The 59,748-nt window shown below is 45.1% G+C and overlaps 1 protein-coding gene and 1 pseudogene across 6 annotated transcripts; one reads left to right on the top strand and one right to left on the bottom strand.

Annotated features, from left to right (window-relative positions):
- Positions 1-20,051: 20,051 nt before the first annotated feature.
- ZNF157 (zinc finger protein 157) lies at positions 20,052-57,015 on the bottom strand. 6 transcript variants are annotated; one of them, XM_089324450.1, is made up of 4 exons: positions 56,543-57,015; positions 51,921-52,196; positions 28,064-28,190; positions 20,052-24,349 (listed from the first exon to the last, which is right to left on the bottom strand). In XM_089324450.1, the coding sequence occupies exons 3-4, from the start codon at positions 28,110-28,112 to the stop codon at positions 23,208-23,210; spliced, it is 1,191 nt and encodes a 396-aa protein (XP_089180576.1). In that variant the 5' UTR covers positions 28,113-28,190; positions 51,921-52,196; positions 56,543-57,015; the 3' UTR covers positions 20,052-23,207. The 6 variants fall into 6 exon arrangements, 3 of the variants coding, with proteins under 3 accessions (XP_089180576.1, XP_089180575.1, XP_089180574.1); XR_016228084.1 differs by lacking the exons at positions 51,921-52,196; positions 56,543-57,015 and adding exons at positions 24,719-24,847; positions 27,683-27,773 and having other exon boundaries at positions 24,212-24,349; positions 28,064-28,199; XM_089324449.1 differs by lacking the exon at positions 51,921-52,196 and having other exon boundaries at positions 28,064-28,203; positions 56,543-57,007.
- Positions 24,859-27,668, top strand: LOC149119591 (ADP-ribosylation factor-like protein 6-interacting protein 1 pseudogene; annotated as a pseudogene).
- Positions 57,016-59,748: the final 2,733 nt, after the last annotated feature.

Below are 59,748 nucleotides of genomic sequence, written 5' to 3'. Positions count from 1 at the left end.
CATTAAATGTTACAGACCTCTAAAAGTGGCAGTTGATCCCTTATTAATTCCTGCTGTGGCATCAGGTGATTCACACCCTACGAAAGTTATGCATGCCTTCTGACCTGTGCCCTCAAAGTCATTATTTATGGAAGCTACGCACTGTGGACTCTTTATTCCCTTAGTAACTGAACCCTAAAACAACGGAATGGAGCCACGGCACTCTGAATTTTCAGTCTTGTCCACTGATGCCTCTGTTTTCCTTAGGATTCCTGTTTGGAAAAGAATGATTGAAAAATTGAGTTTCAGTACATAAAATTTGATTTTTCTTCCAATTTGCTTGAGCTATTTTCTACATATGCGTTAAGGGTAGTTTTGTGTAGATTGCTGTGGGGTAAAGTCGTGTTGCATTGCAATTGGTTATTCTAAAATTTTATTATAGTTAAGTCACTGGAAGATCTCTCTAGAAAAAAATTCTGCTATTTGAAAAGATGATAGATATCATCTCATTTTCCTTTAAACATTTTTTACAGTTCTCATAAGAAAAAAGTCTTTCTGGAATAAAATTTTATTTAAAAATCATTTTATTGAATTGTGCTGCATACAGAAAATGTGTATGTTGTAAGTATACAGCTCAATTCGTTCTTACAGATGCAACACAGATCAAGAAACAGAAAGTACGGGCCGGCGCCGTGGCTCACTTGGTTAATCCTCCACCTGCAGTGCCGGCACCCCATATGGGTGCCTGGTTCTATTCCTGGTTGCTCCTCTTCCAGTCCAGCTCTCTGCTGTTGCCCAGGAAGGCAGTGGAGGATGGCCCAAGTGCTTGGGCCCCTGCACCCACATGGGAGACCAGGAGGAAGCACTTGGCTCCTGGCTTTGGATCGGCACAGCGCTGGCCGCAGTGGCCATTTGGGGAATGAACCAACGGAAGGAAGACCTGTCTCTCTCTCTCACTAACTCTGTCAAATAAATATATTTTAAAAAAATTTAAAAAGAAACCAAAAGTATCAGCACCCTAAAAGCCTTCCTAGCCCTCCCTTTCAATGCCCCAAAGGGTAAAAACTATCCTGACTTTTAACAGCATAGATTAATGTTGCCTGTCATGTATTTTACATAAATTAACTCAATCTACATTTCACATAAGGGGTGGTATTTTTATTGTTTATCTTCTGTCACATTATAAATGTGAGAGTCATCCATATGGCTGCATACAGTAGATATTAATTCTTATTGTTATGTTTTTTTCTGTTGTGTGAATATCCTGCAATATATTTACCCATTTTACTGTTGGTAAACTTTGAGTTGTTTGCAACTTGGGGCTATTAGGAATAGTGCTGCTAATTATTGGTGAATATGTGTATGAATTTTTGTTAGGTATATAGCTGGGAGTTGAACTGCCAGGTCCTAGGTTAGCCAGATATTCAGTTTTAGTTTATAAAATCAGGTTTTCAAAGTGGCTGTAATAATATGAACTCCCATCAACACAAGTATGTGAGTTCTAGGTGCTTTGTACCCTTGCCAATTTTAAATATTTTTTACCATGCTCATTATGGTGGGTATACAATTATGATGATATCTCAGTGTGGTTTTAGTCTTTATTTCCTTGTTCTTAAAACCACTGTAGTATCTTCCCAGGATAAACAGATCAGTGATGTGTGAGACCTAAGATCCAGGCCTGTCCTTTACATGGCTGTACCATTTTACATTACCACAATCAAACTATGAGGGTTCCAGTGTCTTCACTTCCTTACCAACTCTTGTTATTATTGGTCTTTTTCATTATAGCTGCTTTAGTACATATGAGGTGATATTCTGATGTTAATTAACATTGCCCTAATGATTAAATAATAACTACAAAGCTTTTAAAAAATTTGTTAAAAACAAGAATTTTAGAACACTGGGAATACACAAAAGGCATGTGTCAAATTGCAAACTGTTGATTGATGGACAAATCAGGAAACCTTTGTAAGAACAGTTGAGTCTGTGGGATTTATACTTGGAACTTCTCCCATTCCTAGCTGTACGGGCATGGTAGACAGGAAGATGGAAGTCTCACTGCAACTGGAGGGACCTTACTGGCTTGGAGCTCCACAGAAAATCTCCATGCACAGGGATATTGTCAAAAACAATAATAATGTTTATACCCAGTAACTGGGAAAGGCCAATATCACAGTTTCCTGAGTCTGCAACATTGTTTGGGTAAGTGACAGACTAGACAAAAAACAGGAAGATACAGAAAATGAGATAGCAACAGTGGTCATTGGTAATCTCCTCCATATCCTGAGGATATAGAAGGCTATATATGCATATATATATATATGCATAACCATAAAATATTGGAGATGGCTTATTATTGACTCATTATTAGATGAATGTGAGACTCTACGAGCAGAAATTCAGAAAACAGCCTGAATTTAAAATGTGTGTCCAAAGTCACGTATTTACTGTCTTTGTGGAAGTCATACTGATTTGAGCTGTAACCAGAACTCCCGACAATCATTGGTTGACACTAAACTAAGGAAGCCAGGTATACAAAACAAAAGAATTCTTCAAAAACTGGGAACAGGGACAAGGAGGTGGTCCAGTGGCTATAATGCCAGTGGAGACACCCACATCTCGTATCAGAGTGCCTGGGTTTGAGTCCCAGATGCACTCCTGATTTCAGCTTCCTCATAATGTGCACCCTGGGAAGCAGTAGGAGATGGCTCAAGTACTTGGATTCCTGCCACCTCCATGGGAGGCCTAGATTGAGTTTCCAGTTCCTGGCTTTGGCCTGGCCATTCCCAGACATTGTGGGCATTCAGGTAGTGAAAGGGTGGTTGGAAGTTATCTCCCCTCCCCCTTCCTTCCTCTCCATCTCACTCTCCATCTCCCTCTTCTTCTCCCTCTCAAATAAAAAAATTTCAAAAATTTGAGCAGACAATTCAGTAGCTGCACACTTAAGGGATGTTAAACCCTACAAAATTAGTCCCTACAGGTCCCTAAACAAACAAATACAGAGACACAAAGCAACAAGAACAATAATAACCATGGAAATGAGGATCATAATCCAGAGTTGCTAAAATATACTATTTACAATATGAAGCTTCTAACAGTTATGAGACATGCAAAACCGAGCACACACAGAGAAAGTTGTGTTCCTTACAGGGGAAAGGAGTAGGCACTAGAAACTATTTCTCAAGACAGCCGTGTACTGCATTTAATATATATATATATACTTCAAGCCAGAAATTACAAACATGTTCACAGAACTGAAGGAAATCATGCTTAAAGAATTAAAAGAGAATGATAACAACAAATCATCAAATAGATAATATAAATAAATGGATTGAACCTATCTTTCTGTAAAAAAACTAAATAGTGATTCTGCAGTTGAAAGTACAATAAATTAAATGAAAAATTCACAAGAAGTAGATTTGAGTTAGCAGGAGAAGGCATCAACAAACAAACCTAGATCAATAGAGATTATCCAGGCTAAAGGACAGAAAAAAAAAAAGAATGAAAAAAGAACTTCAGAGACCTGAGAACACCATTAGGCGTACTAACATACATGTAATGGGAGTCCCAACTAGAAGATGAGAGGAAAAGAAAGGGAGCAGGAAAAAATTGGAGAATTAATAACCAAAAATTGTATAAAAACATGAATGCACATATCCTGGAAACTCAGTAAATTCCCAGGATGAATACAGCAAGACACATCACAGTAAAACTGCGAAAAGATAAAGACAAATCCTAATAGCAGAAAGAGGAAAATTACTCATACTGTACAAGGGGCCTTAGTAAACAAGAAAGATTGACAGCCAACTTTCATTGAAACTATGAAGGCTAGAATGCATGGGAATAATGTATTTAAAGTACTGAATAAAAAAAAAAACCCCTCTCACTTAGTAATTATCTCTCCAGAAAAACCCTCAATGATGAAGACAAAATAAAGACATCCCCAGATAAACAAACATAGATAATTCGGGGCCAGCGCTGTGGCTCAGCAGGTTAATGCCCTGGCCTGAAGCACCGGCATCCCATATGGGTGCTGGTTCAAAACCCGGCTGCTCCACTTCTGATCCAGCTCTCTGTTGTGACCTGGGAGAGCAGCGGAAGATGGCCCAAGGCCTTGGGCCCCTGCACCCATGTGGGAGACCCAGAAGAAGCTCCTGGCTCCTGGCTTCAGATCAGCGCAGCCATCTGGGGAGTGAACCAGCAGATGGAAGACCTCTCTCTCTCTCTCTCTCTCTCTCTCTGCCTCTCCTCTCTCTGTGTAACTCTAACTTTCAAATAATAAATAAAATAAGTCTTAAAAAAACATAGATAATTCATTGCTATCACATCTGCCTTTCCAGAAAAACTAAAGACTAAAAGGAAATGACACTAGAAGGTAACTCAGATTCACACGAAGACATAAAAAACATTGATAAAAGTAATTACATACATAATTTAAAAGACAATAAAATCAATTTTTTTCTCAATTGATTTAATAGAACTGCAGGGGCTGGCATTGTGGCATAGTGAGTAAAGCCACGGCCTGTGATGACCGCATCCTGTATGGGTGCCAGTTTGTGTCCTGGCTGCTCCACCTCAAATTCAAGTCCCCACTAATGTACCTGGGAAAGCAGTGGAAAATGGCCCAAGTGCTTGGGCCCCTGCCACCCATGTCAGAGACCTGGAAGAAGCTCCTGGCTTCAGCAAAGCTCAATTAGCCATTGTGGCCATTTGGAGAGTGATCCAGCAGATGGAAGATCTCTCTGTCTCTGTCTCTGTAATTCTGACTTTCAAATAAATAAATATTTAAAAAAGAGAGAGAAAACTGCATAATATAACTATGAACTGATTGTTGGCTTATAGTTTATAAAGATAAAATATAAATGACAAAGGAAGGAGGGAGAATGAAGCAATAGCAGACGTTTCTATATACTACTAGAATTTAGTTAGTATTGATCTGAAGTAATGTTTCAAGTTATGATACATATTATAAACCCTAGTGCAATCACTAGACGTGTCTGTGTGTGTGTGTGTGTGTGTGTTTCAGGACAATCCGATATACAAGATCTGACCGTTGAATGCAGAAGGTGTGGAGAAACCAAAGAGAGAGGAAGACAAATTCAAGATTACACAGTGTAATTTATTAGGGAGACTTATGAACAGACATGTGGTCTTGAGTGACCCTGAGACATATAAATCTCCATACCATGAGGCAAGAGAGAAGGGGTTTTATAAACAAAAGTGGCCCATGAGTAATCAGAATTCCCATGTGCTTTTTCAAGAAATTTTAGCATTTGTAAGAGATATCCCAGGTGTGACGTAAAAGCAGCAGGTTGGGACCAGCGCTGTGGTACAGCAGGTTAAGCTGCCACCTGCAACGCCAGCATGCCATATGAGCACTGGTTCGAGTCCTGGCTGCTCCACTTCTGATCCAGCTCTCTGCTAATGTGCCTGGGAAAGCAGCGGAGGATGTCCCAAGGACTTGGATCCTTACCACCTACCTGGAAGACCAAAATGGAGTTCTGGGCTCCTGACTTTGGCCTGGTCCAGCTTGGGCCATTGTGGCCATTTGGGGAGTGAACTAGCAGATGGAAGATCTTTCTCTCTGTCTCTCCCTCTCTGTGTCTATGTCACTCTGCCTTTCAAGTAAATAAATCTTTTAAAAAATAAAATTGAATGGATGCAACCAAATGAGTGCATGAAGAGAAATTTATACCTTTAAGTACTTCTATTAGAAAATGTGAAAGATTTAAAATCAATTATGTAAGCTGCCAACTTAAGAATGGGCAAATAGAACAGTTGCCTACACGTAAAGCAAGTATAAGTAAAGAAATGATAAACAGTAGAATGAAAATCATTACTATGGAAAATTGTTAAACAATCAAGAAAATTAGTGAAATAGAGGAATAATTAACACTCCCATTGTATGACATGAGGTCAGTATTATCCTGAGACTTCAAACATATAAACATTTCACAATATAAAAACTATAGGCCAATATTCTTCGTGACTATAGATGTAAAAAATCTTCAACAAAATATTAGCAAATTGAATCTAGCAACACACAAAATGATCACTCACTCATCACGACCATGTGGGGCTTCCTGCAGGTGTATAAAGCTGCCCCAGCATTCAGACATCAATGTAGCTTTTCCTAGTGTGATTCCATCCTGCACGGCCATTCACTGAAACAGTGGTCGTTTATTTACGCACACCTTCTCTGCCACCTAAGTGCATACTACCCCCCCCATGAAAGATGTGAAGGACATGGACAGGAGCCCCCTGAAACCACAAAACTAGCTTGTCAGTCATAAACTCATGCTGACAAAGAGTATCTCTTCAAGGTGGGTACTGATGAAAATGAACACCAGTTATCTTTAAGAATGGTCTGCTCATGGGCTGGTGCAACGCAGGAATTGTACATTGTGGAAGTGGAAAGGACGAATTACAAAGGCAGCTCAATAAAATTAGCCCCAGAAACTTTGAAAATGTACAGCCAATTGTTTTCCTTGGGGGCTTTGAAATAGCACCGCCTGTGGTCTTACCGTTGCAGTGTGTAACGGGTCAAGGCCTGTGTGTGTTAGTGGAGAGCATTCAACAGCCATGGAAGGAGATACAGAGGCAGAAGATAAAGAGGAAGGTGTGTTAACTCTAACGTGTATGTGGAGAGCAATGTGGCCCTGGAAGTGGTAGCAATTTTCAACAGAAAAATGTAAAACCTGCTGCTAAAGGTGCTGCTTCTAATAATGAAGATGAAGATAATGAGCAAACTGAAGAAAAAAATTCCAGTGAAGAAATCTATACAAGATACTCCAGCCGCGATGCAAACAACTATAGATAAAGTTGGTTCTCTTCTCAAAGTGAAATCTGGGTGTGTCTGTTACGTGAAGAATTTCTTCCAGGTAACTGACAAGGAAGCTCCTTAAAATCTCTAGCAGAGGAGGAAATAAATCTCTTTAACAAAATAGCTTTGAACATGAGCTGCCACAGCTATGGAAGCGTTTGAATCCACAAACTGTCAATGTTTAGACAAGGCCATAAGCAAAGTGGAAGTTCTCTCCTCCCTTCAGAGAGATCCTTCTTTGATCTTTCTTTGATTACCACTTCTTTCCACTTGGGTGGTCACTGACGTCATACATGAGAGTGTTACTTGTTAAATTAACAACAGGAATCACTGTGCACTAACTTCCCATGCAGGACCTCTGTCCTCAAAGTGTTATATTAGGAAAGTTAATAGTGAAACTTGTTCTCAAAGATTTACTTCGTTTTAGTGTATTAAGTGGAGGATATTCTTACGTCTCATGAGTTTTAGGTTAAGCTTGTTTCCTTAGGTGCTTCTTTAATTGATGATAAAACTTGTTCTCAAATTTAAAAAAGTATATTATCACAAAAATTAAAAGAAAAATAAGAAAGGAAGTAGGAGGAAGGGTGGGAGTGAGGGAGGATGGGATGGGAAGTGTCATTTTTTTTTTGACAGGCAGAGTTAGACAGTGAGAGAGAGAGACAGGGAGAAAGGTCTTCCTTCCGTTGGTTCACCCCCCAAATGGCCGCTAAGGCCGGCGCTGCGCAGATCTGAAGGCAGGAGCCAGGTGCTTCCTCCTGGTCTCCCATGCAGGTGCAGGGCCCAAGCACTTGGGCCATCCTCCACTGCCTTCCCGGGCCACAGCAGAGAGCTGGACTGGAAGAGGAACAACCGGGACAGAATCCGGTGCCCCAACCAGGACTAGAACCCGGGGTGCCGACGCCTCAGGCAGAGGATTAGCCTAGTGAGCCACAGCGCCGCCATCATTATGTTCTTGAAACTGTATGTATGAGATACATGAAATTTGTTCCATTTATATAAATAAAAAATTTGGAAAATTAAAAAAAACGAAAATAGGTTTTCATATGTGTTCAGGGACCGGCGCTGTGGCAAAGCAGGTAAAGCCTCCGCCTGCAGTGCTTACATCCCATATGGGCACCGGTTCGAGTCCCGGCTACTCCACTTCCAATCCCGCTCTCTGCTATGGCCTGGGAAAGCAGTAGAAGATGGCCCAAGTCCTTGGGCACCTGCACCTGTGTGGGAGACCTGGAAGAAGGTCTGGCTCCTGGCTTTGGATCAGCCCAGCTCTGGCAGTTACGGCCACTTGGGGAGTTGTTCTCTCTCTCTATTTTTTCTCTCTCTCTGCCTCTGCCTCTCTGTAACTTTGCCTTTCAAATAAATAAATCTTAAAAAAAATATTGTGAAACAACAAATTAGTATTGTTTTAAGCTGCTAAATTTGCAGTAATTTGTTGTACATCTACACAAAAGTAATACTGAAGTATTTGGCAGTTGGGCATCTGTGAAAGGGGTCTTATAATTTGGGTATAGTTTGTTCCCTACATAGCTCAGGCTGAAATTTAACCCCATTATAAGATATTAAGAGGTGAAACCAGGTGGAATCTTTAAAAAAGAAGTTCTGGGAAAGCAGTAGAAGATGGCCCAAGGCCCGGCTGCTCCACTTGTGATCCAGCTCTCTGCTATGGCCTGGGAAAGCAGTAAAAGATGGCCCAAGTCCTTGGACCCCTGCCCCCATGTGGGAGACCCAGAAGAAGCTCCTGGCTCCTGGATTCAGATTGGTGCAGCTCCGGCCCTTGCGGCCAACTGGGGAGTGAACCAGCGGATGGAGTACCCCTCCCCCACCCCGCCTCTCCTCTCTCTGCTTAACTCTTTCAAATAAATAAATCTATTTTTAAAAAGAAGTTAATGTTTTAACCTTATGAATGGATTAATTCATTCATGCAATTAATGGATGAATGAGTTATCTCAACAGTGAGTCTGTTATAAAAGCCAGTTTGGCCAGGTCTCAACATAAATACTTTGTGCCACCTCAGAACTCTGCCAGCAAGAAGTCCCTCATCAGATGTGGCCTCCTGACCTTGCCCCAGAACTGTGAACCAAAATAAACATCTTTTCTTTATAACTGACCCTGTTTATGGTTTCAGTTATAGCAACAGAAAATGGACTCAGACCTAGGGAATGTACTACACTGAAGAGAAGGGAGTTTTGGGGCTGGCACCGTGGCTCACTTGGTTAATCCTCTGCCTGCAGCACCGACATCCCATATGGGCCCCAGGTTCTAGTCCCGGTTGCTCCTCTTCCAGTCCAGCTCTCTGTTGTGGCCCAGGAGTGCAGTGGAGGATGGCCCAAGTGCTTGGGCCCCTGCACCTGCATGGGAGACCAGGAGGAGGCACCTGGCTCCTGGCTTCGGATCAGCACAGCGCCAGCTGTGGTGGCCATTTGGGGAGTGAACCAATGGAAAAGGAAGACCTTTCTCTCTGTCTCTCACTGTCTATAACTCTACCTGTCAAGTAAGAGAGAGAGAGAGAGAGAGAGAAGGGAGTTTTCATTTTTTTAAAAGATTTATTTACTTGAAAGTCAGAATTACACAGAAAGAGAAAGAGAGGCAGAGACAGAGAGAGAGAGAGGTCTTCCATCCGCTGGTTTACTTTCCAGATGGCTGCAATGGCCAAAGCTGCACCAATCCGAATCCAGGAGCCAGGAGATTCTTCCGGGTCTCCCACGTGGCTGCAGCGGTCCAAGAACTTGGGCCATCTTCTACTGCTTTCCAAGGCCATAGCAGAGAGCTGGATTGGAAGTGGAGTACCTGAGACTCGAACCGGTAACCACATGGGATGCTGGTGCTGCAGACAGTGGCTTTACCTGCAGCGCCACAGCGCTGGCCCCAGGAACTGTTAAAAGTTGAATTGTAGAGGGCCAGCGCTGTGGCGCTGCAGGTTAAAGCCCCAGCCTGCTGCACTGGCATCCCATATGGGTTGGAGTCCCAGCTGCTCCACTTCCAACCCAGCTCCCTCCTAATGCACCTGGGAATGCAGTGGAGGATGGCTCAAGTGCTTGGGCCCCTGCCACCCTGGATGAAGGTGTATATATATATATATATATATATATATTTCAAATAAATAGAATAAATCTTTTTTAAATGTTGAATTGTGTCCCCCCATGCCCCCCACCACAGCTTGAAGTCCTAACCCCAAAATTAAAATGTGACATTACTTTTGAAATAGGAACAAGAGCATTTTCACTGGGGGATGATGATCCTCAGAAGTCTTTGCCAATGGGGAGACTTACACGCTAGAAAATAGTGTACAAGCATCAGAATGAGAAGAAAAACATCTAAGTGAGCATACTGTACTTGTAATGTCTCTGGGAGAGATCACCAGAATCATGAATTAAAGTTGCCAGGTACACAAAGTATTGCTATCAATGTTAGATAGTTTCCAATGCTATAAGTTATCATTCCTAATATTAAGCATTATTTTATATATTTTTTTATTTTTTTGTTTTTACAGGCAGAGTGGACAGTGAGAGAGAGAGACAGAGAGAAAGGTCTTCCTTTGCCGTTGGTTCACCCTCCAATGGCTGCCACGGCTGGCGCACCACGCTGATCCAAAGACAGGAGCCAGGTACTTCTCCTGGTCTCCCATGGGGTGCAGGGCCCAAGCACCTGGGCCATCCTCCACTGCACTCCTGGGCCACAGCAGAGAGCTGGCCTGGAAGAGGGGCAACCAGGACAGAATCCGGCGCCCCGGCTGGGACTAGAACCTGGTGTGCCGGCGCCGTTAGGCGGAGGCTTAGCCTAGTGAGCCGCGGCGCCGGCCTATTTTACATATTTTAAATAATTATTACTGACAAGATTTAGCACTGTCCTAAGATTTAGCACTGTCCTAAATTGGATTACACTAACGATTATTACTACTTTTTTTTTTTTTTTTGACAGGCAGAGTGGACAGTGAGAGAGACAGAGAGAAAGGTCTTCCTTTGCCGTTGGTTCACCCTCCAATGGCCGTCGTGGCCGGCGCACCAGGCTGATCCGATGGCAGGAGCCAGGTGCTTCTCCTGGTCTCCCATGGGGTGCAGGGCCCAAGCACTTGGGCCATCCTCCACTACACTCCCTGGCCACAGCAGAAAGCTGGCCTGGAAGAGGGGCAACCAGAACAGAATCCGGTGCCCCGACCGGGACTAGAACCTGGTGTGCCGCCGCCGCTAGGCGGAGGCTTAGCCTAGTGAGCCGCGGCACTGGCCGATTATTACTACTAACAATAATACTTTAAGAGAGCTGATTATGTGCTTAGCAGTACTCTAAGCATTTTCCATATGTGACTTCATTTAATAGTCGCATTGTCTCTATGGGTTGGACATTATTTTCACCCCCATTTTGCAGATGCAGAAACTGAGGAATAGAGAAGTAATATGATTTCCCCAAGCTAATACAAGGCAGATTCAGGGTTCTCCCCTCCCCAACTTTAACCAAATACTAATTAAAATATTTAAAAAAAAATTATTCCAAGAATTTAAATTTTTAAAATATTGACCTATTCAGAGGCCGGCACTGTGGCACAGTGGGTAAAGCTGCTGCCTGCAGTGCCGGCATCCCATGTGGGTGCTGGTTCGAGTCCCAGCTGTTCCACTTCCCATCCAGCTCTCCGCTATGGCCTGGGAAAGCAGCAGAAGATGGCCCAAGTCCTTAAGTCCTTAGGCCCTTGCACCCACGTAGGAGACCCGGAAAAATCTCCTGGCTCTTGGCTCTGAACTGGCACAGCTCCAGCTATTGTGGCCAATTGGGGAGTGAACCAGCGGATGGAAGACCTCTCTCTCTCTCTCTCTCTCTCTCTCTCTCTGTAACTTTGACTTGCAAATAAATAAATAAATCTTTTTAAAAACTGACCTATTCAAATCTTTATTTTAAATATTCTTTTCTTTTTTAAAACAACTTTATTGAGATGTAATTCACGTATAGTAAAATTCACTCATTTGACCTGACAAATTAGTGTACTCAACAGTTGTGCAACTATCACAATAACATTTTAGAATACGTTCAGCACCCCCCACAGAAGCCTCATTCCGTTAGCAGCCCCTCTCCATTTCTACTACTGTCCCCCCACCCCATCCTACACAACTAATCTATTTTTTTTTGTCTCCATGGTTTTCCTACTATGGACATTTCATAGACATCAAACCATACAATATGTAGCCTTTTTTGATTGGCTTTTTCCATTTAACATGTTTTCTTTTTTTTTTTTTTAAGATTTACTTATTTATTTGAAAGGCAGAGTTACACAGAGAGGAGAAGCAGGGAGGCAGAGAGAGAATGCGAGAGAGAGGTCTTCCATCCGATGATTCATTCTCCAATTGGCCACAATGGCTGTAGCTGCGCGAATCTGAAGCCAGGACCCAGGAGCTGCTTCCGGGTCTCCCAAGCAGGTGCAGCGGCCCAAGGACATGGGCCTTCTTCTACTGCTTTCCCAGGCCATAGCAGAGAGCTGGATCGGAAGTGGAGCAGCCAGGACTAGAACCGGTGCCCATATGGGATGCTGGCACTGCAGGCCAGGGCATTAACTGACCGTGCCACAGTGCCAGCCCCTCTCTCTTCCTTTTTTAAAAGATTTATTTATTTGAAAGGCAGATCATCAGAGAGAAGGAGAGATGGGGAGAGAGAGAGAGAAAGAGAGATATTTTGAGTCTCTCACATAGTTGGCAGGGGCTCAAGCACTTGGGCCATGATCTGCTGGCTTCTCAGGCACACTAGCAGGAAGCTGGACCGAAAATGGAGCAGCCGGGACTTGATCTGGTGCTCCTATGTGGGGTGCTGGCGTCATAAGTGGTGGCTTAACCAGTTGTGCCACAGTGCTGGCCCCATAAATACGTGTTTCCTTATTGTTCGTATGCCATTATCATTTTGAAATTGTCTTAATAAAAACGCAGAAGCAGGGGCCAGAATCATGGCATAGTGGTCTAAGCTGCTGCCTGCGATGCTAGCATCCCATATCAAAGCACAAGTTCAAGTCCCAGCTGCTCCACTTCCTATCCAGCTCCCTGCTAATGTGCCTGGAAAAGCAACAGATGATGGTCCAAGTCTTTGGGCCCCTGCACCCACGTGGGAGACCTGCTCCTGACCTTGGATAGGCACAGCTCTGGCTTTTGTGGCCAATTAGAAAGTTAACCAGTGGATGGAAGTCCCAAGACCCAGGAGCTTCTTCCAGGTCTCCCTCATGGGTGCAGGGGCCCAGGGACTTGGGCCATCTTCTACTGCTTTCCCAGACCATAGCAGAGAGCTGGATCGGAAGTGGAGCATCTGGGACTTGACCCGGCACCCATATGGGATGCTGGCACTGCAAGCGGCAGCTTTACCCACTAAGCCACAGCGCCAGCCCCTAACATGTTTTCAAAAGTCATCCATGTTGTAGCATGTATCAGTACATCACTCTTTTTTTTCTGACTGATGAGTATTTCATTTTCTGGATTTATCACATTTTGTTTGCCAGCTCATCAGTTGACAGACACTCGGGCTGTTTCCACTTTTTGGCAACTATGAGTAATGCTGCTGTGAGTACCTGTGCACAGGTTTTTGTGGACACCTACATTTTCATTTCTCTTAGGTGGAATACCCAAGAGTGGAATCGCTGGCCCCCACCATAGCTCTTTGTTGCCATCCTGAGAAATGGTCAGGCTGTTTTCCAAAATGGCAGTACCACTTGCCATCCCACCAGCAAAGTTAGAGGGTTCCAATTAGTCCACATCCCCTCAAGATTTGTCATTGTCTATCGTTTTGCTTCTAAGCCATCCTAGTGGGTGTAAAGTGGTCTCTCGTGTGGCTTTGATATCCGTTTCCCTGATGGCAAATTGTTGAGCAGCTTTTGGTGTGCTTATTGGGTATGTGTATATCTTCTTTGGAGAAATGGCTATTCAGATCCTTGGCTCATTGTTGGGTTCGGTTATGCGATATCAAAGTATAAGAGTTCTTTAGATTGGAGTATCTTCAAAAAGTTTATGGAAATGCACATCATTAAAAAATCATGCACGGTTGTAAAATTTGGCACCAATATAGAAAGGTATTTCAAAAAGTCATGGAAAATGGAATTAAAAGGCAAGTATTTGGGCCAACGTTGTAATTAGCTGGTAAAGTCACTGCCTGAAATGCCCACATATCCCATTTGAGCACTGATCCGAGTCCCAGCTGCTCCACTTCTCATTCAGCTCCCTACTTATGTGCCTGGGAAAGCAGAGGATGGCCTACGTGTTTGGACCCCTGCACCGACATGGGAGAACTGGATGAAACTCCTGGCTCCTGGCTTCAACCTGGCCCAGGACTGGCCTTTGTGGCTATGCTGGGAGTGAACCAGTGGATGGAAGATCTCTCTTTCTTTGTGTGTGTGTATGTGTGTGTAGGGGTGTGTGTGTGTGTGTAACTCTGAATTTCAAAATAAACAAATAAACCTTTTTGAAAAAGGCAAGTATTTTAGAGCAGAAGTATTTTGGAGGGGTTAGCAGAGTAGCACAGTGGGTTAAGCTGCTGCCTGCAACACCAACATCCCATCTGGAAGCTCCAGTTCAAGCCCTGGTTGCTTTCTTGCTGATCCAGCTTCCTACTAAGGTACGAGGGAAGGCAGAAGAAGATAGTCCAAATGCTTGGGTTCCTTCCACTCACGAGGGAGACCCAGATGAAGCTTCTAGCTACTGGCTTTGACCTGGTCCAGCCCTAGCCATTGCTGCCATTTGGAGAGTGAACCAGCAGATAGAAGGTCTCTCTCTGTGTCTCCCTCTCTGTCACTCTGCCTTTCAAATAGATAAAATAAATCTTTAAAAATTTCTGAAATCTGGGCATAATTTTTCATAATGAGTATTTCCACGAACTTTTTGAAGACCTTGCAAAAACATCTTTTCATTCTACTATTCCATGAACTTTTTGAAGTACCTTAAGTATACTGGATACAAATGTCTAATCAGATATATAATTTGCAAATATCTTTGCCCATTCTGCAGGGTAACTTTTTTACTTTCTTCATAGCATATGTTGCAGCACTAAAGTTTTAAGCTTTGATAAAGTTCCATTTATTTATTTATTTATTTTTGACAGGCAGAGTGGACAGTGAGAGAGTGAGAGAGAAAGGTCTTCCTTTGCCGTTGGTTCACCCTCCAATGGCCGCCATGGCCGGTGCGCTGTGGCTGGCACACCGCACTGATCCGATGGCAGGAGCCAGGTACTTATCCTGGGGTCTCCCATGGGGTGCAGGGCCCAAGCACTTGGGCCATCCTCCACTGCCTTCCCGGGCCACAGCAGAGAGCTGGCCTGGAAGAGGGGCAACCGGGACAGAATCCGGTGCCCCAACCGGGACTAGAACCCGGTGTGTCAGCGCCGCAAGGCGGAGGATTAGCCTAGTGAGCCATGGCGCCGGCTGTTCCATTCATTTAAGTTCTGTTTTATAGAATTTCTGTCGTCATATCTAAGAAACCATTATGGGGCAGGATTTGAGTGCAGATGACCTGGTTCCAGCATTCATGTTCTTAACCACTACACTACACAGCCTGCTTGGAAGATGAGTCACTTTAGTAAAATTACACATTAAGCTATCATTTTGAGAACTTCCTGTTTAACCTGAAAAATACTCATAGGGCAAAGAGAAACCCTAGCACAGATCTCTGAAGGATTCTGGGCAAGAATTTTCATGTCCATTTTTTTAGGGAAAAAGACTCAGGTGAGATAAGGGCAGGCCCCCAGCCTGCCCACTGAGCTACACTCCCTGCAGCACACCTCACCTGGCTGTGACGCTCATGTGCTTCCTCTCAGTCATCACAGTTTTCTTGCAGAGTCACGCACAGACACACTGAAGGCTGAGCTTCCCAGAAGGGTAGTGGGCAGGGATGTAGTTATTCCAGGGCTACCAATAAGCCACACTGGGGTTCTGAAGCAGGCAGCCCCTCTGTAGGGACTGCTTCTCCATGATAGCTACCGCCAAAGGAATCTACCTGCAAGGAAAGGTGTTCTCTCCACCGTCTATGATACCTGCTTGCTGTTTAATGTCCCCAGCTACATGCAGCATGTGTAGGAGTGCCTCCTTTTCTGTGCTTTCACGTTCCATAGTGTCACTTTCCCAGAGCCAACCACAGTCTGAAAATATTAAGTGGAAAAATTGCAGGAATAAATAATGTATAAGTATTAAATTGCATGCTGCTCTGATTAGTGTAATGAACTCTTGTGCTGTTCCATCTTTATTATACTATATATATATAAAATCTAACAGTATATTATCATAAGTGTCTTATTATTAGTTGTTAATCTCTTACTGCGCCTAATTTATAAATTAAACTTTATCATAGGTTTGCATGTATAGGAAAAAACATAGTATATATTGGGTTTGGTGCTATCTGTAGTTTCAGGCGTCCACTGGAGGTCATGGAACATGTCCCCCATGGATAAGGAATGACTACTGCACAGCAGTATTTGGAGTTGAGAAACAGTGGGACACAATGGACCAGAAAACAGACAGTACAAAGTCTCATTATATCTGGAATTGAGGTTACAAGTCAAGGAGTAATGTAAACCTAGTCCAGGAATTGGAGAGCAGCTACTACAGAGTGGTTAAAAAAAATGAAATCCTGTCGTTTGCAACAAAATGGGTGCAACTGGAAAGAATTATAGTTAGTGAAATAAGCCAGTCCCCAAAAGACAAATACCATATGTTCTCCCTGATCTGTGGTAACTAATAGAGCACTTAAAAGATAATCTATAGGAGTGAAATTGACACTTTGAGATACAATGATTTTTAATAGTAGCTGCCTTGACTGTTGAGGAAAAGTGGTGTTTTTTTTCTTCATACTATTTGTTGAGCTCTTTACTTAGTGTAGGGTTAATCTTTTGAGTGTATAGTAAACTGAAAATAGATTTTTGTAAAAATTAAGAGTAGGAGGGGCTGACTTTGTTTGGGGCCAGTGCTGTGGCGTAGGTTAATCCTCCACCTGCAGTGCCAGTGCCGGCATCTGATATGGGCACCTGTTATAGTCCCAGCTGCCCCTCTTCCAATCCAGCTCTCTGCTATGGCCTGAGAAAGCAGTAGAAGATGGCCCAAGTCCTTGGGCTCCTGCACCCGTGTGGGAGACCAGAAAGAAGCTCCTGGCTCCTGGCTTCAAATCGAGGCAGCTCCAGCCGTTGCAGCTATCTGGGGAGTGAACTAAAGGAAGGAAGATGTTGCAGTTGATTTCTCAACAATGTTGCAGTGGATTTGTTTCTGAGAGGAGGAGCGTGGTGGGGGCAAGAGGCCCCAAGTCACGACACAGACCCCGGGAGTCGGGTGAAAGCGTGTTTTTTTTTTTTTTCTTTGACAGGCAGAGTGGACAGTGAGAGAGAGAGAGAGAAAGGTCTGTCTTTGCCGTTGGTTCACCCTCCAATGGTCGCTGCGGCCAGCGCACTACAGCCGGCACATCGTGCTGATCCGAAGGCAGGAGCCAGGTGCTTATCCTGGTCTCCCATGGGGTGCAGGGCCCAAGCACTTGGGCCATCCTCCACTGCACTCCCAGGCCACAGCAGAGAGCTGGCCTGGAAGAGGAGCGACCGGGACTAGAACCCGGTGTGCCAGCACTGCAGGCAGAGGATTAGCCTATTGAGCCGCAGTGCCGGCAGAAAGCGGGCTTAAGGCAAGCAGCCCACAAACTCGTTTATTTCAGTTGGTACAACATCTTACATAGCCAAGACCAGCCAATCTGGTCAAGGGGCAGTCTATTCCCCAACCAATCACAGCCTGTTGCCAGGCAGTTTCCAAAGCCATCCAATCACAGCCTGTTGCCAGGCAGGCTCCATTGCCAGGTGGAATTCAAAGCTACCCAATCACAGCCTGTTGCCAGGCAGGCTCCATTTGCCATGTGGGTTTCAAATCCATCCAATCACAGCCTGTTGCCAGGCAGGCTCTGTTGCCAAGTGGGTTTCAAAGCCATTCCTGAGTAACTGATGCTCGCTTGCCAGTGGCCACCTTGGCATGGCCTTCTCATTCCACACAGGAAGACCTTTCTCTCTGTCTCTCCCTCTCACTGTATATAACTCTACTTCTCAAATAAAAATCTTAAAAAAAGAGTGGGAATAGGAAAGGGAGAAGTAAGAAGGGTGGGAACATAGGCTGGAAGGAAGGTAGGGTGGGAAGTATCACTATGTTCCTGAATATGTATTTATTAAATACATGAAATTTATATACTTTAAATAAAATTTTTAAAAAGAAGCAACAGGAACAGAGGAAGGTGGTTCCAGGTAATACCTCACAGCTGAAGAAACATTCAGAAACCCTAGAAAAGTCATAGGATCCAGGAGACACTCTGTCACAACCTGACAGAGTTTGTATCAAAGACCAGAGAGGCCAGGGAACAATACTTGCAGTTAGAGGACAGGCAGACTCTAGAGCAGCTAAATGGAAGAGGAAACCATCCATAAATGTCATGGAGAGATAGATAAGGGAACAGATTCTAGGGCTGAGGGAATAAGCAGAGAAACAAGGAAGCAGGTGGAGGACCAGAGAAAATGGACTGAACTTGAGAACCAGCAGGATTATCAAACATCTGAAGAGACCACAGTCCTTGTATTTGGAAGACAGAACAGCCAGGCAAAAAAAGAGATAGACTTCCCATGCCCCGCCCCAACAGCCCAAAACACCAAGGAAGAGTCTATAAATCTCAGTGAACAGAAAAACAAGAAAACAGCCTGATGGCGTGGCGGATCCACCAGAGTGAAAGGAATAATTGCAGGGAGTTGAAAGAACAGCTAACAAACCAGCATACAGAGATAAGGGAGCAATGACTGGTTCTAATATAGGGTCATCAGAAGCCATGCAGTGTCATCACAGAGATCAAAGCCACTACATTGATGAATAATGAGAATTCAACAGAAATAATGAGATAACATGATGTCAGCAGACACAGCCACGGGAACTCATGGGAGGGGGGCGGTGTCAAAAATATTGTGCCAGAAGCTAGTACAGGGTCATTTGAAACCATGATAGGCTCTAATGAACCCAGGCACTATTCTGGGCTCCTAAGTTAGCACTCAGTCCTAGGGGACAATGAGTCATCAGCATGCACAGGTATGTGTCAGTGAATGGACTGACACCATGATGAAAACAAGATTGCTTTCGTATGGGCTAATAGCCAACCAGCAGAGTGATGAGGGCTAATGGGGGACCAGCAGACACTGGACTTATTTTTCATGAAGGTCAAAGACACTATTTGTTGTCAAGATTAGCAGACACAAGTGATGATGGGGGGTGGAGGTCAGCAGCCTAAAGGGAATGATAAGAACTACTATGCACTAATGGGGTATTGGTAGACACTGGGATGATAGTTACTGTGGTGGGCTAATGGAGGATCAGGGGAGCCTGCACTTAGGCTAGAGACAGCCAAGTCTACACTGTAGGGTTGGCTGGTGGGGAGCACCACGGGTGGTTATGGTAGTGAATGGAGGGTCAGCACACCTCAGCGGGAAGGGGGCTTATAAAAGGTCATTTTCATGGGGGCGAGACAATTTCTAAAGACTCTTTCAACAGCTCTAGTGGGCAAGAGTCCTTATTTTCTCCCAGGCAGCCCAGAGCCGGCTCCTGGTGTGCAAATGGGAACTTTGTTTAGTTTACAAATTTTACTTGAGATGTCATTTATATACATATGTATTTATATATGCATATATATTTTCATAAATCTTAAGTTTACCATTTGATGACTAATGTATACAACCATTAACACAAACTCCAATCAAGATACGGAGTATTTCCATTACCTCAGAAAGTTCCCTCCTACTTCTTCGGAGTTAATTCCCACCCCCAGAGGATATATTTTCTGTCACTATAGATTCCCTTCATTTAAGCCTGACATTTTCCAGAATTTTTAAAAGATTTATTTGAAAAGCAGAGTGAGAGAGACATAAAACATCTTCCACCTGCTTATTCACTCCCCAAATGGCCACAATGCCCGGGATTGTGCCAGGCCAAAACCAGGAGCCAGAAAATCCATCCAGGTCTTCCATGTGGGTGAGGGACCCAAGTACCCAGGCCATCTTCCGCTGCCTTCCCAGGCACATCAGCAGGAAGCTGGATAAGAAGCAGAGCAGAACCAGCATTCTGATATGGGATGTTGATGTCACAAGTAGGCTTAACCCATTGTGCCACAATACTGGCCCCATAATAGGAATTTTTAAATATCAAATTTAATGAGCTTAATGAATGAGCTAGAGATTGGAAGAATTGATGTGAAAGCATCTTGATGCATTTAAATAATAGTAAATGAAAATGAAGACATGTTATATGAATATAGAAAGCATAATATTTTTATTCAAGTATTATAGGGCATCTGATGATTCAAATACTTTGGGTCATCGTGATCATGATGGGACATTCAGAAAAGAAGCAAAACAATTTATCAATTGATTGATTTAGAAAGCCAGAGTTACAGAGAGAAAGGTTTTCCATCCACTGGTTCACTCCCTAGATGTCTGCAATGGTCAGGACGGGGCCAGGCTGAAGCTAGGAACCAGAAGCTTCTTCCGGGTTTCCCAGATGGGTGCAGTATCCCAAGCGCTTGGGCCATCTTCTACTGCTTTCCCACGCCATTAGCAGGGGCTGGATCAGAAATGGAGCAGCCAGGACACAAACTGGTGCCCATATGGGATGCCAGCATCACAGGCAGTGGCTTTACCCTCCTGTATCACAACACTGGCCCCACAGAAAAGTATTTAATTTAGCATCAGTTTGTTGAGTACTACAAAATACTAAAGGTAAGGAATTTTACATTTGCTTATCAAAAAGGTGCAATAAAAACCATTGTCAAAGTTGAGAGGTTCACCATTAACAGACCCCTACTAGAGGAAACAACAGGGTATTTTCCAGGCAAAGAGGAAAATGATCCTGGATGAAATACAGAAAGTAATGAAGAGCAACCAAGGTGGTAAATATGTGGATAAAATGAAATGTACGCTGCCCACATAAAGCAAAAATGATCTATGGGGAAGCATGTGTGTGACACACATTACACATAAATCTATGTATATGCTTATCCATGGGGGATTGATTTCAAGACCCACTTGCAGATATCAAAATCCAAGGTTACTCAAGTCGTTTATATAAAAGGACATCATATTTTCGTAGAACCTACACACCATCCCATACACTTTTTTTTTGACAGGCAGAGTGGACAGTGAGAGAGAGAGAGAGAAAGGTCTTCCTTTTGCCGTTGGTTCACCCTCCAATGGCCGCCGTGGCCCGCGCACCGCGCTGATCCGATGGCAGGAGCCAGGTACTTATCCTGGTCTCCCATGGGGTGCAGGGCCCAAGCACTTGGGCCATCCTCCACTGCCCTCCCTGGCCACAGCAGAGAGCTGGCCTGGAAGAGGGGCAACCGGGACAGAATCCGGCGCCCCGGCCGGGACTAGAACCCGGTGTGCTGGGGCCACTAGGCGGAGGATTAGCCTATTGAGCTGTGGCGCCAGCCCCCATACACTTTCAATCATCTCTAGATTGATTACTTATAATACTTAATACAATATAAATAGTTGTTATACTATGTTATCGGTTGAGTAGGACTTGTCTCCCCAAAACTCATGCAAGATGTTTAAACTCTGATGTCAAAATGATTGAAAAAATAAAAAGACAAACTATATTCATGGATGCAAAGGCTTAATGCCATTTCAAACCTTTCATAGATGCTAATTTAAAGGACCAATAGTAAATGCTGATGATTGTGAAAAATCAGAACTTTCTGAAACTTCTCATAAGTATATGAATTAATACAATTTGGAGGGAGAAATAAATACTTAAGTTGAAAAACGTCCATATTGCTCAAGGTCCAACTAGAATACAGAAACACCAGTATTTAAGATTTATTTTATTTATTTTAAAGACAGTTACAGAGAGGTAGATACAGAGAGAGAAGTCTTCCATCTGCTGGTTCACTCCCCAGATGGCTGCAAAGGCCAGAGCTGTGCCGATCTGAAGCCAGGAGCCAGGAGCTTCCTCCAGGTCTCCCACATGGGTGCAGGGGCCCAAGGACTTGGGCCATCTTCTGCTTTCCCAGGCCATAGCAGAGAGCTGGATTGGAAGAGCAGCTGGGACTAGAACCATGGGATGTCAGTGCTTCAGGCCAGGGCTTTAACCGGCTGCGCCACAGCACCGGCCCCATCAGTTGTTTTTAAAGAGGAAACAATAACTTTATAACTGGTTAAAAATTATATAACGACATAACTGAAGAGCAAAAAAGAGGCAATTCAAGTTCTCAGGGAGGTAGCAGCTTGAGAAAGAAGCTGGCCTAGGACAGTAACAGGGACGAAGGTGGAAATAGTGAAAATTAGAGGGGTAGAGGAAGGCTCCCACAGGGCTGAGACTCACACCTCTAAAGAGGTGCACTACCCAGCTGATGCTTGTGTCTCCAAGGGGAGTGGGCTCCTTCTGGGAATGCTGGAAAATTGCAAACTGGTGCTACAATAAGGAACTGCTGCTGCCCGCGTGAAGAAGCAGTGCTGGCAGACACCCAGAGGAACAGAAAGCTAATATGAAGGGGAAAAGGGAAAGGAAGCAAGTCCCTTCCTTTCCTGGCTCCAAAGGTTCTATCAAGTATTTCATATTGGCAAGGCCCGAGAGGGAGCAGCTGGAAAGGTTTAAATCTGGTTGGAAGAGCCAAAAAGTGCAGTCTGGAAGGATGGGTTTGGAGCTTATTCACTGGCACACTGCCTACACCCATTGACCCAGAAATTCCACTTCTAGGTTTAGACACTAAATACAGAAACAGTGTCTTTCACTAGGGGAATGGAGAGGTAAATGAACAAACCTAATTTGTATTTGACAAAGATCTTGGAAAAGTAACATTGCATGAAAAAAGGCAAGCTATGGCACATTATAGTGTGATGGCATTTATGAAACAATTTTAAGACAATATAGCATTATTTATTGTAGACTTCATACTACCCAAAAAAGTCTCATAGTACATTAAAATTCTAAATGTTAAAAGGAGAGATTTAACCTTACAGGAAAATGCAGGGGAATATAATCTCCTTGAGACTGACAATACTAAAACATAGAACTTCTGCTGAAAAGAAGAAACAAAATTAAAGAACCAGCCCCAGCCCAGGAGAAGATACCTGCAAAGCATGACTGAAAGAAGATTTTCATATTCTCCGATATTAAACAATAACAGCATTTCAACTAAGAAGCAAAGGATGAACAGCCTAGTAGAAAACCATGAGCAATGGATGTGAACTGTCAATATCAGGAAGCAAAAACCCAAATGGCCCATCAACAAATAAGATGTTCAATCTCCCCACTAATTGGGTAAGTACACATGAAAAGAACAACGAGCTATCCCCTAAGGGCACAAGGACATTTCACAGGAATACAAAATACTAAATACAAACACACTGGGTGCCCTGGTGACCAGATCCCCCAAGACACTCGATCCACTGGGGAAGGGAGAGTTTAGGGAGACGTTTTCTCCATGGCACAAGGCCTGGACCGACCTATGTGAGTTCTGTGATGTTCCGTGAAGTGTGCCTTCTGGCAGAAAGCCTTCCCACATTCTTGACATTCAAAGGGTCTCTCCCCTGTATGAATCCGCTGATGCTCAATGAGGCGCACTTTCACATAGAAGGCATTGCCACATTCCCCACATTCGTAAGGCTTCTCTCCTGTGTGAGTCCTCTGGCGTTGACAAAGGGATTTCTTCATCCTGAAGATTTTCCCACACTCACTACACTCATACGGTTTCTCTCCTGAATGCATTCTCTTGTGTTCAACGAGGCGTGCTTTCACGTAGAAGGCACTACCACACTCGCTGCACTCGTAAGGCTTCTCTCCCGTGTGAATTCGCTGGTGGATCCCCAGGGAGGAGTGCACCCGGAAAGCCTTCCCACACTTGTGACACCGATAGGGCTTCTCACCTGTGTGCGTTCTCTGATGATTATTGAGAGTCATCTTCATTCGAAAGCATTTCCCACATTCCGCACATGCATAGGGTTTCTCGCCTGTGTGGATTCTTTGATGTTGATTCAGGGATTTCTTGGCGCGGAAGTTTTTCCCACAGTCCCCACATGCATAGGGTTTCTCCCCGGTGTGGGTTCTCTGGTGAATGGTCAGGGTGGCCTTCTCAGAAAAGCATTTCCCGCATGCAGTACACTCATAGGGTCTCTCTCCAGTGTGTGTTCTGCGGTGCAGAATGAGTTGCGACTTCCTGCCAAAAGACTTCCCACACTCGTTACATCCAAAGGGCTTCTCCCTGGTGTGAGTTTTCCGATGGGCAATGAGGTAGGATCTCGCACTGAAGGTTTTCACGCACTCAGCACACTCATAGGGTCTCTCCCCTGTGTGTCGCCTCAGATGTTCAACAAGGTTTGATTTCCTGCAGTACGCTTTCCCACACTCGGGACATTCAAAGTTTTTATCTCCCGTGTGTGTTCCTTTAAGGCCAGCAAAGCCTGCCTTCTCATGGAAGCCTCGCCCACATCCATTGTACTCAATTTTTTGATCCAAAGTTTGAATCCTCGTAGGCTGCAGAAGGTTGCTGCCACGCCTGCGGCCATGACGCCTGACAGAACTGTTGCCACATAGCCGCGAGAGAGATCCTTTGAAAGCAAATCACAGCATGTCAGCATGTCACGCTACTACGTAAAATCTCAAACAGCTTCCCCATTACAGGATAAAATCAAACTCCTTAAGATGACCTTAAAATGCTACATCATTTGGCCCCCTGCTAACTCTATGATATCACCTCTTAACATTCTCACCCTCTCTCATCCTCTCCTGTCGCTAGCCCTAGGACATACCTCTCAGACTGGGGTTGGGCACTTCCGGTTCTCCCTGGTCAGATAATCACAGCTCACATGACTCTGAGTGTCTCACTTCACTGATGTTTGTGCATTAACGTTAACCTCACCAAAACATCTTCCCTGGCCACATTCCCCAAACTCCACATCTCTGCCTGTCCTTCTTACCTTGCCATGATTTGGTTTTCACCACCAAACCTATTACATATTTCTTGGTTTCTGATCATTTCCCCCTCTGCAGGCTGCAAGCTCCAAGAGAACGGAGATATTATTTTATTCACTGCCGGATCCCCACACCTAGAATGTGACCAGCATACAGTGGATATTTATTTAGAGTTCGCTGGATGACTACAGGAATGTGTGAATGAATGCTTGGCAATTAGAGGCCGGAATGAATGTCTAAGACGAAGCAGAGATAAGAGTGGTAAATAACTTCATAAACATCAAGATAAGGTGGTGCTGTGCGGGTTTCGAGGGAAGGTTAGTGGGCGGCTTGCACCTGCTGAGACGGCCCCTCAAGGACAATGGCGGAGGGAGACAGTTGCAGCACCAGCCTGTTGGCTGCAGAGACTGCAAGGGTGGAAGAGCAGCTGCAAGGAAGGGCAGAAGCGATGCTGATGGCCAGGAAAGTCCTCTGTTGGCAAAGAGCCTGGTTTCCACCTGCCCTCATAGGTGTGGTTTCTTTGGTGTTTCTGATCATCTACTATCTCGGTCCATCTGTTCTGTATGGTGTTTCCCGATTTTGCTGTGTGTTTGTGCTTGACTGACTGCCTTGTTCCTATTCTAGCACCTAGAATTTTTGGTTCCAATCAAGGGGCCACTGAACAACAGAGTCCAGGAAACGTGCAGCTACGTATTGAAAACTCAATGAAGAGCTGGGGGCTGGTGCAAACGCCTCTTTACACTAAAAGAAAAGTGTAAAATCTACTTCGTGACCATGATCAGTTCTCTTGCTGTGGTTGCTTGGGTGGGACAGCAAGTCCACAACCTGCTTCTCACCTGCCTCATAGTGACTTCCTCACTGTTGCTTCCTGGACTGAACTAATATGGAATAATTTCAAAGTACACTGGGAGAGCCAAAAGGGAGATAAACAAGCTTCTCAAACAAAAGGAAAAGCAAAATGAACAATGCACCTGCTCTGTTTAGTGTGTTTAAAGGAGGATGTACTGTCCCTGGAAACCATTTCTCCTTTGCTATCTGGATAGTAAAATGTTACGGAAGTCCATCTTTGCTCTTTCTCACTCTGCCCTTAGTTAATGAAAATTCAGACTTGCCAAGTAAGGCTTTGTGCATAGTGTCTGCTTGTTGACTATAGCTGGGTGTGATGAACTGTACCCTTTAGTGCATTTACAGCAACTTTGGCAATTGTCGGAGTTAGTCTTTGCTTTAGCCAACACAGGATAGTGGTCTGTGGCTACAGGAAGCCATCTGCTTCCACAGTCTGCTTAAAATACTGCCTGACTTTCTGACTGCAGAGACCAAGTTTACCATTTTTGATAAAGAGACCAGTTAAGGGTCATTCCTCTTTCTGTTTCTTTACCGTGGGAGAAGAATCCCCATGGAATAAAATGAAACTAATTCCAGGCTTAGCCTGTGCAGGTTTCTCCCATGTGAAAACCTTAGCAATTTATGGGAAACACTGACCCTTCTTCCCAAAATGGGGGTGTGTGACAGGCTCAGATATCCTGTCCCTTTGCACTTACACTTCAAGCTAGTAAATCTTCAAAGGCTTTTTTTTTTTACAGCAGATTTCCAAGAGATTATATTCAGGATGTTTAGCATCCTCTTTATTTCTGATTTGCTGCTGACTTCTAAAGTACACAGCAGGTTGAGACTCATGTCTGTGACCTTTACTCCGAGACAAGCCAATAAAGGACAAAAGTCTTCCTATGTTTAGTCAAGATTCGTTTCAGTAGAAAATGATCTTATCCTGCTAATTCCTGAGACCAGAATAAATCTCTAAAGGGAAGCTTCAAAATTCCCACGGCAAATACCGGCCAGATTCCGGTTCCCACAGGTCTGCCATAGGAGTCTGCTTGTGTCTGACTTTCTTTCCTAGGTATTGCTGTGAAAACATTCAAGAGCTGTGGGTGACCCCTGTTCTACATTAGGTGTTGTAACTCTTTGGGAAGTTTCTTACAATCCTTTCCCTCTTGGTATCTTGAAGTTCAGTAATTGACATCTGTAGGAACAAGCCTCTAAGGGCCAAAAATGTGAAATATTTGGGAGCAGTTCTTCAACTGATTAACTAGCTGTTAACACAGTTTTGTGAACTCATGGCACTAATGTTGCAAAACCTGTACCTTATGGTATATCTGTCCCTAAACAGGTGTTGCTCCCTCTTTCAATTCTGCTATGAACAGTGGCTCCCATTGTAGCACGTGTGTTTTTTTATGCTTTTTATGAGCACTACCTGAACTTTACATGTGTTTCCTCCTTGTTAATAAGCCTGTCTTCCTATGCAGATTTTTGTGTGTATGAATATACGATCTACCTACCTGTTAACTACTTTTTCAGTTTTAATCCTGTATTATTTCTTCCACTTTAAGTAAAAGGAGGAAAACAAAAACCAACCAACCAAACAGCAAAGCTGGAATCTCAAAAAAAATAAATCAAGATAAAAGAAGAGAGCAGGACGGGTGCTGTGGCTCGCTTGGTTAATCCTCCACCTGCGGAGCTGGCATCCCATATGGGCACCGGGTTCTAGTCCCGGTTGCTCCTCTTCCAGTCCAGCTCTCTGCTCTGGTCTGGGAAGGTAGTGGAGAACGGGCACCTGCACTTGCATGGGAGACCAGGAGGAAGTACCTGGCTCCTGGCTTCAGATCGGTGCAGTGCACTGGCCATAGCGGCCATTTGGGGGCGGTGAACCAACAGAAGGAAGACCTTTCTCTCTGTCTCTAACTCTGCCTGTCCAAAAAAAAAGAAAAATAAGAGAGAACTGAAGTGTGAGCATGGCACTGGGATGTGTGGTCCAGGCATGTAAAGTGCGTAGACCTTCTATTCTCATGCTCAAAGAGCTAGGGCCTCTAAAAAGAGATGCCCAGAAAATACTGCACAAGGATAACTTTTGACTTGGATTCCGGGGGTTTAATTTCCCCTATTTTCCACATGTCTGGTTCTTGCTCACTCACCTGGATAACCATGACCTGAAGACTCCTATTATCCACAGCTCTTCTCCTCACTCCAACTTGAAGATCATCTCTGGTTTGGCCACGCAGAGGCCTGTTAATGGGAAATGGCACAGGACGCGGGCCAAGCTGTCTGAGTTTAGGGCCTCTGATGGAGGAGGAAGGTGCATCTTCATGAGCTGCACAAGGAGGGGGGCCCATTGAAACCTTTCATCTGGGAAGTCAGAACACACGCATTGTTCCCGCTGCCCTAAACTCATCAGGCGTCTGTGACCTCTAAATCTGAAACTCAAACATCACAAAGCTTTCCAGAGGCTGCACACAGTCCAGCAACCAAGAAAGGAAACACACGCTCCCCGGAATTACAGAGACACTCATTCTCACCCACAGATGCCAGGTTGCTGTAGGTCTCCAGCATCACATCCTTGTGCATGGTCCTCTGAGCAGGATCCAGTCTGTGCCACTCCTGTCTGGTGAAATCCACAGCCACATCTTCAAAGGACACAGAAGCCTGGAACAACAATCTGCAATTATCAGAAGGGGATGCGTGGAGAAGAGGAGTGGCAACTAATCCCCTGGATGGAGCTCTGTTGACAGTTGATGAGAAAGAGCCACACGGGATAACCCACTCTGTGTCTTGCTTGGTATTATATTTTCTGGTGAAAGGAAGCCTCCAAAACCCCTCCCACTATGCTAATTTGTTAATTCATGAAGACAAGACTGAGACTGCTGAGTTAAGACTATGCGCTACACCTGTGCAAGCTGCTGGGGAAACAAGAATGAGGAAGCTACAGGACCTCACTCACAGGAGCAATCCTGGACACCAGACAGGAGCATTGGGGCTGGATCTCACAAGGGAAGAAACTGACTTCCATTTGGTGTTATTAGACTGCACCTCACTGGGGAAGTAGCACTTGAATCCTTAAACAAAAATACTGTTTTCTCCCGACTATGAGGTGACAGCGTGAGAAAAGGCAAGACATGAAACATATATGATGAGTTCATGAAACTACATACAGGGGTACTCCAAAAGGTGCATGGAAAATAGAATTAAAACATAACTTTGGGAGTAGGCGTATGGTGTAAGGCACTACTTGGGATACCCATATCCTAAAAGGTTCATTTCTAAAGATCAACAAAATAAACGTCTAGCCAGACTAACAGAGGACAAAAATACACAAACTATCGATATCAGAAGTGAAAAGAGAAAATCACTATATATCCCATAGACATTAAAAGTGAGAAAACGGAATGAATACCATCATCCACATAAATTCAGCAACTTACATGAAATGGACTAATTCCAAGAAATGCAAAACAAATGCCAAAATTCACTCAGGGAGAAGTAGGTAACTTAAAAGAACATCTGTTAAGAAAACTAAATTTGTAGTTTCAGGGGCTGGTTTTTGGGGTAGCAGGAGAAGCTACTACTTGCAAGGCCAGCATGCCATATCAGAATTCCAGTTCAAGTCCCAGCTTCTCTATTTCTGATCCGGTTCCCTACTAACATGCCTGGGAAAGCAGCAAATGATGGCCCAAGTCCTTGGGATCCTGTCACCCACAATGGAGACTTGGATGGCGTTCCAGGCTCTTGGCTTCAGCCTGTCCCACCTCTGGCCACTGTAGCAATTTAGGGAGTGAACCTGTGAATAGATGATTCTCTCCCTCCCTCTCTCCCTCCTTTCAAATAAATAGATCTCTTATTAAAAGATAAGCAAATTTGGGGCTGGCACCCTGGCACAGTAGGTTAATCCTCTGCCTGCAGTGCCAGCATCCCATATGGGTGCCAGTTCTAGTCCCAGCTGCTCTTCTTCCAGTCCAGCTCTCTGCTATGGCCTGGGAAAGCAAAAGATGGCCCAAGTGCTTGGGCTCCTGCACCCGCATGGGAGACCAAGAAGATGAACCTGGCTCCTGGCTTCAGATTGGTGCAGTTCCAGCCGTTGTGGCCATCTGGGGAGTGAATCAACGGAAGGAAGACCTTTCTCTGTTTCTCCCTCTCACTCTAACTCTACCTTTCAAATAAAAATCTTTAAAATCTTATGGAAAATTGAATTAAAACATGTTTATTTTAAAAAAGATAAGCAAATTTGTAGTTTAATACCTTTAAAAAAAAAAAAAAAAGGAAATTCCCAGGCCCAGATGGTTTCACTGGTAAAGTCTAGCAAATACCTAGGGAATACATCAATTCAATTCTCTGTACCATTTCTCCTCTTCTGTTTCCTAGAAGAGAACACATCAACTCATTTCATGAGGCCACCATTATCCTGATTACAAAACCTAACAAAAGCATGACAAGAAAACTGCAACCCTTGGCCAGTGCCACAGCTCACTAGGCTAATCCTCCGCCTGCGGCGCTGGCACACCGGGTTCTAGTCCCAGTCGGGGCGCTGGATTCTGTCCCAGTTGCCCCTCTTCCAGGCCAGCTCTCTACTGTGTCCCGGGAGGGCAGTGGAAGATGGCTAGCGTGCCGGCCGCAACGGCCATTGGAGGGTGAACCAACGGCAAAAGGAAGACCTTTCTGTCTCTCACTGTCCACTCTGCCTGTAAAAAAAGAAAACTGCAACCCAATATTCCTCAAACACAGAGCAAAAAGTCTCAATATTAGCATATAAAATCCAGCAACATACAAAAACATGCAGCATGATCCGTTGGGGCTTATCCTGAGAATAAGGCCAGCTCAACTTTTAAAGATTTACTTATTTATTTCAAAGTCAGAATTACATAGAGAGGAGAGGCAGAGAGTGTTCCATTCGATGGTTCACTTACCAATTGGCCAGAGTTACACACAGAGAGGAGAGAGAGAGAGAGAGAGAGAGAGAGAGAGAGAGAGAGGTCTTCCATCCACTGGTTCACTCCCCAATTGGCTGCAACGGTCAGAGCTATGCCGATCCGAAGCCAGGAGCCAGGGCCTTCTTCTGGGTCTCCCATGTGCATGCAGGGGCCCAAGGACTTGGGCCATCTTCTACTGCTTTCCCAGGCCATAAGCAGAGAGCTGGATGAGAAGTGGAGCAGCTGGGACTTGAACTGGCGCCCATATGGGATGCCGACACTGCAGGCAGCAGCTTTACCCACTATGCCACAGCACCGGCCCCCAGAAAAAGTTTTGAATGTGCCAATATTCTTGTGACCCTCCCAAGAAACTGACTTAGAGTTACATTGTCCATATAGTAGCCACTAGCCACATATGACTGTTTACATTTTAATTAGTTAAAATTGAGTAACAAAAAATTCAGACACATTGCCAGAGTTCATTATTTACACGTGGTTAGTCATGGTACTAGGTAGCATAGACATAGAACATTCTTTTTTTTTTTTTTTTTGACAGGCAGAGTGGACAGTGAGAGAGAGACACAGAGAGAGAAAGGTCTTCCTTTTGCCGTTGGTTCACCCTCCAATGGCCGCCGCTGCAGCCGGCGCACCGCGCTGATCCGATGGCAGGAGCCAGGATCCAGGTGCTTTTCCTGGTCTCCCATGGGGTGCAGGGCCCAAGCACCTGGGCCATCCTCCACTGCACTCCCTGGCCATAGCAGAGAGCTGGCCTGGAAGAGGGGCAACCGGGACAGAATCCGGCGCCCCAACCGGGACTAGAACCCGGTGTGCCGGCGCCGCAAGGTGGAGGATTAGCCTATTGAGCCACGGCGCCGGCTCAACATAGAACACTTAGCTAAGCAAGAAGTTCCAATTGGACAGCACTGTATTAAAGGATCAGCTTTATCCAATCAAAAATGGTGGCTGGGCAAAATGGACAGTGACCATGTCACATATTTAACTGTAAAGTGAAAACTAAAACAAGGCCAGGGGCATGAGGTGAAGGGTAAGGTACAAACGTTGTATGTTCTGATAAGGTAGAAAAAAATGCAACTAAAAATGTGAAAAAAGAAAGGGGGCAAACTCAATAAGATCATTGACTACTGTACAGGTAATGAGTGAGAGACAAACTGGATGGTAAAAGATGGAGAAAAAAAAATCGACTAAGAACACTCTAAACAGTACTAGATAGGGGTCAGCACTGTGGCGTAGCAGGTAAAGCTGCTGCCCACAGTGCCAGCATCCCATATGGGTGCTGGTTCAAGTCCTGGCTGCTCCACTTCCGATCCAGCTCTCTGCCTATGGCCTGGGAAGGTAGTGGAAGATGGCCCAAGTGCTTGGGCCCCTGCACTGCTGGTTCACTCTCCAAATGGCCAGAATGGCCGGGACTGGGCCAGGCCAAAGCCAGGAGTCAGGAGGTTCCTCCAGGTCTTGCACATGGGTACAGAGGCCCAAGGACTTGCGCCTGCGAAAGCAGTGGAGGATGGCCCATTAGCAGAGAGCTGGATGGGAAGTGGAACAGCTGGGACTCAAACTAGCACCCATTGGGCTGCTGGCACTGCAGGCGTTGGCTTTACTCACTAAGCCACAGTGCCAGCCCCATGATTATTATCTTAATGGAAAAAGACCCTGGGAACCTGTCAGGGATCTCCAAAGCTGTCCCTCCAATCACAAGCCCAGAGATCTGAAAGGACAGGATGGTTTCAGGAAAGGCCCCTCAGGACATCTTTTACAGTGCTACATGATGAAAATAGACAAAGGTTCTTGTCAATTGCTGAGCTCTTAACAAAAGTTTAACTGTGACTATTCACATCTTTTTTTCTAAAAGATTTATTTGAAAGTCAGGGCTACACAGAGAGAGAAGGAGAGGCAGAGAGAGAGGTCTTCCATCCGCTGGCTCACTCTCCAACTGGTCACAACGGCCGGAGCTGCACTGATCTGAAGCCAGGAGCCAGGAGCCTCCTGTGGGTCTCCCACGCGGGTGCAGGGGCCCAAGGACTTGGGCCATCTTCTACTGCTTTCCCAGGCCATAGCAGAGAGCTGTATTGGAAGTGGAGCAGCCTAGACTAGAACCAGTGCTCATATGGGATGCGGCAGTGGCCTTGCCTGCTACGCCACAGCACTGGCCTCCTATTCACATCTTTTGTCACCAGCAGTTCTGATTCTTCACCTAAAAACATTTACAATCAAACGCATGGGAAAGATTCTAACAACTGTCCTTGAATGTAGGTTTCTGATAACTTTAAAATCAATGGACTAAATACAAATTTCCAGAGTTCTTTTAAGAAACTGATGGATTAACGAAACTTAATGTAGATCTGTATCTTATTTAAAACATTGTTGATTCCATACTCGCATGTTTTTGTCTTTCTAGACTAAAACATACTTTGAGATTTCTAATGGCTTATAACACTTCAGTAAAGTCAATCTTTATAAACAATGATGAAAGCATTTACTTTCTCTCTGCTTACTTAATTCCTCCAAAATTCAAAATCTAGTTATGAGTATTTTTGTTTCATGTGGCAATGTGATTGTTTATATATATATATTCAGTAAGAATCTATTCTCATAAAAGGTTGCAAGTGAAACATTGGTCTATTTAAAAATATGCCCCAAATGCCTGGCTTTAGAGGTTCCCAGCCTAACAGTGAATAAATAAAATTATCACTTCTTAGGCCTTGAAACTTCGAAAGATGAGATATTCAGGTACAAATCTAAAAGTCTACCTTGGTTTGACTTCCTAATCTTTAGTTTTCTAAGTCTGAGATTACTATATAGTAAATCATTTTTAAAAATTTTTATTTTTAAAGTTTTAGGGGCAAGGGCCGGCGCTGTGACTCACTTGGTTAATCCTCCGACTGCGGTTCCGCCATCCCATATGGGCGCCAGGTTCTAGTCCCGGTTGCCCCTCTTCCAGTCCAGCTCTCTGCTGTGGCCCGGGAAGGCAGTGGAGGATGGCCCAGGTCCTTGGGCCCTGCATCCGCATCGGAGACCAGGAAGAAGCACCTGGCTCCTGACTTCGGATCAGCGCAGCGCGCTGGCCGTGGCTGCCATTAGGAGGGTGAAACAACGGGAGGAAGACCTTTCTCTCTGTCTCACTATCTGTGACTCTACCTGCCAAATAAAAAAAAGATTTTTTAGGGGCTGGTGTTGTGGCGTAGCAGGTAAGGCATCTGCCTGTGACACCAGCATCTCATATGGGTGCCAATTCCAGTCCTGATTGCTGAACTTCCAATTCAGTTCCCGATAATGGCCTGAGAAAAACAGTGGAACGTGGTCCAAGTGCTTGGGCCCCTGCCATCCAATTGGGAGACTGGAGGAAGTTCCTTGGCCTGGCTTTGGCCTGGCCAAACCCCAGCCATTGTGGCCATCTGGGGAGTGAACCAGCAGATGGAAGGTATTCTCTCTCTGTCACTCCCTCTCTCACTGTACTTCTGACTTTCAAAATGAAGGAACAAATAAATCTTTAAAAATTTTTAAGATTTTGTTTATTTGGAAGGCAGAGTGACATATACACAGAATTTTCCATCTACTGGTTCACTTCCCAAATGGCCACAATGGCCAGGACTGGGCCAAGCTGAAGCCAGGAGCCATGAATTCCATCTGGGTCTCCCATGTGGATGGGAGGGGCCCAAGTGCTTGGGCCATCTTCCGCTGCCTTCCTAGGTGCATCAGCAAGTTGCTGGATCAGAAGCGGAGCAGCCAGGACTGAAACTGGTGCCCTTATGGGATGCCGGCATTGCTGGTTTCTCTTTCTCACTCTCTCTAACTTGGCCATTCAAATAAACAGATTTAAAAAAAAATAGCCTAATCATATGTTTTGCTAAATTCCTGCTTTCTTAGGAGAGCTACTTAAAACACAGTAGCAGCCGGCGTCCTGGCTCACTAGGCTAGTCCTCCGCCTGCGGCGCCGGCACCCCAGGTTCTAGTCCCGGTTGGGGCACCAGATTCTGTCCCAGTTGCTCCTCTACTAGTCCAGATCTCTTCTGTGGCCCAGGAGTGCAATGGAGGATGGCCCAGGTCCTTGGGCCCTGCACCTGCATGGGAGACCTGGAGGAAGCACCTGGTTCCTGGCTTCAGATCGGCGCAGCGCGCCGGCCGTAGCAGCCACTTGGGGGTTAAACCAACAGAAAGAGGAAAACCTTTCTGTCTCCCTCTCTCTCTCTCACTGTCTAACTCTGTCAAACACACACACACACACACACAATAGCACGGGGCCGCCTGCAGTGCCAGCATCTCATATGGGCTTTGGTTCGAGACCTGGATGCTCCACTTCCGATCCAGCTCTCTGCTGTGTCCTGGGAAAGCAGTAGGAGATGGCCCATGTCCTTGGGCCCCTGCACCAACGTGGGAAGACCAAGAGGAAGCTCCTGACTCCTGGCTTCAGATTGGCGCAGTTCTAGCCATTGCAGCCAATTGGGGAGTGAATCAGTGGATGGAAGCTCTCTCTCTCTCTCTGCCTCTCCTTTTCTTTATGTGTAACTCAGACTTTCAAATAAATAAATCTTTAAAACACACAAACAATAGCACTGTACTGGTCTGATTCTAAGGCCCTTCATTTAGAACTTGCCTCATCAGCATTTCTACATATCAGCTCCCTCCTACCTAATCTATAAAGCTCTCCTTAGACTCCTGGTTGAGGAGGCAGACTTGAGTCACTCTCCTGCATCCTTGATGGACAGTCTTCTCAAAAGACTGACATTGAAAAGTGGGATTGAGAGCGACAGACAGAAAACATGCTTTGTTCCTTCACAGTAACACACCAGCAATCTCCATGAACCATATAGGATTGCAAGAAGAAATAGAAATATTCTCTAAAGGGAGACTTTTAACATATCACTTACAGAATGAATCAAAACAGGTGGGCAAAAAATTGATATAAAATAGACCTAAACAACATAATCAATCAGGTAGATCTTTATATAAAGATGCTGCTCTACTTATGATGGACTTATTTTTTACTTGAAAGTCAAAGTTATAGAGAGGCAGAGGCACAGAGAGTTTTTTTTTAAACAGGCAGAGTGGACAGTTAGAGAGACAGAGAGAAAGGTCTTCCTTTGCCGTTGGTTCACCCTCCAACGGCCGCCACACCACGCTGATCCGATGGCAGGAGCCAGGTGCTTCTCCTGGTCTCCCATGGGTGCAGGGCCCAAGAACTTGGGCCATCCTCCAGTGCACTCCCAGGCCACAGCAGAGAGCTGGATTGGAAGAGGGGCAACCGGGACAGAATCTGGCGCCCCGACCGGGACTAGAACCCGGTGTGCCGGCGCCGCTAGGCGGAGGATTAGCCTAGTGAGCCGCGGCGCAGGCTGAGAAGAGTCTTTAATCCACTGGTTCACTCACCAGGTGTTCGCAACAGCCAGAGCTGAGCCGATCCGAGGCCAGGAGCATCTTCTAGGTCTCCCATGCAGGTGCAGGGACCTAAGCACTTGGGCCATCTCCTACTGCTTTCCCAGGCCATAGAAGGGAGCTAGATCAGAAGTGGAGCAGGGGCCAGTGCTGTGGCGTAGTGGGTAAGCCTGCCGCCTGCAGTGCAGGCATCTCATATGAGTGCCAGTTTGAGTCCTGGCTGCTCTACTTCTGATCCAAATAAATAAAAATAAATAAACGTTAAGAAAAAAAGACTGGAACTTGCATGCCTATGATGAATCTTCCAGAAAAAAACAAAAAGACTGAGTTCTGGAAGCTTTCCGATAGCTGAGTACACGGAGCTTCCTGGAGGCTGGTGCCCCTGGAGAGGGTATGGAAGCTCTACCACCCTTCCCATATACCTTACCTTGCCTTGGGTATGCCTTCTATCTGCTGCTTTTTAATGGCCTTCATAATAAAGGGGCATCCATTAATTGAACACTAGGAAGGGGTTATGAGAACTCCAATTTATAGCGAATCATCACAAGTTTCCAGAAGCTGGATTTAGGACTGGTGACTGAAGTGGAGGGGGGGGGTCAGTCTTGTGGCATTGAGCTCTCACCCCATGGAATCTGATGCTACCTCCACATACATATCAACACTCCACTGAATTATAGGATGCCAGGCTGGTATCATTGCAAAATTGTTTGTTTGGAGTACTGGGGGAAAACCTCCACATGGTTGGTCAGAGAAGGGTTCTATGTTGAGAATATAGAAGAAAAATCGGTTTGTTTTTCCCTATATCCTCAGTTTTGTGTCAGTGAAGTTGGATTTCCTAGAATGGCCTGGCTCACAGAAACATGTGGTTTGGGAAAGAAAAAGCATGAAAGGGTAGAGGATGAAGAATCTTCAATTCCTGAGTAGCCACCCATGGTATGGAATAACTGCTAGAAGTAGTCATTGAAAAAAGTCACCCATGAAATTTAAAGATGGAACTAAATCCCAGGGAGTTGGTCCACTGGATGCATAAGGAAATGCAAATTAGTAAGAAAAAAGGTGAAATATTCAATTTCCTACTTTTTTTATTTTGACTTTCCATGAGTTGGTTTAAAAAACCAAACCAATATTCATATTTTGCTTTAATCAAATGTTAAGTAAGAGATTTAGCCCAATGCAAATATGTTATAGTCTTAACTACAGACAAGTCATTCGAGATATCCAAGTCTAGCACAGAACTGGAAACTTCAGGGAGTCACCCCAGTTCTTCTCTAGAGTCCATTTTTTTTTAACTTTTATTTAATGAATATAAATTTCCAAAGTACAGAATATGGATTACAATGGCTTCCCCCCCATAACGTCCCTCCCACCCGCAACCCTCCCCTTATCCACTCCCTCTCCACTTCCATTCACATCAAGATTCATTTTCGATTCTCTTTATATACAGAAGATCAGTTTAGCATACATTAAGTAAAGATTAACAGTTTGCTCCCACACAGAAACATAAAGTGAAAAGTACTGTTTGAGTACTCGTTATAGCATTAAATCTCAATGTACAGCACACTAAGGACAAAGATCCTACATGAGGAGGAGTAAGTGCACAGTGACTCCTGTTGTTGACTTAACAAATTGACACTCTTGTTTATGGCATCAGTAATCACCCTAGGCTCTTGTCATGAGCTGCCAAGGCTATGGAAGGCCCCTGAGTTCACTGACTCTGATCATATTTAGACAAGGCCATGGTCAAAGTGGAAGTTCTCTCCTCCCTTCAGAGAAAGGTACCTCCTTCTTTGATGACCTGTTCTTTCCACTGGGATCTCACTCGGAGATCTTTCATTTAGGTTCCCCCGCCGCCCAGAGTGTCTTGGCTTTCCATGCCTGAAATACTCTCATGGGCATTTCAGCCGGATCTGCATGCCTTAAGGGCTGATTCTGAGGCCAGAGTGCTGTTAGGACATTTGCCATTCTATGGGTCTGCTGTGTATCTCACTTCCCATGTTGGATCATTCTCTCCCTTTTTGATTCTATCAGCTAGTATTTGCAGACACTATTGTTTATGTGCTCCCTTTGGTTCTTAGTCCTATCATTACGATCAATTGTGAACAGAAATTTATCACTGGGACTGGTGAGATGGCATTGGTACATGCCACCTCGATGGGATTGAATTCCAATCCCCTGGTATGTTTCTAACTCTACTGTTTGAGGTAAGTCAGCTTGAGCATGTCCCAAATTGCACATCTCTTCCCTCTCTTATTCCCACTCTTATATTTAACAGCGATCACTTTTCAGTTAAGTTTCAGCACTTAAGAAGAATTATATATTGATTACAGTATTCAACCAAAACTAATAAGTAGAACAAACAAAAAAAATACTAATAGGGATAACATATTAAGCTGCTCATCAACAGTCAGGGTGAGGGCTGATCAAGTCACCATTTCTCATAGTGTTCATGTCACTTTAACAGGTTTCCTTTTTGGTGCTCAGTTAGTTGTCACCTATCAAGGAGAACAAGTGGTATTTGTCCCTTTGGGATTGGCTTATTTCACTCAGCATAATGTTTTCCAAATTCCTCCATCTTGTTGCAAATGACTGGGTTTCGTTGTTTCTTACTGCTGTATAGTGTTCTATAGAGTACATGTCCCATGATTTCTTTATCCAGTCTACTGTTGATGGGCATTTGGGTTGGTTCCAGGTCTTAGCTATTGTGAATTGAGCTGCAATAAACATTAATGTGCAGACAGCTTTTTTGCTTGCCAATTTAATTTCCTTTGGGTAAATTCCAAGGAGTGGGATGGCTGGGTTGAATGGTAGGGTTATCTTCAGGTTTCTGAGGAATCTCCAGACTGACTTCCATAGTGGCTTAACCAGTTTGCATTCCCACCAACAGTGGGTTAGTGTCCCTTTTTCCCCACATCCTCTCCAGCATCTATTGTTGGTAGATTTCTGAATGTGAGCCATTCTAACCGGGGTGAGGTGGAACCTCATTGTGGTTTTGATTTGCATTTCCCTGATTGCCAGTGATCTTGAACATTTTTTCATGTGCCTGTTGGCCATTTGGATTTCCTCTTTTGAAAAATGTCTATTGAGGTCCTTGGCCCATCTTCTAAGTGGGTTGTTTTGATGTTGTGGAGTTTGATTTCTTTGTAGATTCTGGTTATCAACCCTTTATCAGTTGCATAGTTTGCAAATATATTTTCCCATTCTGTCGGTTGTCTCTTCACCTTCCTGACTGTTTCTTTTGCAGTACAGAAACTTCAATTTGATGCAATCCAAAATGTTAATTTTGGCTTTGACTGCCTGTGCTTCTGGGGTGTTTTCCAAGAAGTCATTGCCGGTACCTATATCTTGCAGGGTTTTTCCAATGCCCTCTAGTAATTTGATGGTGTGGGGTCATAGATTTAAGTCTTTAATCCATGTTGAGTGAATTTGTGTAAGGTGAAAGGTAGGGGTCTTGCTTCATGATTCTGCACATGGAAATCCAATTTTCCCAGCACCATTTATTGAATAGACTGTCCTTACTCCAGGGATTAGTTTTGGATCCTTGATCAAATATAAGTTGGCTGTAGATGTTTGAATTGATTTCTGGTGTTTCTATTCTGTTCCATTGGTCTATCCATCTGTTTCTGTACCAGTACCATGCTGTTTTGATTAAAAAAAGATTTTGAAAGTCAGTTACAGAGAGACAGGGAGACAGATTTTCTATGCACTGTTTCATCCTCCAGATGGCTGCAACAGCCAGTGCTGGGCCAGGCCAAAGCCAGGAGCCTGGAGTTTCATCTGGGTCTCTCATGTGGGTGGCAGGGGCCCAAGGACTTGAGTCATCTTCCACTGCTTTCCCAGGCCATTAGCAGGGATTTGGATCAGAAGTGGAGCAGCCAGGACTCGAACTGGCACCCACATGGGATGCCAACATTGCTGGCGGCACCTTAACCCACTACACTACAGTGCTGGTCCTCTTCTTTTTATGAAATTAAAAGACTTCTGGGGGCAGGCACTGTGGTATAGCAGGTTAATCCACCACTTGCAATGCTGGCATCCCATATTGGAGTGCTGGTCCAAGTCCCAGCTGCTCTATTTGCAATCCAGCTCACTGAAAAAGCAGTGAAATATGGCCCAACTGCTGGGGTCCCTGCCCACCATAAGGGACCCAGAGGAAGTCCAGGGCACCTGGCTTCAGCTTGGATTAGCCCTAGCCACTGTGGCCATTTGGGGAGTGAACCAGTGGATGAAAGACCTCTTTGTGTCTGTTCCTCACCCCCCATCCCCTTCATTCTACCTTTCAAATAAGCAAATAAACATTTTTAAAAAGAGAAAGAGTTCTGGGTCAGCCCTTCATACTAGCACCAAGTTGAGATTTCAACGAGTCTTAGTTTCAGCCACTAGATAGAGAAAAATCATGCAAGGACAACAAAAAGTTCCTCTTATGTAAGGCCTGTGGTGACCAAAAAGCTAGTCAATGTGGGATTATGTCAAAAACAGAAACCATTGCAACCAGAGTGAATAGTGTGAAGGAACTATTTCATTTTGCAGTTTGCTATCAGTTTCCTGAGGATCCTTTACTAAATGGATTGACAGAGTGACTAATTTAGGAACAATATCTTTGGTTTCAAATTACACCGAGTGAGAGAACAGTTTGGATTGATACCGTACCCACAGCTCACTCTGGATCAATCACGGATGGTTATATCTGATTCCAGACACATAGGAGGTTCAGCAGGGACTCATGTGGGATGCTGGTGGCACAGGCAGCAGCTTTACCCATTACACCACAGCACCAGTCCTGACTATGCAATTCTTGCCCAGGAAGGAGTATGCACATATAACAATTATACTTCTTTTCTTTCTTCCCCACATCACCTCAACTTCTTTTAAATTTCCACCCAAAAGGCACATAAAGTTCACTGCTTGGCCAATATTAATTGTTCGTGATAATTGCTTGAGCCCATGCAAGTTGTTAATTTGAAAAAATACAGAATATGTGGTGGACAAGAAGTGATGACCACTCTAATGACGTGTTAGAAGCTGGGGTGCTAGTCCAACAAATTCTCTGGGAACAGTCCTGTGTGGCCCGTGAAAAAGGTGGCCTGGGAGACTAACAGTATACGGTGAATACTTAAACGAAGTGTTACTATGGTAGCACCAGAAGTTCCTGATGTGGTTTCAACCATGAAAACACACACACACACACACACACACGCACACACACACAGGAAGCTAAAGATTGGTACTCAGGGATTTATCCCGCAAATGCATTTTTCTCCATATTGGTAGTGGAAAAAAAGTCAACTACAATTTTCTGACATTGGAAGGAGTCACACTGTTATATTCATCAGCTTGCTGTCCTAATTTGGTTAGAAGGGATTGATTTTAACTTAATGCAGGTTCCAAGTATAACAGACCACACGGATATCATGATAATATCAGGAATCAAAAATCAAGCTAGGGCTGGTGCCCAGGCTCAATAGGCAAATCCTTCGCCTGCAGCGCCGGCACACTGGGTTCTAGTCCTGGTCGGGGCACCAGATTCTGTCCCGGTTGCCCCTCTTCCAGGCCAGCTCTCTGCTGTGGCCCGGGAGTGCAGTGGAGGATGGCCCAAGTGCTTGGGCCCTGCACCCCATGGGAGACCAGGAGAAGCACCTGGCTCCTGGCTTCGGATCAGTGTGGTGCGCCAGCCACGGGCGGCCATTCATTGGAGGGTGAACCAACAGCAAAGGAAGACCTGTCTCTCTCACTGTCCACTCTGCCTGTCAAAAAAATAAAGAAGTAACTCTTGATGCCTTTGCATCCCTATGATCCATATTTAAGGTATGATTTTGGAAGAATCTACAAGTTGTACATACAAAGACTGGAGCTCATGGAAAATGCCCACAAGTGCCACCCAACAGCAATGACTGGGATTTTGGACCAGAGAATCTCCCTATGTGATGGTATGGTATGCAGCATTTGTGATTAAAGGACAAAATTATCAAATATATTTTGAAGAGAAAAGATTAACAGAAAGACAGATCTCACATCCACTGGTTCACTCCCCTAAATACCCGCAATGACCAAAGGAAGTGGCAAAGCCAGGAGCTGGGAACTCAATCCAGGTCTCCCAACTGGGTGGCAGAAAATGCAACTACTACTAGGTATTAACCCAAACTAGTTATTAAACCCAGTTACTCTGTTAGGGACACAAGCATCCTAACTGGTGGTTTAACTTCTAGGCCAAATGCCCACCCCAAGAGGGATATAAAACAATCTCAAAACCTGTCTTGGGTGATGTCAGAAATACATAGAAATCAGTGTGCAGGAGAGTTCCATGATATAATGAGAACAGATTACAATCCACCCTCCCTATTGGCAGGTTCCACAACCATGAATTCAACCAGCTACAGATCAAAAATATTCAGAAAAAAACTGCATGTGAAAAACAGTTGTGTCTGTACTGAACATGCACCTATATAGATTTTGGCATTATTCCCTAAGCAATACAGTATAACAACGATTTACATAGTATATACATTGTATTAGGTATAAGTAATCCTGAGATGATTTAAAGGATACAAGAGGATGGGTATAGTTTATGCAAATATTACACCATTTATATAAAAGACCCAAGCATTGGCAAATCTGGATGGGTCTTGGACTCAACTTCCCATGGATAGCGAGGGACAGCTATATACAGGAATATGGAACCAGATTTCAAGGAAGTACTCATTGTATTAACAAGCCTCTTTTCCCCTAGTGCCCACTTTGGAACCACTAGAGGAACTGAAAGATCCTATTGCCCCATGAGCCATTCCCTCCAAACAACTCTTGACCAACAAAAAGCTTCTTGTTTACAGGTGGCAGTTCCAAGCTGGGTGGATGATATTCTGTTTGGAATATTGTGACCGGCTGATGCAAAAATTGATTGAAGAAGAAGGTAAGAACAAATCAGTTCAGTGAGGTTAATTGCCTGCTGTTTTCCTTGTAGTGATCAAAGAAGTAGACAATAAGAGATGCAAACTATGGTCAGTGTCCAACACCTTAGCTAATAGAAAACTGCTCTGCTAAAGGAATACCCATTTGGGGCACAGTTCTATGGAAGCCACTGTAGGAATTTAAGGGGAGCATTGAAGTAGGATACATTGACGTCCATCAAAAGAAGCTTCTTTCAGGAGCAAAAGGTGATTGGAGCCAGCAAGTGGGTAGCCTGGTATGCTTACTTGAGGTGAACACTTGGGCCCATTTGAAGAGTAGGCATGGGGGAGCTGCAGCAATATAGAGATGAGCTCACAGTTAACCTATTCCTCTTGGACCTCTGAGGTACAAAATGCCAACATGAACTATCTTGTCCTCAAGCAAGAAAAACAGCAACTGCAGTTAGCTATGGGGCAAATTGCCCAGGAGGAAGGTCTCATACATAGCTGGCAAGTGGACTACACTGGACCACTGCCAGTAGCTCTGGGAGGTTATAAATAAGTTGCTATGGCTTGAATGTTTCCACCAAATCCCATGTTGAAATTTAACCCTCATTGTGAGGTATTAAAATGTGGAACCAGGTGGGATTTTGTAATGGTTAATTTTAGGTGGCATCTTGATTGGATTAAGGAATATCTAGAAATTGGACAAGCATCAGTATGGGTATTTCCGTAAGGGTATTTCCAAAAGATATTAGCATGTGAGTCAAGTGGACTAGGTAGAAAGGACAGCCTCAATGTGGGTAGGCACCATGAACTGGCTTGAGGTGCAGAGAGAATAAATATAGAAGGTGAATTGGTCTCAGAGCTGGGACATGCTCAACTCCTGCATTGGACATCAATCCTAAAATAGGATTTGCACTGTTATCCCTAGAGTACCTTCTTCCATTTGTTAAGTTATTTGGGTCATTTGATACTTTAGAACTTTTTACACAAATCAATGAGCATAATGAGATTGGCTGGTCCTAATAGCACCAGAGAAAGAAAAGACTAGGTCAGGGCTTCATATTTCCAATTAGACCTCTGCCTAAATGATTTAAAAGCTTCTCTTTCTGCCCTGAAAGAAAACTTTATCTCCTATAGATGCAGCATTGAGATTGCTGAAAACCAAACCCAGAGTCCAATCCTGCAAGAGACTTAGTACAAGGCAAACTGAATCCCCAGCTTGACAGGGTATCTTCTGTTATACACGGGTCATTGACTGGAAACAAAGGAGATTCAGCAAGTTAGAATAGGGATATATGGTAAAATCCTGATGGAGCTAGGGACCTCAGACCCCCTAAATTCAGCTGAAGTTTCACACAAGTAGATGCAGTACTTGCACCCATCTGGAGAAGTTAGCCCTACCTTGTCTGAAGAACTTAAAGTAACACTCCAAGGTACCGGCCTTGTGAGGCACTGCTAATGCTCCTGAGGACCTACTCCCACCACCCTTCTCTACTTCTAGATCTATAAATATTCAAGTCCTAGTAGGCTTTGAAGGGGAGGTACAAAAAGTGACCCATGAGGAGGTGTGCTACACACTAAAATAACTATGATTTATCTAATGTACACAGACACAAGTGCATAGAATATGTGAGAATAGATGTTAAGAGTGTGGGATGATAGTGGAAGGAACATAAAGTTGCATCAAGCCAAGTTAGTTGATACAGGGCACTAAGCAGAGATTCTAGATTGAATGCTTTAGTTCAAAGGGTTAGAAAGGGATCTAACAATTGTGTTGGTTGGTTGGTTGGCTGGCTGACTGAAACATGGACCAAAAGATTGCCTATACTAAATAAAACTGAAATACCAGAACTGTCTTGGTATATTGTACAGGAGGGGATCTAGAGTATGAGAAAGACTGGAATATTAGAGTAGATTTATCATATAAGAAGTGCTCACCCATTCCAGGAAGATCCAGGACATGCTTTTTACCAAACTAAGAAATAAATCAGAGAGGAGGCCCATAGTCCTTGAAGAACTGAATTCATCACCAAAAATCAGAAATTACAGTGGAACTGCTGCCACTGAACTATGTCATGGGGATCATTGAATCCTAGGGTAGCAGGTACCAAATTGCAGCACTTAAAGACAAGGCAGATGTGGTTACCATACTGGTCTGTAGAAGCAGAGCAGCAATCAGAAGAATCTGACTCAGAGATCGATGGTGTTTAATAGTTGATCATGATGTAGCCAGAAAATAAATATATGAATAATCTACTAAATTTGTAGTTGATGTGTTTAAGTGGAAGAGTTCTAGATGAAATAAAGAAATCTAACATGAATGACCAAAACAGTCACAGGCCCTTGATCAACTGCCAGACTTGAGCCACTTTACAATCACAGAAACCATTGAATGAAAGGGAGGTTGGGTTCCAGAGGGAAGGACCCTGCTATACTGCACAAAAATTTGCACTTTTAATCTTCCTCCAAATTTTACCAAAGGGGCCTATAGCCTTTTACCAGTTGATTCTGCACTGGGATCAGGAAAATGATCAGACTGTTCAGAGATTATTGGATATTGGCTCTGAACTGAAACTAATTCCAGGAGACCCAAAACACGACTATCGTCCACCAGTCAGAATAGGAGCTTACAGAAGTCAAGTAATCTGGAGTTTTAGTTCAAGCCCATCTTATAGTGGACCCTGTGAGTCCCTGAACCCATACTATGGTTATTTCTCTAGTCACAGAATGTGTAATTGGAAGATGGTCTCAGCAACTAATAAAATCCCTACACTAGTTCCCTGACCTGTGAAATAAGGGTGATTATAGTAGGAAATGCCAAGTGGAAGCCACTACAACAGCCCCTAGTACAAAAATAGTAAACCTGAAGCAATAACAGTCTTGGAGGGATTGCAGAGATTGATGCCACCATTAAAGATTTGAAATAATCAAGATGGTGATTCCCACCACATCTTCATTAAACTCACTTATCTGACTTGTGATTAAAACAGATGGATCTTGGAGAATGACAACCAAGACACAACCAGGTGGTGACTCCAGTTGTTTCATATATGCTTCATTGCTTGAGTAAATTAATACATCCTCTGGTACCTGGTAGGCAGCTATTGATCTGGCAAATGCCTTTTTCGTCACCCCTGTCTATAAAGCCCAGTAGAATCTATCTGCTTTCAGTTCGCAAGGCCAGTACTACATCTTCACTGCCCTACCTCAGAGGTAGATCAGCTCTCTGGCCCCATGTCATAACTGAAGTCTACAGGGTCCTTGATCACCCTTCCCTTCCACATGACACCACACTGGTCCATGCCATGGATACACTTAGGCTGTTTAGACCCAATGAGCAAGCAGCAGCATCTACCCTAGGAACAACAGTAAGATGTTTTGTGTGTCAGAGGTTGGGAAAGAATTTGCACAAAAATGCAGGGGCCTTTTGTCTCAGTAAAATTTCTAAAGGTGCAGTGGGGTATGCTGAGATATCCTTTGTAATGTTTAGTATAAGTTGTTACACCTGACCCCTCCTAAAACTGAGAGGCACAATGCCCAGGGGACATCTTTGGATCTTGGAAACTCTATATTCCTCATTTGGGTATGTTACTTTGGCTCATTTACTGAGTAAACAGAATAGTTGCTAGTTTTGAGTCAGACCCAGAACAAAAGAAAAGTGCTACAACAGGTCCAGGTTGCTGTGCCAGCTGCTCTGTCACTTGGGCTACTTGATCCAGTAGATCCAATGGTGCTGGAAGTGGCAGCGGCAGGTAGGGATGCTGTGTGGAGCCTTGCACAGGCCCCTGGATGTGAATCTCAGTGCAGGCCCTGAGGGTTGAGAGCACAGCGCTGCTATCCTCTGCAGGTTACTCTCCTTATGAGAAACAGCATTTGCCCTGCTACTGGGCCTTAATAGAGACTACCAAGTTACCATGCAACCTGAGCTGCCCATCACTAAGCAGGTGTTGTTTGGGAGCCGGCACTGTGGCATAAAAGGTTAAGCCTCCACCTGCAGTGCTGGCATCCCATATGGGCACTGGTTCAAGTCCCGGATGCCCCACTTCCAATCCAGCTCTCTGCTAATGCACCTGGGAAAGCAGTGGAGGATGGCCCAACTGCTTGGGCCCCTGCACCCATGAGGGAGACCTGGAGGAAGCTCCTGGCTTTAGCCTAGCCCAGCCCCAGCCATTACAGCAGAGTGAGTCAGTAGATGGAAGATATTCTCTCTTCCCTTTTCTCTGTATCTCTGCTTTTCAAATAAATTTTTTAAAAGTGGGTGTTGTCTGACCCACTATGCCATAAACTTAGGTGTACAGAGCAGCATCCACAACCAGAGGTAATATAACGTAAGACTGGGCTCAAGCAGGTCCTGAAGGCACAAGTAAGTTCGATGAGAAAACTGATGCTCATAGACCCCCACACCTGCCGCACTGTCTTCTCTCCCAGCCCGAACCACTGGCTTCCCAGGGAGTTCCCTATGGTCAGTAGACAGAGGAAGAGATGATTTGGGCCCGCTTTACAGATGGTTCTTCACGATGTCCAGGTGCCACGCGAAAGTCAACAGCTACAGCACCACAGGCCTGCTCTGAGACATCCCTGCGGGACAGTAGTGAAATGAGATCTTCTCAGTAGGTAGAACTTTGAGGAGTTCACATGGTTGGTCATTTTTGCTTAGGAGAAATGGTTAAACATAATTGTATATTGATTCATGGATTATGGCCAATGGTTTGGGTGGATGAGGAGGGACCTAGAAAGAACATGATTGGAAAATTGGTGACGAATAGGTCTAAGGAAAAAGTATGAGGATACACCTCTGAGTGGGAGGAAAACAAAAATTCTTGTGCTCTATGTGGATGTCCATCACTGCCATCAACAGGAGGATTTTAATAAATCAATAAATCAAGTGCAGCAGTGGCTGCCTGGCATAGTGGCTAGGATGCTGCTTGGGATGCCTGCACCCCATATTAGAGTCCCAGCCCCACTCCCAATTCCAGCTTCCTGCTAATGCACACCTTGGAAGGCAGTAGGTGATGACTCAAGTGGTTGGGTCCCCGTCACCCACTTAGGAGACCTGGATTGAGTTACCAGGCTCCTGGCTTCTGCCTCACCCAGCCCTGCCACTGAAGGCATTTGGACAGTGAACCAGCAGATGGAAGATCTCTTTGTGTCTGTCTGTGTGACTTCCTTATCATTAAATATTTATTTATCTTTAAAGGCAATGAGACAGCGAGATAGAAAAAAAAAAAAGACCCAGAAAGAGAGCTCTCCAATCCTTTGGTTCACTCCCCAAATATCTACAAAAGCTAGGCTGGAACAGGCCAAATCCAAAACCCAGGAACTTAATCCAGGTCTCACATGGATGACAATAATTCAAGCCATCACCTGCTGCCTCCCAAGGCACACATTAGCAGGAAGCTAGAATCAAGAGTAGGGCTGGAATTTAAACCAAGTCACTGCAATATGGGATGTGGGTATTGCACATGGCATCTTAACAGCCATGCCAAACACCTTCCCCTTTCAAATAAATGAATAAGAATTAAAAATAACCAAGTGGAGAAGATGACCCATTCTGTGGGTCTATTCCTAGCTACTCCTATCATTGTTCATTGGGCTTATGAACAAAAAACAGCCATGGTGACAGAGACGACAGTTATGCATGGGCTCAGCAACATGGACTTCCACTCACCAAGGCCAATCTGGCTACAGCGACAGCAAAGTGCAAAATCTGCCAACAGCAGAGACTGATACCGAGTCTCGGATATGGCACCATTGCCAAGGGTGATCAGCCAGCTACCTGGTGGCAGGTTGATTACACTGGATTGCTTCCAATACAGAAGGGGCAGCACCTTGTTCTTATTGGAGTAGACAGTTAACTCTGGATGTGGATTTGCTTTCCCTGCATCCACTGCTTCTGCCAAAACTGCCATCTGTGGACTTACAAAACTCCTTACCCAGCCTCATGATGCTGCACACAGCATTGCTTCCGACTAAGGAATTCATCTCACAGCCAAAGAAGTGTAGCAGTGGGCCCATGCTCATGGAATTTGCTGATCTTACCTCATTTCCCATCATCCTGAAGTGGCCAGCTTGAGAAAACTGTGAAACTGCCAGTTGAAGGCCCAGTTACAGTGCTAATGAGGCAGCAATACTTTTCTGAGCTGGGACAATGTACCCCAGGAAGGGGATTCCAAAAGTTCACAGAAAATGGAATTAAAAGTTTGTTTTCATGCCAAATTTTAAATCCATGCATACAAAGGATGTTCAAAGAATTCACAGAAGGAGCATATAAGAAAATGCACAGATTAAGATTTGGGGCATGAAAATAAACACCTTTGTAAAAAGGATTTGAAAGACACAGCAACAGAGAGGAAGAGAGAGTGCGAGAGAGCATTCTTCCATCCACAGGTTTACTCCCCAAAAGTCCACAACCTCCAGGGCTGGGCCGGGCTGTAGCCAGGATCCAAGAACCCCATCTGGGTCTCCCCATGGATGAAAAGGGCCCAAGTACTTGGACCATTATTCATCCCCTTCCCAGGCACATTAGCAGGAAGCTGGATCAGAAGGAGAGCATCCAGAACTTAAACCAGAACTTATATGGGATGCCAGCATTTCAAATAGTGGCTTAACCTGCTACTCCACAATGCCAGACCCAAATTTATATTTGAATATGCTGCTCTGTTCTTTTAGCAAGGATTCATGGTTCCAGGAATCCAGGAGTAGAAATGGAAATGGCAGCATTCATTAGTCCTAGTGACCCACTAGCAAGTCTTGCTTCCAGTCCCTGAGACCTTGTGTTTGCTGGCCCAAAGATCTCACGGCAAAGATTCCACTGAAATGGAAGCTAAGATTGCCACCTGGCCATTTGGGGTTTCTCAGGCCTTTGAATACACAGGCAAGGAAGGTAGTTACTATACTGACTAGGGTGACTGATCCTGAATAACAATGAGACACGGGACTATTATTCCATGATGGGGATAAGGAGGAGTATGTATATAATACAGGAGACCCCACAAGCATATTACCATGCCCTGTGATTAAAGCAAAGGAAAAGCTAGAACAACCCAATTCAAGCACAACTAACAGTACCCCAGATTCTGCAGGGTGAAAGGTTGGATAATTCTACAAAGCAAATAACTACAACCAGCTGAGGTGCTTGCTGAGGGCAAGGGAAATATCAAACTGGTTGTAGGGGAAGGTATTTATACATACCACCTATGACCGCAAGACCTACTTGCAGAAATTATGACTAACTTTTTAAAGTTTATTTTGAGAGAGTGACAGAGAAAGAGGCAGGGATGGGGGTGGAGACAAAGCTCCCATCCATTGGCAATGGCAAATTTGTTGCCATTCAATTGTTGCCATTCAATTTGGCAAATTTGGGCCAGGGCAAATTTGAGAGCCAAAAATTCAATCCAGGTCTCCCATGTGAGTGGCAGGAGCCCATTTACTTGAGCCATCACCACTGCCTCCCACGGTCTACATTAGCAGGAAGCTGGAATCAGGAGTGGAGCTGGGAATCAAACCCAAGTACTCTGATATGCAGCACAGGTGTCTTAACTGCTAGGTTAAAGCCCACCTGCTTCTGATTCCAGCTTCTTGATAATGCACACCCTGGGAAGCAGCAGATGATGGATCAGGTACTAGGGTCATTGCCACCCACTTGAGAGACTCAGATTGAGTTCCAGGTCCTGGCTTCAGCCTGGCCCAGCCCCAGCTGTTGTAAGCATTTAGGGGAGTAGGAAGTGAACCAGCAAATGAACCCCCCATGTCTGCCTTTCAAATATAAATTTTTTGAAAAGTTGATGCCAAAAGATATACTCAGTAAAGTTGAAATATCAGTTGCAAATGATAGCCCATGAGAAAGTTTAGTCTAGGGGTCGGTGTTAACTTGCCACATGTGACACCAGCATCCCATACTGGTGCCAGATCAAGTCTCAGCTGCTGCACTTCCAGTCCGGCTCCCTGCTTATGTGGAGGGGGAAAGCAGCAAACGATGGCCCAAGTGCTTGCGCCCCTGCACCCAGGTAGGAGACCCAGGTGAAGTTTCTGGCTCCTGGCTTCAGCCTGATCCAGCCCTGGCCATTGCAGCCTTTTAGGGAGTGAATCAATGGATAGAGGAGATTCTCTCTCTCCCTCTCCCTCTGTTAATCTGCCTTTCAAATAAATTTAAATTTTTTTTAAAAAAGCAGGAATATTGGACATAAAGAATGTAAGGGAAGGTTGCTACTGTGGCATACCAGGTAAAGCTGCCACCTACCGTGCCAGCATCCCATATGGGCACCAGTTCCTGTCTTGGCTGCTCTACTCCCTCTCCAGCTCTCTGCAATGGCCTGCGAAAGTAGTAGAGAATGGCCCAAGTCCTCGGGCCCCTGCACCCGCATGGGAAACCCGGAAGAAGCTCCTGGCTCCAGACTAGGCCAGCTCCGGCTGTGGCATCCATTCGGGGAGTGAACCAGAGGATGGAAGTGTTAGGGTCGAGAAACGTCCACCACCCCATGAACAACTCCAAGAGACCTCTCATGCAATTAGCAAGGGGTTTATGAACCAGCAAGCTGGTGTTCTCTGAACACGAAGGAACAGAGCCGCCCCGAGAAGTCAAAGGTGAGGGTTTTTATAGGGTTTTCAGAGACATTCCACATGGCACCGTTTAGCGAATCACCTCACATCGGGGGAAATTAGCAAATTAACTCACATCACAGGAAACTCAAAACACGTGCAGGGAATTCAAAGGCTCTCAGTAGCAGGAACGACAGGTGAGGCAAGGGTTACACAGCTTTGGCCCCTCATCCTCACACAGGTGAAAGATAAGGCACCGAAACTATACAAACCCCGCCCCACGGGGTTTCAGTTTTGAAAGGAGGTTTAGGCCTGCAATTTTAATTCTTTCATTCCCCTCTTCATTTTGTGAAGATCTCTAATGTTAGAGATCATCCGTTTCTACATCCTTGAGAGTTGTTTACTGCTGTCGGATGATCATGAGTTCAGAACAACTAAGGGTCCAGCTAAGGTCTACAGCAGCGTAGTAAGCCAAGGGGATTGGGTCAAACCAACCTTGTTGTGCTTCCCTCTCCCGCTCTCGTTCCTCCAGCCGTTTACTGAGTTTGGCCATGGAGCCTCTAACAACCCCGCTACGGTCGGCATAAAAACAACATTCCTCTTTTAGGGCTGCACATAACCCCCCCGCTTCCTTAGCAACTGGGGGGCATGGGGATTACCGAGGGTCGGGGGAAGAGTCCACAGTCCTACCATCCACACAGCGAACACGAATAGGAGGGTTTTCAGTCCTTTCCAGTTGCCACTCCAGCCCTGGAGGTGGTGCAGGTTTTCAGTTGGTGATGCCGCCCACTCTTACAGCCGTCGGGGGTCGTGAGAAGCACCACACAGGGGCCCCTCCAGTGCGGCTCCAGACTGTGCGTGCGATGTCTCCCCACGTAGGCAGAGTCTCCAACCTGGAAGCAATGCGGCACAGACACCTCTCCCAGTTGATACAGCTGTCACCAGACGAATAGGCGGGTCTGATCCTCATTGGTTGACCTTTAGGCACCCGCAGGGACCTTGACAAGGACTTTCTTCCCCGGAAGTAGGCCTCATAGGCCTCTCCATTCTCAGAAATATAGGCCTTCCCTCTTTGCGATCCCAAAGCTACCATCCCGACCTTTTGATGATAGGAAAGGGGGCGACGATGAGCCTCTCTGGCTACTTCCTGCTGACTGGGACGCTGTCTACAGGGGCCCGCTGCGGGTATCTTGGGGCTCCGCAGGGACAGGCATATATAGATGGAGAAGCATCTGATTGACTGCCTGGTTGCAGAAGGCCTTTGGTTCGTTCCATTATCACCTGCTGTGGCATTAAAAAATGTCAAAAATACTGCTGAATATACTCCACACCGAACCAATACAATATACTTACCATGAGTTTAGAAAAAATTGAATTCCCACTATTCTAAGCAACCAACCACAGCCCACGATCTATATTCCCCAGCCAGAAGACTTTGAATTCATGCTTGAGCCAAAGCCACCATTAAAACCACTGCCTGACCCTGCATTGGATGCTGATCCCCAACCAATCGCTGCACCCGAATTAGAGCAAACACTTAAACAGGCACTGCAGTATCCTAAGAGTGGCAGAAAATGGGGGGGGGCGGTCTCCAGACCCTTAAAGGGACAGTTAAGAGGCCCAGACCTATCTTTTTTTTTTGACAGGCAGAGTGGACAGTGAGAGAGAGACAGAGAGAGAAAGGTCTTCCTTTGCCGTTGGTTCACCCTCCAATGGACGCCGCTGCAGCCGGCGCACCGCGCTGATCCGATGGCAGGAGCCAGGAGCCAGGTGCTTTTCCTGGTCTCCCATGGGGTGCAGGGCCCAAGCACCTGGGCCATCCTCCACTGCACTCCCTGGCCATAGCAGAGAGCTGGCCTGGAAGAGGGGCAACCGGGACAGAATCCGGTGCCCCGACCGGGACTAGAACCCGGTGTGCCGGCGCCGCAAGGTGGAGGATTAGCCTATTGAGCCACGGCGCCGGCCCAGACCTATCTCTTGATCTAGCCAGTGGTCCTCTACACTGGGAGCTGAGCAATTATGGAGTCTATTCAGGACTATGCCACACAGCTGAAAAGCAGTACTCTTTGACAAAATTCAGCCTTAAACTGGGCTCCAAATTGACTAACACTGGTACATAGTCTTATGCTTCTCATTACCTCTCAGTAGCTATTCCAAATCTTCCACCCCCTTAGTCCCTACTATAAACAGATCTCCATGATAAATTCACCATTTTCACACTCCAAACAAAAAGATGTTTGTTATTTCCTGTTCTGTCCCTTCAACTACCAGAAGCATTTTACGACCTGAAACCTACTTCATTTCAATATCCATCTGACTTTTCTCATGCTAGATTTTTAAGTCTTTAAAGGACAGAATGCACTTGGATTTCACATTTTTACACCTACCAGAACCTTCCCTGTAGTCCTAGGGGAGGTGTGAACCTCCTTGGGGAAGGCACCCTGTTGACTTCCATCACCTAGCTGGCCTGGGAGGAGAACTGGCCAGATGAAGGCAGGTGGCATCTCCAACAGGAAACCCACAGCCCTGCCTGCAGTGTTGCTGACCCCACCCGGCCGTCTCCCCTCAGCGGCGGTGGCCACCCTGGAAGCCAGGCCAAGCGAAGGGTGCCTCAGCCTAGAACCAATAAGATCTGTGGCTCTGACCTGAAGTCCTTCAACTCCAGGGCAGGTCCATTTCCAACTCTTGGCCGGCAGAGCTGCCAGGGCTCTTCACAAGCCAATTTCCACTGAAGTCCAGGCTTGAAAGCCACTGCAGTGAACTGGCCTGTTGGGTCTCCTTGAGGGCAGATCACTTGTACAGAGCAGCCATTAATAGGCCTGCCACCCATTGCTTCTGATGCCTAGCTTTCTTTTCCTCCTGGTTTTTGTTAAAGCAGACCAGAGGATGCAAGTCAAGGGGGTGCCAGTCCCAGATCACTTACTGACAATAAAGTAGTTTCAATCATTAGATAACAAGTATAGCAGTGTCAATACCATCTTTTTAAACTAACTTTAATTTACCAATTGATTCGAATTACTTTCTGCTCTTAGTAACCTCAGCTAACCATACTTTCAGTTGGTACCTATAATACATTATTGGCTTCATCTGTTTACATAGTCATCCCAAAATACTGAGAAGTGGCTGGAGAAAGTCCATCAGAACCTGTGAAAGGACAGCTAAGCACAGAACCAACAACACTTTAGTTTTATGCCAATATTTGCACACATAAGGCACATGTGTACTTTTCCCATCAACCAAAGCAGAAATTACATTGCCAAGCGTAGAAAGATTTTTGTAACTTCCTTTCAGCGCTGTCCAGTAGCTCTAGTTTTTGCTTGTCTTTCTGAACCAGTAAGATCTACAAGGTGGAGCTTCCCCATCCTGACATGCATGTTACCATCGATACCTTTGTCACTGCATTCTAACAGGAACTATGTCCATTCATTAGTTGCACCAACAGAACGATTTTTGTGGCCTAAAGTCATAATCCTGTCCATATCAGCATTGTTTACAACATAAGCTGATAAATCTGATATAAACTCCCACATCAGGTCTTTAACCTCTAACCTCTGTGTCTGATCCTTGCCCAAAAGGTATTTCCAAATAAGAAACTCAAACCAAAAACCTTGTGTCACCCTCTGCCTTTGCAATATGACCAAACATGAATTGGGAATGATTCCTCTAAGTTCAGGAACAGTTCGAACACCTTCCATGGTGAAAGTTTTGCCTGTTCCAGTTTGACCAATAGCTAAATTGGAAAACAGAATCATTCCCACCAAAAATTGTAATCAAGCAAAGCTAAGCACCCACAGACCACACTTCAAAATGAACTTTAGAAAACACATGTACAATTCCGTGTTTTAGGGAAACATGAAACAAGAGCAGCAAAGGAAGTACACTTGAATTCAAAATGAAAACAAGTCCAGATGAAACACAGCGTCACCTTTAAGAACAGTGTGCTTTCTGATATTCTGGAAGCAGCAAATCTGATAACTAAGAAAAGTTAAGATAAAACTGGGGATGACAATATACTTTCAGTTGCCATGTTTAAAATTACACTCAAGAGGCACTTGCTTACTTCCTTCTACCATAATTTCCTGACTCAATGTATTCCAAAACCATATTCTTCCATTTCTTTCTGAAACTGACAGAGCAAAGCATCCTTTAGTTCTTAATTCTAGCTTAATGTCCACACACACTCTTCAACTTACATGAAACATTCCATCATTTACATTCCAGTCTAGAGTAAACTAGCCATCAGGATGAAGTCAATCTTACAGACTTTGTCCTTTCTTTATTCAAAATAACTCTTCCCTTTTAACCTTCCTTACCAAATGCACATTTCTATAACATTTTTAAGATTTAGCATGCTGAGTACAATAAATCCTTGAGTACTGATTACCCAGAAATCTGTTAAAATAAATTGCACAGCAAGTAATTTTCAGAGGTGGTGGTGGTGCTGTCGGCGGGGCGGGCGTCTTTACGGGAAGCACAACAGCCGACGCTGAAGCCTGATCGTGATGGGGAGCGGGGAGCTCAGCGTGCTCCACCAACACTGAAGCCTGAGAAGAAGTGGGCGGTAGGAAGGGCCTTACCCAATCAGGTAAGGTTTCAGGACATCCCACGCCATCCACCTCCACTCATGCCACCTAATCCATCAGGAGTACCATATCCTCTACTGTAATTGTTCCCCATTCCCATTCTTCCAACAGATCCATATCCTCCCTGATTATCCATTCCATCTCTGCCATAGCCTCCCATTCCCAAACCTCCCATTCCAGAGCCACCGCCAGGAGTAGAATAACCAACTCAAACAACACAATATACAGGAACAGAGAGATAGAGAAGGAGATCAACATGCATCCACCGGTCATGACAGTTGTGCTGGCAATACAAATGCAGATTTCAAATCTACCAGATGGGAACCGCAGGCATCCCCAGGGAGCTGCAAGCGCCCTGACAATACAGACGCAGACCTAGAATCTACCCGACGGAAGCCAGTCGGGAAAGGCTCACGCACCTTCCCAACTCTGGGCGTCCCCAGTCTTCCTTTTCCACCCCCGGGGCGTCCCCCATGGCCATGGCCATGGCCTGTGGCCTCCGGGCACGTCTGCCGGCCACAGTTGGGGAGGGCTCATGCACCTTCCCGACAGCCACTACCAGCCCAAACAACCTGAAAACCTGAGTCAGGGAGAGCTCACGCTCGTGCCCGACAGCTGCAGCCTCCGAACAGAACAGACGTACACATACACTAATAACAGAACAGACGTAAAACACACTAATAGGCCCCTTTTCTTACCCTGAGAGATATCCGTTGGAGGTGTCCACAGGCAGCAGACCAAATCTCGCTGGGGCCTCCAAATGTTAGGGTCAAGAAACGTCCACCATCCCATGAACAACTCCAAGAGACCTCTCATGCAATTAGCAAGGGGTTTATTGAACCAGCATGCTGGTGTTCTCTGAACACGAAGGAACAGAGCCACCCCGAGAAGTCAAAGGTCAGGGTTTTTATAGGGTTTTCAGAGACATTCCACATGGTACCATTTAGCGAATCACCTCACATCACGGGGAAATCATTAGCAAATTAACTCACATCGCAGGAAACTCAAAACACGTGTGGGGAATTCAAAGGATCTCAGTAGCGGGAACGACAGGTGAGGCAAGGGTTACACAGCTTTGGCCCCTCATCCTCACACAGGTGAAAGATAAGGTACCGAAACTATACAAACCCCGCCCCACGGGGTTTCAGCTTTGAAAGGAGGTTTAGGCCTGCAATTTTAATTCTTTCAGAAGACCTCTTTCTCTCTATCTGCTTCTGTCTCTTTGTAACTCTGCTTTTCAAATAACTAAGTAAATATTAAAAAAAAAATAATGTAAGGGGGCCAACGCCATGGCATAGGCGGTTAAGCTGCTGCCTGCAATACCAGCATCTCATATGGGCCCTGGTTCAAGTCCCAGCTGTTCCACTTCTAATCCAGCTCTCTGCTAATGCTCCTGGGAAAAAAAAATGGAAGATGGCCCAAGTTCTTGGGCCCCTGCCACCCATGTGCAAGACCTGGAAGAAACTCCTGTCTCCTGGCTTTGGGTAGTGAACCAGTAGGTGGAAGATATCCTCTCCCCTCTCCCCTCTCCCCTCTCCCCTCTCCCCTCTCCCCTCTCCCCTCTCCCCTCTCCCCTCTCCCCTCTCCCCTCTCCCCTCTCCCCTCTCCCCTCTCCCCTCTCCCCTCTCCCCTCTCCCCTCTCCCCTCTCCCCTCTCCCCTCTCCCCTCTCCCCTCTCCCCTCTCCCCTCTCCCCTCTCCCCTCTCCCCTCTCCCCTCTCCCCTCTCCCCTCTCCCCTCTCCCCTCTCCCCTCTCCCCTCTCCCCTCTCCCCTCTCCCCTCTCCCCTCTCCCCTCTCCCCTCTCCCCCCTCCCCTTTCTCTGTAACTCTGACTTTCAAATAAATAAACCCTTTAAAAAAAAAAGACTCGGTCGGCACCGTGGCTCACTAGGCTAATCCTCCGCCTGCAGCGCCAGCACCTCAGGTTCTAGTCCTGGTCGGGGCACCGGATTCTGTCCCAGTTGCTCCTCTTCCAGTCCAGCTCTCTGCTGTGGCCAGGGAGTGCAGTGGAGGATGGCCCAAGTGCTTGGGCCCTACACCCCATGGGAGACCAGGAGAAGCACCTGGCTCCTGGCTTCGGATTAGTGCAGTGCGCCAGCTGCAGCAGCCATTGTGGGGTGAACCAATGGAAAAGGAAGACCTTTCTCTCTCTCTCTCTCTCACTGTCCACTCTGCCTGTCAAAAAAAAAAAAAAAAAAAGACTGTAAGAGCAAAGAATCAGAAAAGGCAGAAGATGGGCAGCTCAGGGACAGCATACTGCATTGGACCAGGCAGAGCGTGCAGCTCACTTTACCAAGATAAAAGAAAAGGTAGAAGCTATCAAAGCTTCTGCTTTGCTGGAAACATGTCTGCCAAATTTAATTCAAGAGGGAATTTTATGCAAGAGAAAGACGCTCTATTGCAATATTTCAATTCTGTGTTTCTGATGACTCTTCCTTTACAAGTAAGTTCCCTTGGGAAGCCCCTCAAGAAGCACACAGTTCATGGCACAGGCAGGAAGACAACTCCACCCAGTACCTCCACAGCGCGCTTTCAGTGCAGACAATTGAGACGCCGGACACTGTTGGGGGTGGTAGTTTCTCAGGTTAGTCATCTGGTTGTTTATTAGTACTGCCTTATTTAGGGATGTTCCCCCCTGCCCCATCACAGACTTCTTTGAAAACAACATCACCAGAACTCTCAAACTGTGCATCATATCACAACTCAAAAATAAATAAAAACCAGAATCAGCAAGAAAAAAGAGTGCCAGAAAACCACGAGGAAGACTTCAAAAAGGAAGGGAAGACAGACTGAGCTTTCAAGATGATAGTGAAGATAAAAATACTTGGAATGCAAATTCTACTCAGATGTAGTGAGATAAGTACAATATTTGCAATCAGCATTCCTTGTCTTAAATAAAATTTAATCCAGGTTCCAGTGTTACAGTGTAGCAGGTTAAGTTGCTGCTTGCAACGCTGGCATCCTACATCAGAGCCCTAGTTCCAGTCCTGGCTGCTCTACCTCCAATCCAGCTCCCTGCTAATGCACCTGGGAAAGCAGCAGAGGATGACCCAAGTACTAGGGCTCTTGTCACCCACGTGGGAGACCCGGATGGAGTTCCAGGGTCCTGGGCTTCTGCCTGGACCAGCCTGTTAGGAAACTGGCGTAGTTTTGGCAAGGTGGCCACATGGCCCAACCTCTGTGGTCAAGCTCCACCCCCATCCTAATGGGATTCACTGCTCCTGCTTCCCTGCCCGCCCTCAGGCAAAGTTTTAAAAGGGCCTGTTCCTGAACACGTGCTCTCTTGGCTCTCCTCTGCTCTCTGCTCTCCTCTCTCCTCTGCTCTATCTTTTCTCCTCACTAGCTCCTCTCCTCTGTCTGTCTCTCTTGTACTTTCTCTCTCTTTCCCTTCACCGCCCCTTCACTCTGGTCTGTTGGGTTTTCCCCCAATAAACCCTTTCCCTTATTCCAGTGTTTGGTGTGTTTTGTGACGGCCAACATTAATATATAACAAGCCCCAACTACTGCAGCCATTTGGGGAGTGAACCAGTAGATGAAAGATCTCTCTCTCTCTCTCTCTCTCTCTCGCTTTCAAATAAATAAATATTTTTTAAAAATTCAACCAACTAAAATTCTAAGGAAGTGGGATTGCTTTTTTTTTTTCAACTAATCTATATCATAAGGTGTGTCTTTCATCTTGCTTATAGGGTGTGGGCTAAAATTGTCTAACTTAAAAAAAATCAAAATATAAAATAACTAAATGGCTGCTAAGTCCTTGCATATGGTAATTAACTGCTAAAAGCCAAAGCAATCCAAAATTCTGACACAACTTCCCTCCAAGGCTTTCTTATACAGTATTTCAGGTACCTGCTTTCCATATGTTCTCAGATGGCACATTTTGTTTGGAGGCATTTTGCTCTTTTGGGA

Source organism: Oryctolagus cuniculus, chromosome X (assembly GCF_051225735.1).
Source record: "Oryctolagus cuniculus isolate XC-2025 breed Fujian yellow rabbit chromosome X, ASM5122573v1, whole genome shotgun sequence".
Taxonomy (NCBI): domain Eukaryota; kingdom Metazoa; phylum Chordata; class Mammalia; order Lagomorpha; family Leporidae; genus Oryctolagus; species Oryctolagus cuniculus.
Note: the sequence above shows the minus strand (reverse complement) of the source record. Positions and strands in the feature narration are given on the sequence as shown.

Excerpts from the sequence above, each read along its gene's own strand:
- ZNF157 (XM_089324450.1), bottom strand. The coding sequence starts at position 28,112 with ATGCACAAGGATGTGATGCTGGAGACCTACAGCAACCTGGCATCTGTG. Across the intron at positions 24,350-28,063 it reads CAGCAACCTGGCATCTGTGG|GATCTCTCTCGCGGCTATGT; the intron begins GTGAGAATGAGT and ends TTGCTTTCAAAG.